The 71,128-nt window shown below is 34.9% G+C and overlaps 1 protein-coding gene across 1 annotated transcript; it reads left to right on the plus strand.

Moving 5' to 3' along the window:
- Positions 1 to 15,762: 15,762 nt before the first annotated feature.
- On the plus strand, positions 15,763 to 21,083 carry LOC149588121 (uncharacterized). The gene is made up of 2 exons (XM_089863173.1): positions 15,763 to 20,095; positions 20,176 to 21,083. Exons 1-2 carry the CDS (start codon positions 15,763 to 15,765, stop codon positions 21,081 to 21,083), a joined length of 5,241 nt encoding a protein of 1,746 aa, XP_089719299.1.
- The last annotated feature ends 50,045 nt before the right edge of the window (positions 21,084 to 71,128 follow it).

The raw sequence follows: 71,128 nt of genomic DNA on the forward strand, positions 1-71,128 counted from the left end.
TCATTTATGTACATTTATGCACATTTAGGTAAATTTATGTACATTTAGGTACATTTAGGTAAATTTATGTACATTTAGGTACATTTATTCACACTAAGGTACATTTATGCACACTTAGGTACATTTACATTTATGTACAATTAGGGACGTTTATGTATATTTATGTATATTTATGTACATTTATGTACATTTATGTACATTTATGTACATTTATGTACATTTAGGTACATTTAGGTACATTTATGTACATTTATGTACATTTAGGTACATTTAGGTACATTCATGTACATTTAGGTACATTTAGGTGCATTTATGTACATTTAGGTACATTTAGGTGCATTTATGTACATTTAGGTACATTTATGTACACTTAGGTACATTTATGCACATTTAGGTACATTTATGTACATTAATGCACATTTAGGTACATTTATGTACATTTAGGTACATTTAGGTACATTTATGCACATTTAGGTACATTTATGTACATTTAGGTACATTTATGTACATGTATGCACATTTAGGTACATATATGTACATTTATGTTCATTTATGATCATTTAGGTACATTTAGGTACATTTAGGTACATTTAGGTACGTTTATGTACATTTAGGTACATTTATGTACATTTAGGTACATTTAGGTACATTTATGCACATGTAGGTACATTTATGTACATTTAGGTACATTTATGTACATGTATGCACATTTAGGTACATTTATGTTCATTTATGTTCATTTATGCACATTTAGGTACATTAAAGTACATTTAGGTACATTTATGCACATTTAGGTACGTTTATGTACATTTAGGTACATTTATGTACATTTAGGTACATTTAGGTACGTTTATGTACATTTAGTTACATTTAGGTACGTTTATGTATATTTAGGTACATTAATGTACGTTTATGTACATTTAGGTACATTAATGTACATTTAGGTACATTTATGTACGTTTATGTACATTTAGGTACGTTTATGTACATTTAGGTACGTTTATGTACATTTAGGTACATTTAGGTGCATTGATGCAAATTTAGGTACATTTAGGTACATTCATGTACATTTAGGCACATTTAGGTGCATTTATGCACATTTAGGTACAATTAGGCACATTTATGTACATTTAGGTACATTTATGTACATGTATGCACATTTAGGTACATATATGTACATTTATGTTCATTTATGATCATTTAGGTACATTTAGGTACATTTATGTACATTTAGGTACATTTATGCTCATTTAGGTACATTTAGGTACGTTTATGTACATTTAGGCACATTTATGTACATTTAGGTACATTTATGTACATGTATGCACATTTAGGTACATTTATGTTCATTTATGTTCATTTAGGTACATTTAGGTACATTTAGGTACATTTAGGTACATTTAGGTACATTTAAGCACATTTAGGTACATTTATGTACATTTAGGTACATTTATGTACATTTATGTTCATTTATGATCATTTAGGTACATTTAGGTACATTTAGGTACATTTATGTACATTTAGGTACATTTATGCTCATTTAGGTACATTTAGGTACGTTTATGTACATTTAGGTACATTTTTGTACATTTAGGTACATTTAGGTACGTTTATGTACATTTAGGTACATTTAGGTACGTTTATGTACATTTAGGTACATTAATGTACGTTTATGTACATTTAGGTACATTAATGTACATTTAGGTACGTTTATGCACATTTAGGTACATTTATGTACATTTAGGTACATTTAGGTACATTTATGCACATTTAGGTACATTTATGTACATGTATGCACATTTAGGTACATTTATGTACATGTATGCACATTTAGGTACATTTATGTACATTTGAGTTCATTTATGTTCATTTAGGTACATTTAGGTACATTTATGTACATTAAGGTACATTTAGGTACATTTAGGTACATTTATGCACATTTATGTACATTTAGGTACATTTATGTACATTTATGCACATTTAGGTAAATTTATGTACATTTAGGTACATTTAGATAAATTTATGTACATTTAGGTACATTTAGGTACATTTATTCACACTAAGGTACATTTATGCACACTTAGGTACATTTATTCACACTAAGGTACATTTATGCACACTTAGGTACATTTAGGTTCATTTATGTACATTAAAGTACATTTAGGTACATTTATGCACATTTAGGTACGTTTATGTACATTTAGGTACGTTTATGTACATTTAGGTACGTTTATGTACATTAAGGTACATTTATGTACATTTAGGTACATTTAGGTACGTTTATGTACATTTAGTTACATTTAGGTACGTTTATGTACATTTAGGTACATTAATGTACGTTTATGTACATTTAGGTACATTAATGTACATTTAGGTACATTTATGTACGTTTATGTACATTTAGGTACGTTTATGTACATTTAGGTACATTTAGGTACATTGATGCAAATTTAGGTACATTTAGGTACATTCATGTACATTTAGGCACATTTAGGTGCATTTATGCACATTTAGGTACAATTAGGCACATTTATGTACATTTAGGTACATTTATGTACACTTAGGTACATTTATGCACATTTAGGTACAGTTATGTTCATTTATGCACATTTAGGTGCAGTTATGTACATTTATGCACCTTTAGGTACATTTAGGTACATTTATGCACATTTAGGTACATTTATGTACATTTAGGTACATTTATGTACATGTATGCACATTTAGGTACATATATGTACATTTATGTTCATTTATGATCATTTAGGTACATTTAGGTACATTTATGTACATTTAGGTACATTTATGCTCATTTAGGTACATTTAGGTACGTTTATGTACATTTAGGTACATTTATGTACATTTATGTACATTTAGGTACATTTAGGTACATGTATGCACATTTAGGTAAATTTATGTACATTTAGGTACATTTAGGTAAATTTATGTACATTTAGGTACATTTAGGTACATTTATGTACATGCATGCACATTTAGGTACATTTAGGTACAATTAGGCACATTTATGTACATTTAGGTACATTTATGTACACTTAGGTACATTTATGCACATTTAGGCACATTTATGTACATTTATGCACATTTAGGTACATTTAGGTACATTTATGCACATTTAGGTACAGTTATGTACATTTATGCACATTTAGGTACAGTTATGTACATTTATGCACATTTAGGTACATTTAGGTACATTTATGCACATTTAGGTACATTTATGTACATTTAGGTACATTTATGTACATGTATGCACATTTAGGTACATATATGTACATTTATGTTCATTTATGATCATTTAGGTACATTTAGGTACATTTAGGTACATTTATGTACATTTAGGTACATTTATGCTCATTTAGGTACATTTAGGTACGTTTATGTACATTTAGGTACATTTATGTACATTTATGTACATTTATGTACATTTAGGTACATTTAGGTACATTTAGGTACATGTATGCACATTTAGGTAAATTTATGTACATTTAGGTACATTTAGGTACATCTAGGCACATTTATGTAAATTTAGGTACATTTATGTACACTTAGGTACATTTATGCACATTTAGGTACATTTATGTACATTTATGCACATTTAGGTACATTTATGTACATTTAGGTACATTTAGGTACATTTATGCACATGTAGGTACATTTATGTACATTTAGGTACATTTATGTACATGTATGCACATTTAGATACATTTATGTTCATTTATGTTCATTTATGTTCATTTATGTTCATTTATGTTTATTTATGTTCATTTATGTTCATTTAGGTACATTTAGGTACATTTAGGTACGTTTATGTACATTTAGGTACATTTATGTACATTTAGGTACATTTATGTACATTTATGTACACTTAGGTACATTTATGCACATTTAGGCACATTTATGTACATTTATGCACATTTAGGTACATTTAGGTACATTTAGGTACATTTATGCACATTTAGGTACATTTATGTACATTTAGGTACATTTATGTACATGTATGCACATTTATGTACATTTAGGTACATTTATGTACATTTGAGTTCATTTATGTTCATTTAGGTACATTTAGGTTCATTTATGTACATTAAAGTACATTTAGGTACATTTATGCACATTTAGGTACGTTTATGTACATTTAGGTACGTTTATGTACATTAAGGTACATTTATGTACATTTAGGTACATTTAGGTACGTTTATGTACATTTAGGTACATTTATGTACGTTTATGTACATTTAGGTACGTTTATGTACATTTAGGTACATTTAGGTACATTGATGCAAATTTAGGTACATTTAGGTACATTCATGTACATTTAGGCACATTTAGGTGCATTTATGCACATTTAGGTACATTTAGGTACATTTATGCACATTTAGGTACATTTATGTACATTTAGGTACATTTATGTACATGTATGCACATTTAGGTACATATATGTACATTTATGTTCATTTATGATCATTTAGGTACATTTAGGTACATTTAGGTACATTTATGTACATTTAGGTACATTTATGCTCATTTAGGTACACTTAGGTACGTTTATGTACATTTAGGTACATTTATGTACATTTATGTACATTTATGTACATTTAGGTACATTTATGTACATGTATGCACATTTAGGTAAATTTATGTACATTTAGGTACATTTAGGTAAATTTATGTACATTTAGGTACATTTAGGTACATTTATGTACATGCATGCACATTTAGGTACATTTAGGTACAATTAGGCACATTTATGTACATTTAGGTACATTTATGTACACTTAGGTACATTTATGCACATTTAGGCACATTTATGTACATTTATGCACATTTAGGTACATTTAGGTACATTTATGCACATTTAGGTACATTTATGTACATTTAGGTACATTTATGTACATGTATGCACATTTATGTACATTTAGGTACATTTATGTACATTTGAGATCATTTATGTTCATTTAGGTACATTTAGGTTCATTTATGTACATTAAAGTACATTTAGGTTCATTTATGTACATTAAAGTACATTTAGGTACATTTATGCACATTTAGGTACGTTTATGTACATTTAGGTACGTTTTTGTACATTTAGGTACGTTTATGTACATTAAGGTACATTTATGTTCATTTAGCTACATTTAGGTACGTTTATGTACATTTAGTTACATTTAGGTACGTTTATGTACATTTAGGTACATTAATGTACGTTTATGTACATTTAGGTACATTAATGTACATTTAGGTACATTTATGTACGTTTATGTACATTTAGGTACGTTTATGTACATTTAGTTACATTGATGCAAATTTAGGTACATTTAGGTACATTCATGTACATTTAGGTACATTGATGCAAATTTAGGTACATTTAGGTACATTCATGTACATTTAGGCACATTTAGGTGCATTTATGCACATTTAGGTACAATTAGGCACATTTATGTACATTTAGGTACGTTTATGTACATTTAGGTACGTTTAGGTACATTTAGGTACGTTTATGTACATTAAGGTACATTTATGTACATTTAGGTACATTTAGGTACATTTATGTACATGCATGCACATTTAGGTACATTTAGGTACAATTAGGCACATTTATGTACATTTAGGTACATTTATGTACACTTAGGTACATTTATGCACATTTAGGCACATTTATGTACATTTATGCACATTTAGGTACATTTAGGTACATTTATGCACATTTAGGTACAGTTATGTACATTTATGCACATTTAGGTACAGTTATGTACATTTATGCACATTTAGGTACATTTAGGTACATTTATGCACATTTAGGTACATTTATGTACATTTAGGTACATTTATGTACATGTATGCACATTTAGGTACATATATGTACATTTATGTTCATTTATGATCATTTAGGTACATTTAGGTACATTTAGGTACATTTATGTACATTTAGGTACATTTATGCTCATTTAGGTACATTTAGGTACGTTTATGTACATTTAGGTACATTTATGTACATTTATGTACATTTATGTACATTTAGGTACATTTAGGTACATTTAGGTACATGTATGCACATTTAGGTAAATTTATGTACATTTAGGTACATTTAGGTACATCTAGGCACATTTATGTAAATTTAGGTACATTTATGTACACTTAGGTACATTTATGCACATTTAGGTACATTTATGTACATTTATGCACATTTAGGTACATTTATGTACATTTAGGTACATTTAGGTACATTTATGCACATGTAGGTACATTTATGTACATTTAGGTACATTTATGTACATGTATGCACATTTAGATACATTTATGTTCATTTATGTTCATTTATGTTCATTTATGTTTATTTATGTTCATTTATGTTCATTTAGGTACATTTAGGTACATTTAGGTACGTTTATGTACATTTAGGTACATTTATGTACATTTAGGTACATTTATGTACACTTAGGTACATTTATGCACATTTAGGTACATTTATGTACATTTAGGTACATTTAGGTACATTTATGCACATGTAGGTACATTTATGTACATTTATGTACACTTAGGTACATTTATGCACATTTAGGCACATTTATGTACATTTATGCACATTTAGGTACATTTAGGTACATTTAGGTACATTTATGCACATTTAGGTACATTTATGTACATTTAGGTACATTTATGTACATGTATGCACATTTATGTACATTTAGGTACATTTATGTACATTTGAGTTCATTTATGTTCATTTAGGTACATTTAGGTTCATTTATGTACATTAAAGTACATTTAGGTACATTTATGCACATTTAGGTACGTTTATGTACATTTAGGTACGTTTATGTACATTAAGGTACATTTATGTACATTTAGGTACATTTAGGTACGTTTATGTACATTTAGGTACATTTATGTACGTTTATGTACATTTAGGTACGTTTATGTACATTTAGGTACATTTAGGTACATTGATGCAAATTTAGGTACATTTAGGTACATTCATGTACATTTAGGCACATTTAGGTGCATTTATGCACATTTAGGTACATTTAGGTACATTTATGCACATTTAGGTACATTTATGTACATTTAGGTACATTTATGTACATGTATGCACATTTAGGTACATATATGTACATTTATGTTCATTTATGATCATTTAGGTACATTTAGGTACATTTAGGTACATTTATGTACATTTAGGTACATTTATGCTCATTTAGGTACACTTAGGTACGTTTATGTACATTTAGGTACATTTATGTACATTTATGTACATTTAGGTACATTTATGTACATGTATGCACATTTAGGTAAATTTATGTACATTTAGGTACATTTAGGTAAATTTATGTACATTTAGGTACATTTAGGTACATTTATGTACATGCATGCACATTTAGGTACATTTAGGTACAATTAGGCACATTTATGTACATTTAGGTACATTTATGTACACTTAGGTACATTTATGCACATTTAGGCACATTTATGTACATTTATGCACATTTAGGTACATTTAGGTACATTTATGCACATTTAGGTACATTTATGTACATTTAGGTACATTTATGTACATGTATGCACATTTATGTACATTTAGGTACATTTATGTACATTTGAGATCATTTATGTTCATTTAGGTACATTTAGGTTCATTTATGTACATTAAAGTACATTTAGGTTCATTTATGTACATTAAAGTACATTTAGGTACATTTATGCACATTTAGGTACGTTTATGTACATTTAGGTACGTTTTTGTACATTTAGGTACGTTTATGTACATTAAGGTACATTTATGTTCATTTAGCTACATTTAGGTACGTTTATGTACATTTAGTTACATTTAGGTACGTTTATGTACATTTAGGTACATTAATGTACGTTTATGTACATTTAGGTACATTAATGTACATTTAGGTACATTTATGTACGTTTATGTACATTTAGGTACGTTTATGTACATTTAGGTACATTTAGGTACATTGATGCAAATTTAGGTACATTTAGGTACATTCATGTACATTTAGGTACATTGATGCAAATTTAGGTACATTTAGGTACATTCATGTACATTTAGGCACATTTAGGTGCATTTATGCACATTTAGGTACAATTAGGCACATTTATGTACATTTAGGTACGTTTATGTACATTTAGGTACGTTTAGGTACATTTAGGTACGTTTATGTACATTAAGGTACATTTATGTACATTTAGGTACATTTAGGTACGTTTATGTACATTTAGTTACATTTAGGTACGTTTATGTACATTTAGGTACATTAATGTACGTTTATGTACATTTAGGTACATTAATGTACATTTAGGTACATTTATGTACGTTTATGTACATTTAGGTACGTTTATGTACATTTAGGTACATTGATGCAAATTTAGGTACATTTAGGTACATTCATGTACATTTAGGCACATTTAGGTGCATTTATGTACACTTAGGTACATTTATGCACATTTAGGTACAGTTATGTACATTTATGCACATTTAGGTACAGTTATGTACATTTATGCACATTTAGGTACATTTAGGTACATTTATGCACATTAAGGTAAATTTATGTACATTTAGGTACATTTAGGTAAATTTATGTACATTTAGGTACATTTAGGTACATTTATGTACATGCATGCACATTTAGGTACAATTAGGCACATTTATGTACATTTAGGTACATTTATGTACACTTAGGTACATTTATGCACATTTAGGCACATTTATGTACATTTAGGTACATTTAGGTACATTTATGCACATTTATGTACATGTATGCACATTTATGTACATGTATGCACATTTATGTACATTTAGGTACATTTATGTACATTTGAGATCATTTATGTTCATTTAGGTACATTTAGGTTCATTTATGTACATTAAAGTACATTTAGTTTCATTTATGTACATTAAAGTATATTTAGGTACATTTATGCACATTTAGGTACGTTTATGTACATTTAGGTACGTTTTTGTACATTTAGGTACGTTTATGTACATTAAGGTACATTTATGTTCATTTAGTTACATTTAGGTACGTTTATGTACATTTAGTTACATTTAGGTACGTTTATGTACATTTAGGTACATTAATGTACGTTTATGTACATTTAGGTACATTAATGTACATTTAGGTACATTTATGTACGTTTATGTACATTTAGGTACGTTTATGTACATTTAGGTACATTTAGGTACATTGATGCAAATTTAGGTACATTTAGGTACATTCATGTACATTTAGGTACATTGATGCAAATTTAGGTACATTTAGGTACATTCATGTACATTTAGGCACATTTAGGTGCATTTATGCACATTTAGGTACAATTAGGCACATTTATGTACATTTAGGTACGTTTATGTACATTTAGGTACGTTTATGTACATTTAGGTACGTTTATGTACATTAAGGTACATTTATGTACATTTAGGTACATTTAGGTACGTTTATGTACATTTAGTTACATTTAGGTACGTTTATGTACATTTAGGTACATTAATGTACGTTTATGTACATTTAGGTACATTAATGTACATTTAGGTACATTTATGTACGTTTATGTACATTTAGGTACGTTTATGTACATTTAGGTACATTGATGCAAATTTAGGTACATTTAGGTACATTCATGTACATTTAGGCACATTTAGGTGCATTTATGTACACTTAGGTACATTTATGCACATTTAGGTACAGTTATGTACATTTATGCACATTTAGGTACAGTTATGTACATTTATGCACATTTAGGTACATTTAGGTACATTTATGCACATTTAGGTACATTTATGTACATTTAGGTACATTTATGTACATGTATGCACATTTAGGTACATATATGTACATTTATGTTCATTTATGATCATTTAGGTACATTTAGGTACATTTATGTACATTTAGGTACATTTATGCTCATTTAGGTACATTTAGGTACGTTTATGTACATTTAGGTACATTTATGTACATTTATGTACATTTATGTACATTTATGTACATTTATGTACATTTAGGTACATTTAGGTACATGTATGCACATTTAGGTAAATTTATGTACATTTAGGTACATTTAGGTAAATTTATGTACATTTAGGTACATTTAGGTACATTTATGTACATGCATGCACATTTAGGTACAATTAGGCACATTTATGTACATTTAGGTACATTTATGTACACTTAGGTACATTTATGCACATTTAGGCACATTTATGTACATTTATGCACATTTAGGTACATTTAGGTACATTTATGCACATTTAGGTACAGTTATGTACATTTATGCACATTTAGGTACAGTTATGTACATTTATGCACATTTAGGTACATTTAGGTACATTTATGCACATTTAGGTACATTTATGTACATTTAGGTACATTTTTGTACATGTATGCACATTTAGGTACATATATGTACATTTATGTTCATTTATGATCATTTAGGTACATTTAGGTACATTTATGTACATTTAGGTACATTTATGCTCATTTAGGTACATTTAGGTACGTTTATGTACATTTAGGTACATTTATGTACATTTAGGTACATTTATGTACATGTATGCACATTTAGGTAAATTTATGTACATTTAGGTACATTTATGCACATTTAGGTACATTTAGGTACATTCATGTACATTTAGGCACATTTAGGTGCATTTATGTACACTTAGGTACATTTATGCACATTTAGGTACAGTTATGTACATTTATGCACATTTAGGTACAGTTATGTACATTTATGCACATTTAGGTACATTTAGGTACATTTATGCACATTAAGGTAAATTTATGTACATTTAGGTACATTTAGGTAAATTTATGTACATTTAGGCACATTTAGGTACATTTATGTACATGCATGCACATTTAGGTACAATTAGGCACATTTATGTACATTTAGGTACATTTATGTACACTTAGGTACATTTATGCACATTTAGGCACATTTATGTACATTTAGGTACATTTAGGTACATTTATGCACATTTATGTACATGTATGCACATTTATGTACATTTAGGTACATTTATGTACATTTGAGATCATTTATGTTCATTTAGGTACATTTAGGTTCATTTATGTACATTAAAGTACATTTAGTTTCATTTATGTACATTAAAGTATATTTAGGTACATTTATGCACATTTAGGTACGTTTATGTACATTTAGGTACGTTTTTGTACATTTAGGTACGTTTATGTACATTAAGGTACATTTATGTTCATTTAGTTACATTTAGGTACGTTTATGTACATTTAGTTACATTTAGGTACGTTTATGTACATTTAGGTACATTAATGTACGTTTATGTACATTTAGGTACATTAATGTACATTTAGGTACATTTATGTACGTTTATGTACATTTAGGTACGTTTATGTACATTTAGGTACATTTAGGTACATTGATGCAAATTTAGGTACATTTAGGTACATTCATGTACATTTAGGTACATTGTTGCAAATTTAGGTACATTTAGGTACATTCATGTACATTTAGGCACATTTAGGTGCATTTATGCACATTTAGGTACAATTAGGCACATTTATGTACATTTAGGTACGTTTATGTACATTTAGGTACGTTTATGTACATTTAGGTACGTTTATGTACATTAAGGTACATTTATGTACATTTAGGTACATTTAGGTACGTTTATGTACATTTAGTTACATTTAGGTACGTTTATGTACATTTAGGTACATTAATGTACGTTTATGTACATTTAGGTACATTAATGTACATTTAGGTACATTTATGTACGTTTATGTACATTTAGGTACGTTTATGTACATTTAGGTACATTGATGCAAATTTAGGTACATTTAGGTACATTCATGTACATTTAGGCACATTTAGGTGCATTTATGTACACTTAGGTACATTTATGCACATTTAGGTACAGTTATGTACATTTATGCACATTTAGGTACAGTTATGTACATTTATGCACATTTAGGTACATTTAGGTACATTTATGCACATTTAGGTACATTTATGTACATTTAGGTACATTTATGTACATGTATGCACATTTAGGTACATATATGTACATTTATGTTCATTTATGATCATTTAGGTACATTTAGGTACATTTATGTACATTTAGGTACATTTATGCTCATTTAGGTACATTTAGGTACGTTTATGTACATTTAGGTACATTTATGTACATTTATGTACATTTATGTACATTTATGTACATTTAGGTACATTTAGGTACATGTATGCACATTTAGGTAAATTTATGTACATTTAGGTACATTTAGGTAAATTTATGTACATTTAGGTACATTTAGGTACATTTATGTACATGCATGCACATTTAGGTACATTTAGGTACAATTAGGCACATTTATGTACATTTAGGTACATTTATGTACACTTAGGTACATTTATGCACATTTAGGCACATTTATGTACATTTATGCACATTTAGGTACATTTAGGTACATTTATGCACATTTAGGTACAGTTATGTACATTTATGCACATTTAGGTACAGTTATGTACATTTATGCACATTTAGGTACATTTAGGTACATTTATGCACATTTAGGTACATTTATGTACATTTAGGTACATTTTTGTACATGTATGCACATTTAGGTACATATATGTACATTTATGTTCATTTATGATCATTTAGGTACATTTAGGTACATTTATGTACATTTAGGTACATTTATGCTCATTTAGGTACATTTAGGTACGTTTATGTACATTTAGGTACATTTATGTACATTTAGGTACATTTATGTACATTTAGGTACATTTATGTACATGTATGCACATTTAGGTAAATTTATGTACATTTAGGTACATTTATGCACATTTAGGTACAGTTATGTACATTTATGCACATTTAGGTACAGTTATGTACATTTATGCACATTTAGGTACATTTAGGTACATTTATGCACATTAAGGTAAATTTATGTACATTTAGGTACATTTAGGTAAATTTATGTACATTTAGGTACATTTAGGTACATTTATGTACATGCATGCACATTTAGGTACAATTAGGCACATTTATGTACATTTAGGTACATTTATGTACACTTAGGTACATTTATGCACATTTAGGCACATTTATGTACATTTAGGTACATTTAGGTACATTTATGCACATTTATGTACATGTATGCACATTTATGTACATTTAGGTACATTTATGTACATTTAGGTACATTTATGTACATTTGAGATCATTTATGTTCATTTAGGTACATTTAGGTTCATTTATGTACATTAAAGTAGATTTAGTTTCATTTATGTACATTAAAGTATATTTAGGTACATTTATGCACATTTAGGTACGTTTATGTACATTTAGGTACGTTTTTGTACATTTAGGTACGTTTATGTACATTAAGGTACATTTATGTTCATTTAGTTACATTTAGGTACGTTTATGTACATTTAGTTACATTTAGGTACGTTTATGTACATTTAGGTACATTAATGTACGTTTATGTACATTTAGGTACATTAATGTACATTTAGGTACATTTATGTACGTTTATGTACATTTAGGTACGTTTATGTACATTTAGGTACATTTAGGTACATTGATGCAAATTTAGGTACATTTAGGTACATTCATGTACATTTAGGTACATTGATGCAAATTTAGGTACATTTAGGTACATTCATGTACATTTAGGCACATTTAGGTGCATTTATGCACATTTAGGTACAATTAGGCACATTTATGTACATTTAGGTACGTTTATGTACATTTAGGTACGTTTATGTACATTAAGGTACATTTATGTACATTTAGGTACATTTAGGTACGTTTATGTACATTTAGTTACATTTAGGTACGTTTATGTACATTTAGGTACATTAATGTACGTTTATGTACATTTAGGTACATTAATGTACATTTAGGTACATTTATGTACGTTTATGTACATTTAGGTACGTTTATGTACATTTAGGTACATTTAGGTACATTGATGCAAATTTAGGTACATTTAGGTACATTCATGTACATTTAGGCACATTTAGGTGCATTTATGTACACTTAGGTACATTTATGCACATTTAGGTACAGTTATGTACATTTATGCACATTTAGGTACAGTTATGTACATTTATGCACATTTAGGTACATTTAGGTACATTTATGCACATTTAGGTACATTTATGTACATTTAGGTACATTTATGTACATGTATGCACATTTAGGTACATATATGTACATTTATGTTCATTTATGATCATTTAGGTACATTTAGGTACATTTATGTACATTTAGGTACATTTATGCTCATTTAGGTACATTTAGGTACGTTTATGTACATTTAGGTACATTTATGTACATTTATGTACATTTATGTACATTTATGTACATTTAGGTACATTTAGGTACATGTATGCACATTTAGGTAAATTTATGTACATTTAGGTACATTTAGGTAAATTTATGTACATTTAGGTACATTTAGGTACATTTAGGTACATTTATGTACATGCATGCACATTTAGGTACATTTAGGTACAATTAGGCACATTTATGTACATTTAGGTACATTTATGTACACTTAGGTACATTTATGCACATTTAGGCACATTTATGTACATTTATGCACATTTAGGTACATTTAGGTACATTTATGCACATTTAGGTACAGTTATGTACATTTATGCACATTTAGGTACAGTTATGTACATTTATGCACATTTAGGTACATTTAGGTACATTTATGCACATTTAGGTACATTTATGTACATTTAGGTACATTTTTGTACATGTATGCACATTTAGGTACATATATGTACATTTATGTTCATTTATGATCATTTAGGTACATTTAGGTACATTTATGTACATTTAGGTACATTTATGCTCATTTAGGTACATTTAGGTACGTTTATGTACATTTAGGTACATTTATGTACATTTATGTACATTTAGGTACATTTATGTACATGTATGCACATTTAGGTAAATTTATGTACATTTAGGTACATTTAGGTAAATTTATGTACATTTAGGTACATTTAGGTACATTTATGTACATGCATGCACATTTAGGTACATTTAGGTACAATTAGGCACATTTATGTACATTTAGGTACATTTATGTACACTTAGGTACATTTATGCACATTTAGGCACATTTATGTACATTTAGGTACATTTAGGTACATTTATGCACATTTATGTACATATATGCACATTTATGTACATTTAGGTACATTTATGTACATTTGAGATCATTTATGTTTGTCGCTACTTCTAATCGATCACCTCCAAGCTAAAACTAAACTAAACTGAACTAAATTGAACTGAACATAGAAAACCTTAACTGTTAACTTAGAAAACAAACCATGTTTGAACTTTGATATCTAAATAGACATTCTGGTAAAAAATGATGATCTTACATTTGTATAAAAACCAATTCCATTTTGTAAAGAAGGCAGTTATCTTAGAGATCTCGGCGGAGTAACTTAATTTTAAATCAAAACAATTGACGCGCAGTTAGAGTAATTTTGCTGTAATGTTTTTAAACTAATAAACTGAAGTATTAAGTTAATATCCGTATCAAGAATTAGTCAATTTATCACAACCTTGAACAAGGGAAGAATAGTCGCGACATTTTGGTGCCGAAACCCGGGAGCAGAGAACGAGAAGTAAATATCGTGGCATTCGAAGAGAGAAGAATTACGAGACAGTTCAAGGGAAGTCATTGAGAGGGACTTGTAGAGGTGCTATATTGACTGATCCACGGTATGGAAGCCGCAAAGAAAGCTAGAGGTGTACTTCGTCAAAGAACCACTAAGTTGCTAAACCAGCTCGAGAAAGCCTTAGAAGAAGACAATTTGGTCAAGGACGAGTTAGAAGAGATTCTGGAACAGCTGGAAAGCAAGAACACCAGTCTTAATGAGCTGAATACTCAGATCCAAGAGCCAATGGACGAAGACGAGATCGAAATGGAGATCGCGGTATCTGAAGACTACAAAGAGAAGATAATCAAATGGAGAACGAAATTGAACAGAGCAATTAAATCCCTAGAGGTTCAAAGAGGAGACGAGTCATTCCGGTCAAGTTTGGAAGCTCAAGATCAACCTAATAGAGAGAGAAACCGAGGGAGTAGAGCAACCGTAAAGCTACCTCACTTGACCATTCCTAAGTTCAATGGGGATTTCTCGTGTTGGCAGAACTTCTGGGGACAGTTTGAAGCATCCATACACCATAATCCAGCATTGGCGACTGTAGACAAGTTCGTGTACTTAAAGTCATTCCTCGAGGGTCCGGCGTTGCAAGCTATTGGAGGTTACTCGCTGTCGGACGAAAACTACAGAGCGGTGGTAGAGAAGCTTAATGAACGTTTCGGCAAGAGGTCTCAAGCCGTCAACAGTCATATGGTAACGCTATTGCATCTACAACCTGTAAGGAGAGCTACGGAGGTAACGTTGCTAAGACAGCTATATGATACTTGTGAAATACAAGTAAAGAGTCTTGAAGCATTGGGAACGACCATGGAGACATATGGAACCTTCTTATACCCCATTCTTACGCGACTCCTGCCACAAGAGATCCTATTGGACTTCAACAAAAACTATGCTGACGAGGAACAAGACGCAAGACATCTGTTGAATCATCTCAAGCGAGAGGTGGAGAGCCGAGAAAAGACCATGGTCCTATGCGTACCTAATAGAGCCGAAGAAGAGGGTAGAGCTGCAGGCGTGGGACGTTGGAGTTCACACAAAGCGAAACATGAGCCTAGTTATTTCAAGAGTCTGCAGAATCCAAAGAGCCGTGTCCCAACAACAGCGGTCCTCAAGACTGCCGTCTCGAAAACCTGCCTTTTCTGTGGCAGTACGGAGCATCCAACGGAAGAATGCGAAGCCTTATCATTAGAGCAGAAAGGTGAGCAGATAAGGAACCAGAATAGATGTTTCCTTTGCTTGAGTCAAGGTCACCCGGTACGCCGTTGCACTTCAAAAGCAAAATGTCAACACTGTGGGAGAAAGCATCATGCATCTATCTGTCGGCAGAGATTCAATGAGACTTCAAAATCTGGAGCGGAAAAACCGGACGAAAGTGAGAAACATCAAGAACCCGAGAAAAGGTCCCTCACCATGACAACATTTATCCCACGGCCGCCAGAGAAAGAAGTTCGACGCAAGTTATTTCTTCAAACTGTAGTTGTCTACGCAGAAGGAAGAAATACCAGGGCTCCCGTGAGATGTCTATTTGATGGGGCTAGCGAAGGAACCTTCGTACGAGAAGATTTGGTACGAAGCTTAAAATTACCTGTCGTAAAGGAGGAACTCGTCAACGTATTTGCCTTTGGGAAGTCAGAGCCGGAAAGAGTCACCAGAAGAACTGTAAAATTAACGCTTCGAAGCGTAATGGATTCCAACATCACTGCCCAAATCGAAGCCTTAGAGGTACCAACCATCAGTGGAGCTATCGTTACTGTTCCTGGGGAATGCATTCGACAGCAATTGGACGAGAAAGAAATAACGCTGGGCGATATGGACCAAATTGAAGGAGTCTCCGTTTCGCAGGATGTACCCATTTTAATTGGTGTCGACTATTTCTGGTCTCTAAATACTGGAGAGACGAGGAGGCTCGATAATTCCCTGGTAGCTGTGAAGAGCGTATTCGGATGGTCGGTGCACGGAGTTCAAAACCAATCGGTGGCGGTCAACTCAATTCAAGTCATGAGGGTCGGAATCCAGAATGAAGAACTTGCGAAATCTCTCAAAGCCTTCTGGGAGATTGAATCCTTGGGGATAAAGGAAGAGAATACACATACCATGGTCGAAGAAAGTGTACTTGCCAGTCATGAAGACACTCTGGAATTTGAGGATGGAAGATACAAAACCAGTCTTCCATGGAAAGACAACAAAGACAAAATTGGGGATAACATCGCCTTGTCTACCAAGCGACTGGGTTCTCTTATCAAGAAGCTACGACATAATCCCGTTCTGTTCCAGAGATACGAAGACGCCATAGACGAGATGCTGGCACAGGGCTTTGCTGAACGAGTACCTGAAGAGAATATCGCCATGAGAAACGGAGCGCATTACCTTCCGCATTTCCCAGTCCTCCGAGAAGATAAGACCACTACAAAGCTCAGAGTGGTCCATGATGCTTCCGCCCATGAGAAAGGATCGCCAGCGCTAAACTCTTGCCTACACGTTGGACCAAGTTTAGTCCCAGATTTGCTAATAATTCTGCTTCAATTCAGACAACATCGGATCGCTCTAATGAGCGACGTCGAAAAAGCATTTCTGCAGATAGTCCTCAAGCCGGAAGACCGAGATTATGTTAGATTTTTATGGATTACGAAGTTACCGAAACCAGACGAGCCACTTCAAGTAGTACACTTACGAATGACGAGAGTTTTGTTTGGAGTGGCCTCCAGCCCATTCCTTCTCGCGGCCACCTTGCGTCATCATTTCAAAATATTCCATGAACAGTATCCTGTCCTCAGCGAGATGTTAGCCAAAAGGCTCTACGTGGACGATCTTGTAACCGGTGCCGAGTCTGAGCACGAAGCAAATGAAATCTACCATGGATCGAGACAGATATTTTCCGAAGCTGGAATGAACCTACGCAAGTGGGTTACGAACTGTGAAGAGCTCGCAATTCAATGGTCCGAAGATCAAGCACCAGTGACGCTATTGAACCAAGAATCAAACTCCAACTTGCTGAAAGTTCTTGGGATAGCTTGGAACCCGAAGAAAGACATCCTAACTTTCGATATATCTACTCTACTGGCGTTCCTGAGGGAGACCCAAGATACAAAGAGAGGGGTACTCAAGGCGGCGGCTAGACTATTTGACCCGATCGGACTGTTATCACCATATCTCATCAGAGTCAAGTGCCTTTTTCAGAAACTGTGGATAAAAGGCGTTGGTTGGGACGACAAGTTACCTTCTGACATTCTAACGTTATGGAACGACTGGGTCAAAGAGCTGAAGGAGTTCGGGAAAATGTCGATTCCACGATGGTACTATTCTGGAATCCATGGAAAGGTTGTCGATAGAGAGATTCACCTTTTCTGTGACGCGAGCGAGTCGGCCTATGGAGCAGTGGCGTATATTCGATACGAGACGGACAAGGGAGAAATTGGAGTCTCATTAGTATCGTCGAAAACCAGAGTCGCCCCGATAAAGTCACTCACCATACCAAGGCTTGAGCTTATGGCAGCTTTCATTGGATCTCGCCTACTGAAGACGACGATGGAAAGTTTCGAAGGAGCAATTACTGCTTACCGATGCTGGACCGATTCAGAGATAACGCTACACTGGATCCGTGGTGTGTCGAGGGAGTGGAAACCCTTTGTCGCCAACAGGGTGATGGAGATCCAATCAAGTACCAATCCGAATTGCTGGTCACATGTAGCTGGAAAGGAGAATCCTGCGGATCTAGCGTCAAGAGGCTGCTCGGTAGACACCTTGAACAAGACAGCTCTATGGTGGAAAGGTCCAAGCTGGCTTTCGGAAAAGAGAGATCAATGGCCATGTCAATCCAGGTCAACGGTCTGTACTCTAGACGAGTCAGTTACCAAGGAGAAGAGGAACATTATCACGTTGGTTTGCCGCGTCACAACAGAACCGCTTTTGGACATAAAGAGATACAGCCGAATCAGCCGTGTGTACAGAGTGACGGCATGGGTACGTCGCTTCATCCACAATACAAGAATCGCAAACGATGAAAGACGCAAGGGACCTCTGTCGGCTGCCGAACTTCAAGATTCCAAACTCTTCTGGGTACGAGAAAATCAAAAAGAGAGCTATCCGGATGACTACCATTGCCTACAAGCAGGCGAACCATTAGCGAAGACATCGAAACTCCTTCAGTTTCGTCCATTCCTCGACAACGATGTCATACGTTTGGGAGGACGACTTCAATTCGCCAATATCAGCGATGAACTTAAACACCCACTCATCATTCCCGCCAATAATTGGCTAACACAGATAATAGCGATCGAGGCTCATCAAAGGGTGAAACATTGTGGACTTGAAAGCACCTTGGCGCAATTACGAGGAGAATTTTGGATACCACAAGGACGCCAGTTAGTCAAAAGAGTCGTAAACCGATGTGGTAGATGTAGCCTGCAGTTCAGATAACAGCACCATTACCAGTCGATCGAATAGTAGAAACACCTCCATTTGCCACCACAGGAATTGACTTTGCCGGCCCTCTATTCATAAGGAACGGAGAAGAACACGAGAAGGCGTATATCGCGCTCTATACATGCGCAGTCACCAGAGCAGTGCATTTGGAGGCAGTAACGGATTTGAGCACTGAGAAGTTTATATTATCCTTTCGACGTTTCATTGCCCGAAGAGGACTCGTCACTACGGTATACTCGGACAATGCGAAAACATTCAAGAGAGCTGAGAAAGAGTTAAAAACTCTTTACGGAAGGATAAACGAAGACGATTTCCGGAACTTCCTGGGACAACAATGCATACATTGGAAATATATCGTTGAGAGAGCGGCTTGGTGGGGAGGCTTTTGGGAGAGGATAGTACAGTCAGTGAAGGAATGCCTCAAGAAGAGCCTCGGACGAAGCAGTTTAACCTATGAAGAGCTAACAAGCAGCCTGGCGGAGATAGAAGCAGTTTTGAATTCCAGACCGATGACTTACACCTACACTGATTTAGGGGAGCCCTCCCCCTTAACTCCTTCTCACTTCCTCATCGGCAAACGACTGAGCTGTCTTCCGAGTGCCAATTTTGCTGATATGCCACCCACAGCCTGTAGAAGTCAGTTAACCAGACGACTTCGCTATAGACAGAAGATTCTTGACCAGTTCTGGAACCGTTGGAGCAAAGCCTACCTCCTGGATTTGAAGACCGCTCACGCAAGCAAGCCAGTCCATGACGTGGTGGAATTTAAGAAGGACGATATAGTACTCCTGGCGGAACCAAAACTTCCTCGTCAAAGTTGGCGCATGGGACGAATTCAAGAAGTCTTCCCTGGTCGAGATGGAAAGGTCCGAGCAGTCGCCGTCAAGCTTCCAGGAGGATCCACAATAAGGCGAGCAGTCCAAATGCTTCATCGATTCGAAGTCACTGACGGATGAACGGAGTCCATGGTGGGGAGAATGTCGCTACTTCTAATCGATCACCTCCAAGCTAAAACTAAACTAAACTGAACTAAATTGAACTGAACATAGAAAACCTTAACTGTTAACTTAGAAAACAAACCATGTTTGAACTTTGATATCTAAATAGACATTCTGGTAAAAAATGGTGATCTTACATTTGTATAAAAACCCATTCCATTTTGTAAAGAAGGCAGTTATCTTAGAGATCTCGGCGGAGTAACTTAATTTTAAATCAAAACAATTGACGCGCAGTTAGAGTAATTTTGCTGTAATGTTTTTAAACTAATAAACTGAAGTATTAAGTTAATATCCGTATCAAGAATTAGTCAATTTATCACAACCTTGAACAAGGGAAGAATAGTCGCGACAAGGACCCCTAGTTAAAAGGCCAATGTATTATTCCAACATTTCGTTTTGCATGTTCATTCTGTACTGGCCTCGCAATTAGAACACTTAAAACGCCTTGTTAATAGGCCAGTGCATTACCCCATTTCATTTTTCCTGTTTATTCACGAAAGGCTAAGTATGCGCCTCTTTACACGGAAAAAGACAGTAATATAGCAATATTTTGGAAAAGGCGGCAATTTATGGTTATTCAGAAATAATTTGGAAAAGGCGGCAATTTATGGTTAGTCAGCAATATTTTGGAAAAGGCGGCAATTTATGGTTAGTCGGCACAATGTAGCAATTCATACTATTTTCAGCATCATAGGTTTCGCTTTTCCATGTAGGGGGAATACTACTATTTTTACTACCATCCTACTAAAAAATTTACCACTATGGAAAACGGCCTCTAAAATAGGAATGACCCAAATTTTTTCTATTACAACCTAAATAACCTAGGAAGTTCTTCTTATTTATTTTTTTTATTTATTTTGCCTTTTTAATTAAATTACCAGGATATATAGTGCATTTATGGTTACCTATAAGGCTCATGTAGAAGCGCCTGTTTTTGGTTCAATGATTTTAGCGGGGGTGATATTGAAAATAGGGGGGTATGGTATGCTACGGTTAATTCCTTTATTCTTATGTCTTTAAGTTGAGTATGGGGATATAATTTTATCTTTTTTTTTTAGGGGGAGTAGTGATTATAAGTTTTGTCTGCTTATCCCAAAGAGATATAAAGGGTTTGGTTGCTTATTCTTCTGTAGGTCACATAAGAATATTTCTTGGAGGGGCTCTAAGACTATCTGTTTTTGGATATTTGGGTTCAGTTATTATGATACTTTCTCATGGGTTTACTTCCTCTGGGTTGTTTGTTATTGTAAATATGATTTATGAGCGTTTGCATACTCGAAGATTTCTTCTTCTTCGTGGGCTAATTCTAGTTTTACCTAGTTTTTCTTTTTTGTGGTTTATTTTAAGTGTAAGAAATATAGCCGCTCCCCCCTTTTTAAATTTAGTGGGGGAATTATTTCTTTCATTTGGGATAGTCCAAATCAGATGTTGATTAATGTTTCCTTTGAGTTGTATATTTTTTTTGGCTGGGTGTTATTCTTTATATTTATTTTCTGTCAGCCAACATGGTCGATTTTGAACTTTTAGAAGATTTTAACCCTAGAAGTTTAAGGGAGAATTTAGTTTTATGGGGCCATATTTATCCATTGTTATTATTAGTTTTAAATTTGGGTCTTATTATTTACTTAAGTAGTTTGATAAAAAATTTTAATTTGTGGAATTAAAGATAGGTTTTCTCTTAAGTAAATGTCAAACTTTTTTATTTGAGCTGGTTTTTTACTATTAATTTTTTTTTTATGGCTCTGTATTTATTAATAACGGGTGAAGTATTTTTGTATGAATATGAGTTATTTAGAATACCTGGAAGTGGGGGTTTTATTTTATTGTTTGATTGATTAGGGGTTGTATTTTTATCTGTTGTTCTTTTAATTTCTTTTTTTGTGTTTGTTTATAGTCATTCTTATATAGCAGGTGATAAGAGGGAGGTTCGTTTTTTTTTACTTAGTTTTATTATTTATTCTCTCAATAGCTTTGTTAGTCTTAAGCCCTAATTTAATAAGTTTATTGTTAGGTTGAGATGGCCTAGGTTTAATTTCTTATGCTTTAGTAATTTATTATCAAAATATTCGTTCTTTTAATGCAGGTATATTAACGGTCTTGAGAAATCGAGTAGGGGATGTAGGTATTCTTTTGGGTATTGTGGCAATAGTAAATTTAGGTGACTGAGATTTTATTTTTTTTAATAGTTTAAAGTTGGATTTTTTATCAATCTGATTATTTAGTTGCATTTTTTAGCAGCTATAACTAAAAGAGCACAAATTCCTTTTTCTTCTTGGCTCCCAGCGGCTATAGCTGCTCCCACCCCTGTTTCTTCTTTAGTTCATTCTTCTACTTTAGTAACAGCAGGAGTATTTTTATTGATTCGTTTTCATGACCTCTTTTTATTTAGAGTTTATGGGGAGATTATAATATATATTTCATTATTAACTTTATTAATGTCAGGGGTGGGGGCATGTATAGAAATAGATTTTAAGAGGGTTATTGCTTTATCAACTTTAAGCCAGTTAGCCCTAATAATATTTAGTTTATCTTTAGGGTTATGAGAATGAGCTTATTTTCACATATTGACTCATGCAATTTTTAAGGCTTTATTATTTTTATGTGCTGGTTCTATGATTCATGGGGGTAATGGTTTACAAGATATTCGGATATTGGGGGGTTTGTTAAATTTTTCTCCTATGTTGGGTTATGGTATATTTTTAAGTTTTCTAAGATTAGGAGGTATTCCTTTTAGTTGTGGTTTTTATTCAAAGGATTTAATTATTGAATTATTTTTAATGGAAGGGTGTGGGTTAATATATATTTTTATTTTCTTTTTAGGGGTTTTTTCTACAATTATTTATAGTTCCCGTTTGATTTATAATTTGTTGTTAAATGGTTATATAGGGGTAAATTTTTTTAATTATTCTGAGAGAAAAGAAATAAATTTTTCTGTGTATTTTCTTTCAGGGGTAGGGGTAATTTTTGGAGGTATAATGAGTCGACTGTTATTTGATTATAGAGCATTAGTTGTTTTATCCTATGGGGAGAAAATATTTACTTTATTAGGTGTTTTTTGAATTTTTTGGTTTTGAGTACCTATTATAGAAATTTTTATAAATTTTTATAGGGGTGTTATTTTTTATTATTTTATTTCTATATGATTTTTATCAAGCCTGGTTTCATTTTTTATAACTAATTTCTTTAAGGTTAATAGAATTTTTTTGTAAAAGGAGATTACGTTGGGGTGAGATTTTTGGAGGATTAGGCGTTGAGAAATTTTTACGTTGAGGAGGGGGCAGTTTTCAACACATATATTATAATACTCTATTTGTTCAGATTCTTTTACTTTTATTAGGTTTAATTTTTTTATTAAGTTTTTATTTAAGTAGTAGACTGATTTTGAAGCAGTCAAGATAGCAGGGATTCTCTTAAATAAATTAAATTTTTTGTATTTCTAACTATATAGTATTTTGATTATGAAAAAATCAGGTGTTTTAATTACACTATAGAAAATTCAGAAGTTATGTTTTTTATAAACAGAGTTAAAGTTAGCGGCTTTAAAAATTTTAACTTCTTTAGAAGGACTTTTAGTCTATATTCTTATTAACATTAAGATACCTCAATATTGGTTTCTTCTAAAATAAGAATTGTTAGTTCAAATTTTCAGGTCGAAACTGAATGTGATATAGTTTCACTTTTATTAAAGGCCAGGTGTATAACACAATTTCTAAGTGCAAATTAGATTTTATAAATTTTAAATACTAACCTAGGCTCAATTTAATCTTCCTTCTTTTCATTCATGAAGTAGTCCTAAGGTAATAATAATAATAATTAATATAAATACTGAGATTCTTATTATATAAGATTTGAATAAGAATAAGGGCGAGGGTATAATGATGATAATTTCTACATCAAAAATAATAAAGATTAACGCAATTAGGAAAAATTGTAGAGAGAAGGGCACTCGGGTTTTATAAGTAGGATTAAATCCGCATTCGAATGGAGAGTTTTTTTCTATTGAAAAGTTTTGTATTTTGGCTAAATTTGAGGATAGTAGTATCACCCCTATTCTTAAAATAAAAGCTATTGTAATTACTAATATAAATATTATTTATTTTTAAAGAAAACTTTTTAGTTGGAAGCTAAATGTACTTTTTATACTAAATAAATACCCCCCTCATCAATAGATTAGAGAGTATAACAATAGTCATACTACATCAACAAAATGTCAGTATCAAGCTGCTGCTTCAAATCCAAAATGACGAGTTTTAGATAAGTGAAGGTTTACTAACCGAATTATTGTGATTATTAGAAAGGTGGTGCCAATTAGTACATGCAGTCCATGAAAGCCTGTAGCTACAAAAAATGTAGTGCCATAAATTGAGTCTGCAATAGTAAAAGGGGCTTCGATATATTCTCAGGCTTGTAGTATTGTAAAGTAACCTCCTAGTAAAATAGTTACTAAAAGCATGCTAAAAGTGATTTTTTAGCCTGGTTTAGGTTATTATTTAAAATACTATGATGTGTTCATGTAATTGAAATTCCGGAGGATAATAGAATAGTAGTGTTTAAAAGTGGGATTTGTAAAGGATTAAAAGGTTCAATTCCTTTTGGGGGTCATATTATACCAATTTCTACATTTGGGGATAGGCTTCTATGTAAAAATGCCCAAAAAAATGAAACAAAAAAAATACTTCAGAGATAATAAATAGAATTATCCCCCACTGTAATCCAATAATAACTTTAGATGTGTGGTTTCCCTGAAGAGTAGCTTCTCGGTGGATGTCTCGCAATCATTGGAATCTTGTGATAACAATTAAAAGTAGGCCTAGAGATATTAGTATAGGGGGTTTAATATGAATTCAACTAATAGTTCCTGATGTCATAAATAGTGCCCCTAGGGCTGCGGTAAGGGGTCAGGGGCTTTGATCAACAATATGAAATGGGTGAAAGTTTTTCATTGGTAGTTAATGTACTTCTGTTGTGTATAATGAGATAAGAATAATAAATACATAACCTTGAATAATAGCTACTGCTAGTTCTAAAGTTAATAATACTAATTGAGTATTAATAATTAAAAAGTTATTTTTTATATTTATAATTGTACCTTGGTTACCCAATAAAGTTAGTAAAAGGTGCCCTGCAATTATATTAGCTGATAGCCGAATTGAAAGGGTAATAGGTCGGATGATATTTCTTACGGTCTCAATTAAAATTATAAATATTATTAAAGCGGGTGGGGTCCCATTAGGTAATAAATGGGCAAATATTTTTTTGTGTTATTAATTCATCCAAATAGTATCAAAGTTAACCATAAGGGTAAGGCCAAAGTTAATGAAATTACCATATGACTGGTGGCTGTAAAAATGTAAGGTATCAGACCTATTAAATTATTAATTGCTAGGAGCCAAATTAATCTTAAAATAAGACTTGTGATTCCATTAGTAAATGTTCAATTTAAAAGGTTTTTGAATTCTAGATGTAAAGTTTGGAAAAAATTTTGTGTGATAATTGAGTAGCGATTATTTTTAGTTCAAAAAATGTGAGGTAGTATCAGAGATGGAATAAATAAGGATAATCAGTTTAGTGATAAATTTGATGTAGTTGAGGGGTCAAATGTAGAAAAAAGATTTGTTATCATTTCCAGTTTAATGTTTTGTTAATATTTTTTCTCCTTATAGGTTTTTCTGATTTTAAAGGGTATGAGAAGCTTCGTTTGAAAAAACCCTGATTTATATAGCAAAAGATAGAATTAATTACTGTGAATTAAAAAATATCAAGCTTTTAATTCTCCGATTTCTAGTTATTTGGCAATATGCATTTGAAAATGCTTCATATGAAATTATTTAAAATCCACTTTTAAAAGTTTTTAAGAAAGGCTACAACGTTTTCTTGTTTTTGACGTCACACACGCGAGATGGTGCCACTCTCTCCGCTATCAAAGCATGGACAGAGCTCGAGGCGCCTATAGCTCGCGCTCGCGCTCGCTCATATAGGTTTCCCCGTGTGATGTCATAACCCAACCGAACAAGCTGGGCAAGACAAAATGATTTATATATCGAAACTGAGTTTTCGTGATTTTCCAATGGATTTTAAAAATAGAAACTTTGGTTCAATTATATTAAAAACTTTATATTTTGAAAGTAGAGACTTGAAAGTGTAATATAATACCACTTTCGTGGTAAAATATGATATGAAATTGTAAATTCCCATACCCTTTAAGGGTTTATTAAAATTCATATTAATTAGATTTAATATAGTTAGAGTAATAGGCACAAGTGATAGTAATCATCAGTTTATAGGGAATATTTGGGGTATTAAGAAAAACTTTAAGTAATTATATCTTGACAAGATATTGTTATAAAACTTTAACTATTTTCTTTTCATTAAGGGGAAAATTCCCATAGTATGGTTTAAGAGACCATTGCTTAAAAGATTTCAGCCACTTAATGAGTCAGTATTGTTAATTCAGTTGATAAAATGATTAACAGGGATTCTTTCAATAATAATAGGTATGAAACTGTGGTTAGCTCCGCAAATTTCTGAACATTGTCCAAAAAATAATCCTGAGCGATTAGAGCTAGATTATGGGGACTTGATTAATTCGTCCTGGTATAGCATCTGCTTTGATTCCTAAAGAGGGTATTGCTCATGAGTGAATTACGTCAGCTGCCGTGATAAGTATACGAATATTGATATTTGTGGGGATAATTGTTCGGTTATCTACATCTAATAATCGAAATGTTGATATTGATGTTTCTTCATCTAGAGGGGTTATGTATGAATCAAATGAAATTTGTTTGAAATCTGAATATTCATATGATCAATATCATTGATGCCCAATTGTTTTAATTGTTAAATTAGGTCTTCTAGTTTCGTCTATTAAATATAAAATTTGTAAGGATGGAAAAGCAATAAAAATTAATATGAAAGCTGGGACGATTGTTCAGAAGGTTTCAATTTCTTGTCCTTCTAAAAGATGTCGATTAAAAGATTTATTAAATAAGGTATTTGTTAGTATATAGGCGACTAGGATAGTGATTAATGTTAAGATAACTATTGTGTGATCATGAAAAAACATTATTTGTTCTATAATAGGGGAAGCAGCGTCAGGGAATAAAATTTTGTTTCAAGTTGCCATTTATTTTAAGTAGTAGTAATTGTTAATTGTATATATGTGTGGTCTTCTGGGGGGAGGGGATTATTCCATTCAATAGAAGAAGGTATATGAGATGAAAATAAAATTAATCGTTGTGATACTAAGCTTTCTCAGATGATAAAGATTAAAAAAATTAAGGCAATAGTTGAAAGTATTGAGCCTAAGGAAGAAATTACGTTTCAAGAAGTGTATGCATCTGGGTAATCAGAATATCGTCGGGGTATACCATTTAATCCCAAAAAGGGTTGTGGAAAAAATGTTAAATTAACTCCTAGAAATATAATTATAAAATGTGTTTTTAATCATCGTGGGTTTATTGCTACTCCTAAAAATAATGGAAACCAATGTGTGATACCCCCAATAATAGCAAATACTGCCCCCATAGACAAAACATAATGAAAATGGGCTACTACATAATAGGTATCATGAAGGACAATGTCTAATGACGAATTGGCTAGAATTACACCTGTTAGCCCCCCGATAGTAAATAAAAATACAAAGCCTAGAGCTCAATATAATGATGGATCTATATTTAGCTTTTCTCCATGAATTGTGGCTAGTCATCTAAAAATTTTAATACCTGTGGGTACCGCAATAATTATTGTAGCTGCGGTAAAGTAAGCTCGTGTATCAACATCTATTCCTACTGTGAATATATGATGGGCTCAGACGACAAAGCCTAATACTCCAATTGCTAGCATAGCATGGATTATTCCTAAAGTTCCAAAAGGTTCTTTTTTTCCTGTTTGGTGGCTAATGATATGAGAGATTATTCTAAATCCGGGTAAGATAAGAATATAAACTTCTGGGTGTCCAAAGAATCAAAATAAATGTTGATATAGAATAGGGTCCCCTCCCCCCGCTGGGTCAAAGAAAGATGTATTAAAATTTCGGTCAGTAAGAAGTATGGTAATAGCAAAAGTAAATAGGGGGGAAAGTAAAGCACTTGGAAGATCCCCCGCGCCATGAAAACCTAGAAACCCCCTTTCCTCTCTCTCACAGTTCCTACCCCCTCGCGTAGGAGAGGCATTGCACATTGCCAGTGCCTATTTGCAACTGAAAAATAGTTCGGTAAACAGTTTTAAAAGGACTCCTACCATGCTCCTACTAGCTAAGGCTTAACAAGATTGCATACGGATATACGGTAAAGCAACATCTGTGAGTGGAAACGTTAAAATTAATAAATGACGATCTTTTTACCACGGACGATACTGGAAGTAGAATTTGAATATTTAACTGTATGAAAGGTAATGGATCCATGAATGAACTGTTATATGATTTGATTTGTGATCTTCTTAAGTCAAAACATGAAGAAGATAGTGGTTGTTATGTATTTTATAAATAGTTGTATAAGAGTCTAAAAGATGTCGCTACTATGTTAAAGATTACCTATACCATAACAAGAGAAATAAAAGACAGACAGTCTATGACCTAGCATAAAACGTGTCACGTTATTTCGTAGCTCTATAAAGTTATCGAATCTAAACTCTTAATTGCTAACTCTCAATAAACATAACAGTGGTGACTGGTGGTTATTCTGCATTTCTTTTTGCCTGGACTATTAAAGGATAAAAATCAGCGCCCCGAATTTTTAAACGATGTAACACTTGGTCGATTTGAATTTTCCTTTAGAGCAGACAATTTAACCGGCTACTGTCCCGGGGCGCTGCCGTCGCTATGAACTACCTCTCAAAAAAAATCGATAAGGGGTTGGGGTGTTTTCTCAAACGTCATTGGCTAACTCGCATAGGGGGTAAGGGAGAGGAGAGAGAGCTTCTAAACTTAGAGGAAACCCACAGTCAAAGGTGGGGGACCATCCTCGAGCTTTACTTTCCCCCTATCTACTTTTGGTAATAGCACCTGCTAAAACGGGCAAAGATAGAAGAAGTAAAATAGCTGTAATTTTTACTGATCATACAAAAAGAGGTATTCGTACTATAATTATCCCTTGTGTTCGTATATTGATAATTGTAGTGATAAAATTAATAGCTCCCAGAATTGAGGATACACCTGCTAGGTGTAGTGAAAAAATAGTTAAATCTACAGATGCTCCTGTATGGGCAATATTTCTTGATAAGGGGGGGGTATACAGTTCACCCTGTTCCTGCCCCATTTTCTACTATTGTTGATGATGATAATAGTAAAAAAGAAGGGGGGGGGGTAATCAAAATCTTATATTATTAAGTCGAGGAAAAGCCATATCAGGGGCTCCAAGTATTAATGGGACTAATCAGTTTCCAAATCCTCCAATTATGATGGGTATTACTATAAAGAAAATTATAACAAAGGCATGAGCAGTTACAATGACATTATAAATTTGATCATCATTTATTATTGATCCTGGTTGGCCTAATTCTGCTCGGATTAGTATTCTAAGGGCTGTTCCAATTATAGCAGCCCATATTCCAAAAATTATGTATATTGTACCAATATCTTTGTGGTTAGTAGAGAATATTCATCGCGGTAAAATGTCTGAAGGATAAGAGATAAATTGTAAATTTATTTATGGCTTAGAAAATCCTTTTACTATGAGATTTAGGCTTTATATTTTATGAAGAATTTAAAATTGCAAATTTTAAGGAGAGATTTCAAAGCTTAAACAAATTTATTGTAAACTTTGAAGGTTTATAGTTTTAGTTTAACTTAAAGCTTTAATATAATATTCTGATTACTGGCCCTCTTAATAAAATAAGAATAAAATAAGGGGAATAACTTAAAGAATTTTGATAAATATTTTTTTTTTTTGAAAAAGAGTTTAATATCAAGGCAACATAGGTTAAGCGGATGTAGAAAATAAATTTATTATAGCTCTTATAATAAGAATAATGCTAACAATTATTCAATTTAATTTGATTAATATAGATAGAACCATAAGCTTAGGGAAAAAGCCTACTAAAGGGGGTATTCCTCCTATATTCAATATTAAAGTATAAATTAAGATCTTATTTTTTTTTTTGAGGTAAATAAAGTAGTGTTAATTGAGCTTATTTTTAAAGATCTTATGGTACCTGTAGCAATGATTAAGGATAAAGAATAGATTAAGAAGTAGATTATTACTATATTAGTTCTACATATCGTAGCTCTAATAAGTCATCCTATATGGGCAATTGAAGAGAAGGCTAGTATTTTTTTTGTTCTTGTTTGAAATAAGCCCCCTAACGACCCCCAAATAATTGAACTAATTAAAGCTATTAGGATTAAGTTTGATATTTTATTATGAATATTAAGAATTATTAAGGGAGCAATTTTTTGTCATGTTAAAAGCAGGGTTATTATATTTCAACTAATATTTTCAGTGATAGAGGGCACCCAGAAGTGGAAAGGTGCTGCTCCTAATTTAGTTAGAAGAGCAACTGTAACAATATCTGTTCTTAATAGTAAAAAATTATTTTGAATTGAAAATAATAGCAAAGCGGAGGAACTAATTGATTGAATAATAAAATATTTCAGTGCTCTTTCTGATGTTAAAATATTTTTTTTTTGTTAACAATTAAAGGAATAAATCCGATAATATTTATTTCTATTCCTAATCAAATTGAGAATCAAGAGGTAGCTCTAATTGAAATTAAAGTTCCTAATTATATTATTATAATAAATGATAAAGATGAGGGTTTTATTAACATTTAAAAAAGGAGGTGTTTTCATCTTTAGGGTATGGGCCTAAAAGCTTAAATTAGCTTACTTTTTTAGTTTAGACTATTTATAAGTTTTAAGTTATTAGGTTAGTAATATTTTAGTAATAACTTGTATTATTTTTTAGTCTTAAACAGTTTAATTTAGGCTTACAGTCTTATTGTTATTTTAAAGTTTTATCTAAAGTTTAGAGATATAAAATTAATGAGGCCTTGGTTTTATATATTAAATAAATTATATATAGATTAAATAATTTAATACCGGCGAAAAACGTGCCAGCCGCCGCGGTTAGACGAAGGGTGTAAAATAAGATTATTTTACGTACTATTTTGGCCTCGTGCTTTAGAAGTTTCAAAACTGACGCAGAGGGGCGAGTTCTAAGTTTAGATTTAATTGTTGACAAATATAGAATCCGTTTTTTAAATGTTTATGCCCCTTGTAAGCCTTATGCGAGAAAAATATTTTTTGCGAACATTTATCAATATCTTGAAGGCCCTGTAGACGCGTTTATTATGGGCGGCGATTGGAACTGCGTGCCGGACCCCGCCTTAGATAGAGAGGGTTGTACCAATACACTCCGCGACATCAGCGTAGCGGAATTAAATAAAATCACCGATAGTCTCCAACTTTCTGATATCTGGCGGCTGCTTAATCCGTCGGCTAAACAATTTACCTGGGAATCCTCAACTAAAAAGAGCAGATTAGACCGTTTCTACTTGCCACAGAACCAAGAGATCTCCGCATCGTCTTCAGAAATTTACACCATTGGAAATTCAACAACGGTAATCTCCGACCACAAGCTCGTTGTCTCTACGATACACTTCGGCACCAATACTCCCCGGGGCCCGGGTATTTGGCGTCTTAATGACGCTATCCTGGACGAGGCGACAATCAAGAAGTTCTCACCAACAATCAAAGATCTCGCCAAAGAAGTTAACTCATTAGAAAAATGGGACCAATTCAAAGACCACGTCAAAACCATCCTACGGAATGAAGGCAAGGAGAGGGCAAAAGCCAAGAGGAGGGAGGCAAGCTTTCTGCGCTGGAGTCTTCAAAAGCTGTATAGAGCACAGCAAAAGACGATCGAGGCCATCTCTTTGGAAGAGGAGCTACGCAATAGCTTACACGATTTCTGCACGACTACATTCAGAGAGAAGATGCAGAGAAACTTGGCAAGCGACCTAACCAATGAAGAGACCTTCACTTCTGGATTTTATTGCCGAGCCAAAAACAGCCTATGAAGACCAGTTATAACAGAAGTCCTAACTCCCTCAGGATTATCTACCGACCAAGAAATTATAGCCTCGGCTTTCAATGATTACTACGCAGCGCTCTACCAAAGGGGACCCGTACAAGATCTAGCCAATAGCACCACTTTGCCACAAGTGACTGTTCTAGACGCAGAATCTCTTGCAGCGGAGTTTACGTTGGAAGAGGTTACTCAGTCACTAAAGTCGATGAAAAAAGAAAGTCCCCTGGCCCTGATGGGCTAACATCGGCCTTTTACTCTTCGTTTTGGGAAGTCCTTGGCCCGGTGGTAACATCTCTATTCAACGAAATCCGCGAGTCCGGTTCTACGCCGACGTCTATGAGAAAAGGAATCGTTACCCTCATTTGTAAAGACGATACGAAGAAAGCGGAAGTGTATTCATGGAGACCAATAACCCTTTTGGACTTTGACCGTAAGCTCTACGCTAAAGTTCTAGAAATGTGGCTTACTAAAGTTACCAACGCGCTCATCGGCAAAGATCAATCATGTGGTGTCAAGGGCCGCGTACCGATGAGGAACCTTCTCTTCCTTCGTGACGCAATCACCCAGGCAGTCGAAAAGAAGAATCCCGGCTATTTGCTGTCAAAGCCGCCCTGCTTGAAGTTGACAAGTACTGTGCAGCCTCAGGGAGTATAATTAACACGACCAAATCTAAACATGAATGAAGTAGGCCACTACTGACGCCTAGTTGAGCGGCCAGTGTAATTGTACCCATGGTTCCATTTTGCTTGTTTATTCTCTACTGGCCTCTCAAGTAGGCCACTACTGACGCCTAGTTGAGCGGCCAGTGTAATAGTCCATGGTTCCATTTTCTTTGTTTATTATCTACCGGCCTCTCAAATAGGCCACTACTGACGCCTAATTGAGAGACCAGTGTAATAGTCCATGGTTCAATTTTGCTTGTTTATTCTCTACTGGCCTCTCAAGTAGGCCACTACTGACGCCTAGTTGAGCGGCCAGTGTAATTGTACCCGTGGTTCCATTTTCTTTGTTTATTCTCTACTGGCCTCTCAAGTAGGCCACTACTGACGCCTAATTGAGAGGCCAGTGTAATAGTCCATGGTTCCATTTTGCTTGTTTATTCTCTACTGGCCTCTCAAGTAGGCCACTACTGACGCCTAGTTGAGCGGCCAGTGTAATTGTACCCGTGGTTCCATTTTCTTTGTTTATTCTCTACTGGCCTCTCAAGTAGGCCACTACTGACGCCTAATTGAGAGGCCAGTGTAATAGTCCATGGTTCCATTTTGCTTGTTTATTCTCTACTGGCCTCTCAAGTAGGCCACTACTGACGCCTAGTTGAGCGGCCAGTGTAATTGTACCCGTGGTTCCATTTTGCTTGTTTATTCTATACTGGCCTCTCAAGTAGGCCACTACTGACGCCTAGTTGAGCGGCCCGTGTAATAGTCCAGCCTCTCAAGTAGGCCACTACTGACGCCTAGTTGAGCGGCCCGTGTAATAGTCCAGCCTCTCAAGTAGGCCACTACTGACGCGAAGATGAGCGGGCCGACACCTAACCTAACCCAAGTTACCCAACCTAACCTCAACCCAACCCAACCCAACCTGAACCCAACCCAACCTAACCTGAACCCAACCCAACCTAAGCTCAACCTAACCTAAACCTAACCTAACCTAACCTAACCTAACCTAACCTATACTTATCTAGTTTGAACGTTAGGACATATCTGTACTGGCCTCGCAATTAGGCCACTTAGGACACCTAGTTTAAAGGCCAATGTGATACTTCCATTTCGTTTTTAATATTTATTCACGAACGGCAAAGTAGCCGACGATAAAAACATAGATAAGAGACCCATGTATTGTCCCTAGTTTAATTTTGCGTGTTTATTCTCTACTGGCCTCTCAAGTAGGCAACTACAAACGCTTAGTTCAGAGGCCCGTGTAATTGTCCACGGTTCCGTTTTGCATGTTTATTTTCTAATGGCCTCTCAAGTAGGCCACTACCAACGCCTACTTGAGAGGCCCGACATGAAATTTCACCCGCCTCGCCTAAACCAAACCTTACCTAACCTGGTCTAATCTCGTTTGAACGTAAGGGCATATCTGTACTGTCCTCGCAATTAGGTCTCTTAGGACCCCTAGTTAAAAGGCCAATGTATTATTCCAACATTTCGTTTTGCATGTTCATTCTGTACTGGCCTCGCAATTAGAACACTTAAAACGCCTTGTTAATAGGCCAGTGCATTACCCCATTTCATTTTTCCTGTTTATTCACGAAAGGCTAAGTATGCGCCTCTTTACACGGAAAAAGACAGTAATATAGCAATATTTTGGAAAAGGCGGCAATTTATGGTTATTCAGAAATAATTTGGAAAAGGCGGCAATTTATGGTTAGTCAGCAATATTTTGGAAAAGGCGGCAATTTATGGTTAGTCGGCACAATGTAGCAATTCATACTATTTTCTGCATCATAGGTTTCGCTTTTCCATGTAGGGGGAATACTACTATTTTTACTACCATCCTACTAAAAAATTTACCACTATGGAAAACGGCCTCTAAAATAGGAATGACCCAAATTTTTTCTATTACAACCTAAATAACCTAGGAAGTTCTTCTTATTTATTTTTTTTATTTATTTTGCCTTTTTAATTAAATTACCAGGATATATAGTGCATTTATGGTTACCTATAAGGCTCATGTAGAAGCGCCTGTTTTTGGTTCAATGATTTTAGCGGGGGTGATATTGAAAATAGGGGGGTATGGTATGCTACGGTTAATTCCTTTATTCTTATGTCTTTAAGTTGAGTATGGGGATATAATTTTATCTTTTTTTTTTAGGGGGAGGGGTGATTATAAGTTTTGTCTGCTTATCCCAAAGAGATATAAAGGGTTTGGTTGCTTATTCTTCTGTAGGTCACATAAGAATATTTCTTGGAGGGGCTCTAAGACTATCTGTTTTTGGATATTTGGGTTCAGTTATTATGATACTTTCTCATGGGTTTACTTCCTCTGGGTTGTTTGTTATTGTAAATATGATTTATGAGCGTTTGCATACTCGAAGATTTCTTCTTCTTCGTGGGCTAATTCTAGTTTTACCTAGTTTTTCTTTTTTGTGGTTTATTTTAAGTGTAAGAAATATAGCCGCTCCCCCCTTTTTAAATTTAGTGGGGGAATTATTTCTTTCATTTGGGATAGTCCAAATCAGATATTGATTAATGTTTCCTTTGAGTTGTATATTTTTTTTGGCTGGGTGTTATTCTTTATATTTATTTTCTGTCAGCCAACATGGTCGATTTTGAACTTTTAGAAGATTTTAACCCTAGAAGTTTAAGGGAGAATTTAGTTTTATGGGGCCATATTTATCCATTGTTATTATTAGTTTTAAATTTGGGTCTTATTATTTACTTAAGTAGTTTAATAAAAAATTTTAATTTGTGGAATTAAAGATAGGTTTTCTCTTAAGTAAATGTCAAACTTTTTTATTTGAGCTGGTTTTTTACTATTAATTTTTTTTTATGGCTCTGTATTTATTAATAACGGGTGAAGTATTTTTGTATGAATATGAGTTATTTAGAATACCTGGAAGTGGGGGTTTTATTTTAATGTTTGATTGATTAGGGGTTGTATTTTTATCTGTTGTTCTTTTAATTTCTTTTTTGTGTTTGTTTATAGTCATTCTTATATAGCAGGTGATAAGAGGGAGGTTCGTTTTTTTTACTTAGTTTTATTATTTATTCTCTCAATAGCTTTGTTAGTCTTAAGCCCTAATTTAATAAGTTTATTGTTAGGTTGAGATGGCCTAGGTTTAATTTCTTATGCTTTAGTAATTTATTATCAAAATATTCGTTCTTTTAATGCAGGTATATTAACGGTCTTGAGAAATCGAGTAGGGGATGTAGGTATTCTTTTGGGTATTGTGGCAATAGTAAATTTAGGTGACTGAGATTTTATTTTTTTTAATAGTTTAAAGTTGGATTTTTTATCAATCTGATTATTTAGTTGCATTTTTTAGCAGCTATAACTAAAGCTTTGGTCCCATTGAACCGAATTCCCATTCGACAGAAGGGGGTTTTTTTGGGGTCCTATTCGACCGAACGTAGCCAAAGGTGCGATTTTATTATAGTCCCATTGGACCGAAATTCTATTGAACTGGAAGAAGACATACTGTGTGGTTTGCATTAAATATATTTTTAATTTCACAACTTATTATTGTTAAAAAAATGTGAGTTGAAAATGTATTACTGCACTTATTTTAACTACGTTTTAATTACGGCGAACCCCACCTCACCTACCCTAGCCTAACTTAATCTAACCTAACCCAACGTAACCTAACCCAACGTAACCTAACTTAACCTAACCTAACCCAACCCAACCTTGTTTGGAGGTAAAAAGATTATTTATATGAGTATTAAAAGCCCGCCTCTTACCACGAACAATTTATTAGCAATAATAGAAATATTTTGGAAAAGATGTCAGATAATTAATTGGAGAATATTTTGGAAAAGGTTGCAGCAAATTAATTGGAGAATATTTTGGAATAGGTGGCAGCTAATTAATAGGAAAATCTTTTGGAAAAGGTGGCAGCTAGTTAATAGGAGAATATTTTAGAAAAGGTGGTAGCTAATTAAAAGGAGAATATTTTGGAAAATGTGGCAGCTAATTAGTAGGAGAATGTTTTGGAAAAGGCTGCAGCTAATTAATAGGAGAATATTTTGGAAAAGGTTGTAGCTAATTAATAGGAGAATATTTTGGAAAAGGTGGCAGCTAATTAATAGGAGAATGTTTTGGAAAAGGTGGTAGCGAATTAGTAGGAGAATGTTTTGGAAAAGGTTGCAGCTAATTAATAGGAGAATATTTCGAAAAACGTGGCAGCTAATTAATAGGAAAATCTTTTGGAAAAGGTGGTAGCTAATTAATAGGAGAATGTTTTGGAAAAGGTGGTAGCTATTTAAAGGGAGAATATTTTGGAAAAGGTGGTAGCTAATTAAAAGAAGCATATTTTGGAAAAGGTGTCAACGAATTATTGGAACCAAACCAAAACTAACCTAAGCTAACCTAAGCTAAACTAACCTAACCTAACCTAAGCTAACCTAAGCTAACCTAACCTAACCTAAGCTAAACTAACCTAAACTAACCTAACCTAACCTAACCTAAGCTAACCTAAGCTAACCTAACCTAAGCTAACCTAACCTAACCTAAGCTAACCTAACCTAAGCTAACCTAACCTAACCTAAGCTAACCTAACCTAACCTAAGCTAACCTAACCTAAGCTAACCTAACCTAAGCTAACCTAACCTATCCTAACCTAACCTAACCTAACCCACCCGAAACCAAAATATTAAAATTTTAATTAAAGACATTGATGGAACTACCATTAAGACTGTACTTCATTTTAAGCACTTCATTTTAAGCACAATTTGATTACTAATTCTATATATCTCTTGCCTTGAAAGGAATGAAAGTGAGCGTTTTAATTAGTATCACGAAACATTTACTTTTAATATTATTAACATACCTTTCGGAGATTCGAACCAACAACCTATCGCTTCGCAGTCCAACATCGTATCCACTACACCACCGAATTGCTGACGGTTACAGTGTTTCAAGTTATATTCATGTATTTTTTAGGGGCATATTCGGACGATTGGGATTTCGGTCCACCGGGAATATAGCCATTGGGCTGGAAATCTGAAATCATTGCGGGATATTCGGTCGAATGGGATTTCGGTCCATTGGGAATTCGGTTGAAAGGAACGATACCTAACTAAAAGAGCACAAATTCCTTTTTCTTCTTGGCTCCCAGCGGCTATAGCTGCTCCCACCCCTGTTTCTTCTTTAGTTCATTCTTCTACTTTAGTAACAGCAGGAGTATTTTTATTGATTCGTTTTCATGACCTCTTTTTATTTAGAGTTTATGGGGAGATTATAATATATATTTCATTATTAACTTTATTAATGTCAGGGGTGGGGGCATGTATAGAAATAGATTTTAAGAGGGTTATTGCTTTGTCAACTTTAAGCCAGTTAGCCCTAATAATATTTAGTTTATCTTTAGGGTTATGAGAATGAGCTTATTTTCACATATTGACTCATGCAATTTTTAAGGCTTTATTATTTTTATGTGCTGGTTCTATGATTCATGGGGGTAATGGTTTACAAGATATTCGGATATTGGGGGGTTTGTTAAATTTTTCTCCTATGTTGGGTTATGGTATATTTTTAAGTTTTCTAAGATTAGGAGGTATTCCTTTTAGTTGTGGTTTTTATTCAAAGGATTTAATTATTGAATTATTTTTAATGGAAGGGTGTGGGTTAATATATATTTTTATTTTCTTTTTAGGGGTTTTTTCTACAATTATTTATAGTTCCCGTTTGATTTATAATTTGTTGTTAAATGGTTATATAGGGGTAAATTTTTTTAATTATTCTGAGAGAAAAGAAATAAATTTTTCTGTGTATTTTCTTTCAGGGGTAGGGGTAATTTTTGGAGGTATAATGAGTCGACTGTTATTTGATTATAGAGCATTAGTTGTTTTATCCTATGGGGAGAAAATATTTACTTTATTAGGTGTTTTTTGAATTTTTTGGTTTTGAGTACCTATTATAGAAATTTTTATAAATTTTTATAGGGGTGTTATTTTTTATTATTTTATTTCTATATGATTTTTATCAAGCCTGGTTTCATTTTTTATAACTAATTTCTTTAAGGTTAATAGAATTTTTTTGTAAAAGGAGATTACGTTGGGGTGAGATTTTTGGAGGATTAGGCGTTGAGAAATTTTTACGTTGAGGAGGGGCAGTTTTCAACACATATATTATAATACTCTATTTGTTCAGATTCTTTTACTTTTATTAGGTTTAATTTTTTTATTAAGTTTTTATTTAAGTAGTAGACTGATTTTGAAGCAGTCAAGATAGCAGGGATTCTCTTAAATAAATTAAATTTTTTGTATTTCTAACTATATAGTATTTTGATTATGAAAAAATCAGGTGTTTTAATTACACTATAGAAAATTCAGAAGTTATGTTTTTTATAAACAGAGTTAAAGTTAGCGGCTTTAAAAATTTTAACTTCTTTAGAAGGACTTTTAGTCTATATTCTTATTAACATTAAGATACCTCAATATTGGTTTCTTCTAAAATAAGAATTGTTAGTTCAAATTTTCAGGTCGAAACTGAATGTGATATAGTTTCACTTTTATTAAAGGCCAGGTGTATAACACAATTTCTAAGTGCAAATTAGATTTTATAAATTTTAAATACTAACCTAGGCTCAATTTAATCTTCCTTCTTTTCATTCATGAAGTAGTCCTAAGGTAATAATAATAATAATTAATATAAATACTGAGATTCTTATTATATAAGATTTGAATAAGAATAAGGGCGAGGGTATAATGATGATAATTTCTACATCAAAAATAATAAAGATTAACGCAATTAGGAAAAATTGTAGAGAGAAGGGCACTCGGGTTTTATAAGTAGGATTAAATCCGCATTCGAATGGAGAGTTTTTTTCTATTGAAAAGTTTTGTATTTTGGCTAAATTTGAGGATAGTAGTATCACCCCTATTCTTAAAATAAAAGCTATTGTAATTACTAATATAAATATTATTTATTTTTAAAGAAAACTTTTTAGTTGGAAGCTAAATGTACTTTTTATACTAAATAAATACCCCCCCTCATCAATAGATTAGAGAGTATAACAATAGTCATACTACATCAACAAAATGTCAGTATCAAGCTGCTGCTTCAAATCCAAAATGACGAGTTTTAGATAAGTGAAGGTTTACTAACCGAATTATTGTGATTATTAGAAAGGTGGTGCCAATTAGTACATGCAGTCCATGAAAGCCTGTAGCTACAAAAAATGTAGTGCCATAAATTGAGTCTGCAATAGTAAAAGGGGCTTCGATATATTCTCAGGCTTGTAGTATTGTAAAGTAACCTCCTAGTAAAATAGTTACTAAAAGCATGCTAAAAGTGATTTTTTAGCCTGGTTTAGGTTATTATTTAAAATACTATGATGTGTTCATGTAATTGAAATTCCGGAGGATAATAGAATAGTAGTGTTTAAAAGTGGGATTTGTAAAGGATTAAAAGGTTCAATTCCTTTTGGGGGTCATATTATACCAATTTCTACATTTGGGGATAGGCTTCTATGTAAAAATGCCCAAAAAAATGAAACAAAAAAAATACTTCAGAGATAATAAATAGAATTATCCCCCACTGTAATCCAATAATAACTTTAGATGTGTGGTTTCCCTGAAGAGTAGCTTCTCGGTGGATGTCTCGCAATCATTGGAATCTTGTGATAACAATTAAAAGTAGGCCTAGAGATATTAGTATAGGGGGTTTAATATGAATTCAACTAATAGTTCCTGATGTCATAAATAGTGCCCCTAGGGCTGCGGTAAGGGGTCAGGGGCTTTGATCAACAATATGAAATGGGTGAAAGTTTTTCATTGGTAGTTAATGTACTTCTGTTGTGTATAATGAGATAAGAATAATAAATACATAACCTTGAATAATAGCTACTGCTAGTTCTAAAGTTAATAATACTAATTGAGTATTAATAATTAAAAAGTTATTTTTTATATTTATAATTGTACCTTGGTTACCCAATAAAGTTAGTAAAAGGTGCCCTGCAATTATATTAGCTGATAGCCGAATTGAAAGGGTAATAGGTCGGATGATATTTCTTACGGTCTCAATTAAAATTATAAATATTATTAAAGCGGGTGGGGTCCCATTAGGTAATAAATGGGCAAATATTTTTTTGTGTTATTAATTCATCCAAATAGTATCAAAGTTAACCATAAGGGTAAGGCCAAAGTTAATGAAATTACCATATGACTGGTGGCTGTAAAAATGTAAGGTATCAGACCTATTAAATTATTAATTGCTAGGAGCCAAATTAATCTTAAAATAAGACTTGTGATTCCATTAGTAAATGTTCAATTTAAAAGGTTTTTGAATTCTAGATGTAAAGTTTGGAAAAAATTTTGTGTGATAATTGAGTAGCGATTATTTTTAGTTCAAAAAATGTGAGGTAGTATCAGAGATGGAATAAATAAGGATAATCAGTTTAGTGATAAATTTGATGAAGTTGAGGGGTCAAATGTAGAAAAAAGATTTGTTATCATTTCCAGTTTAATGTTTTGTTAATATTTTTTCTCCATATAGGTTTTTCTGATTTTAAAGGGTATGAGAAGCTTCGTTTGAAAAAACCCTGATTTATATAGCAAAAGATAGAATTAATTACTGTGAATTCAAAAATATCAAGCTTTTAATTCTCCGATTTCTAGTTATTTGGCAATATGCATTTGAAAATGCTTCATATGAAATTATTTAAAATCCACTTTTAAAAGTTTTTAAGAAAGGCTACAACGTTTTCTTGTTTTTGACGTCACACACGCGAGATGGTGCCACTCTCTCCGCTATCAAAGCATGGACAGAGCTCGAGGCGCCTATAGCTCGCGCTCGCGCTCGCTCATATAGGTTTCCCCGTGTGATGTCATAACCCAACCGAACAAGCTGGGCAAGACAAAATGATTTATATATCGAAACTGAGTTTTCGTGATTTTCCAATGGATTTTAAAAATAGAAACTTTGGTTCAATTATATTAAAAACTTTATATTTTGAAAGTAGAGACTTGAAAGTGTAATATAATACCACTTTCGTGGTAAAATATGATATGAAATTGTAAATTCCCATACCCTTTAAGGGTTTATTAAAATTCATATTAATTAGATTTAATATAGTTAGAGTAATAGGCACAAGTGATAGTAATCATCAGTTTATAGGGAATATTTGGGGTATTAAGAAAAACTTTAAGTAATTATATCTTGACAAGATATTGTTATAAAACTTTAACTATTTTCTTTTCATTAAGGGGAAAATTCCCATAGTATGGTTTAAGAGACCATTGCTTAAAAGATTTCAGCCACTTAATGAGTCAGTATTGTTAATTCAGTTGATAAAATGATTAACAGGGATTCTTTCAATAATAATAGGTATGAAACTGTGGTTAGCTCCGCAAATTTCTGAACATTGTCCAAAAAATAATCCTGAGCGATTAGAGCTAGATTATGGGGACTTGATTAATTCGTCCTGGTATAGCATCTGCTTTGATTCCTAAAGAGGGTATTGCTCATGAGTGAATTACGTCAGCTGCCGTGATAAGTATACGAATATTGATATTTGTGGGGATAATTGTTCGGTTATCTACATCTAATAATCGAAATGTTGATATTGATGTTTCTTCATCTAGAGGGGTTATGTATGAATCAAATGAAATTTGTTTGAAATCTGAATATTCATATGATCAATATCATTGATGCCCAATTGTTTTAATTGTTAAATTAGGTCTTCTAGTTTCGTCTATTAAATATAAAATTTGTAAGGATGGAAAAGCAATAAAAATTAATATGAAAGCTGGGACGATTGTTCAGAAGGTTTCAATTTCTTGTCCTTCTAAAAGATGTCGATTAAAAGATTTATTAAATAAGGTATTTGTTAGTATATAGGCGACTAGGATAGTGATTAATGTTAAGATAACTATTGTGTGATCATGAAAAAACATTATTTGTTCTATAATAGGGGAAGCAGCGTCAGGGAATAAAATTTTGTTTCAAGTTGCCATTTATTTTAAGTAGTAGTAATTGTTAATTGTATATATGTGTGGTCTTCTGGGGGGAGGGGATTATTCCATTCAATAGAAGAAGGTATATGAGATGAAAATAAAATTAATCGTTGTGATACTAAGCTTTCTCAGATGATAAAGATTAAAAAAATTAAGGCAATAGTTGAAAGTATTGAGCCTAAGGAAGAAATTACGTTTCAAGAAGTGTATGCATCTGGGTAATCAGAATATCGTCGGGGTATACCATTTAATCCCAAAAAGGGTTGTGGAAAAAATGTTAAATTAACTCCTAGAAATATAATTATAAAATGTGTTTTTAATCATCGTGGGTTTATTGCTACTCCTAAAAATAATGGAAACCAATGTGTGATACCCCCAATAATAGCAAATACTGCCCCCATAGACAAAACATAATGAAAATGGGCTACTACATAATAGGTATCATGAAGGACAATGTCTAATGACGAATTGGCTAGAATTACACCTGTTAGCCCCCCGATAGTAAATAAAAATACAAAGCCTAGAGCTCAATATAATGATGGATCTATATTTAGCTTTTCTCCATGAATTGTGGCTAGTCATCTAAAAATTTTAATACCTGTGGGTACCGCAATAATTATTGTAGCTGCGGTAAAGTAAGCTCGTGTATCAACATCTATTCCTACTGTGAATATATGATGGGCTCAGACGACAAAGCCTAATACTCCAATTGCTAGCATAGCATGGATTATTCCTAAAGTTCCAAAAGGTTCTTTTTTTCCTGTTTGGTGGCTAATGATATGAGAGATTATTCTAAATCCGGGTAAGATAAGAATATAAACTTCTGGGTGTCCAAAGAATCAAAATAAATGTTGATATAGAATAGGGTCCCCTCCCCCCGCTGGGTCAAAGAAAGATGTATTAAAATTTCGGTCAGTAAGAAGTATGGTAATAGCAAAAGTAAATAGGGGGGAAAGTAAAGCACTTGGAAGATCCCCCGCGCCATGAAAACCTAGAAACCCCCTTTCCTCTCTCTCACAGTTCCTACCCCCTCGCGTAGGAGAGGCATTGCACATTGCCAGTGCCTATTTGCAACTGAAAAATAGTTCGGTAAACAGTTTTAAAAGGACTCCTACCATGCTCCTACTAGCTAAGGCTTAACAAGATTGCATACGGATATACGGTAAAGCAACATCTGTGAGTGGAAACGTTAAAATTAATAAATGACGATCTTTTTACCACGGACGATACTGGAAGTAGAATTTGAATATTTAACTGTATGAAAGGTAATGGATCCATGAATGAACTGTTATATGATATGATTTGTGATCTTCTTAAGTCAAAACATGAAGAAGATAGTGGTTGTTATGTATTTTATAAATAGTTGTATAAGAGTCTAAAAGATGTCGCTACTATGTTAAAGATTACCTATACCATAACAAGAGAAATAAAAGACAGACAGTCTATGACCTAGCATAAAACGTGTCACGTTATTTCGTAGCTCTATAAAGTTATCGAATCTAAACTCTTAATTGCTAACTCTCAATAAACATAACATGGTGTCAGATTCGCTATAACGAACCCCCGTCTTCTCGTTCTTCCTTTTTGTCGTTTCGGGTCTCTCTCGCTGTTTTATTTAGGCTTTCCTTTTTGTGTTTTCGGGCGTTGTCAGGCCTAGGCTTAACTCCAACGCGCGCTATCTCTTGCTCGCGCTTTGGCTCCTACGTCGTAACATGGCAGCGAATCTCCCAACACTAAAACCTTTTCTGGCGGGCCCTAACCCGTCCGAATCGTGGAGATTTTGGAAGCAGGATTTTCAAGATTATCTCCAAGCCTTAAAGTATGATCAAGAATCGGAAGCTACTAAAACAGCATTATTTCGTCACGTCTGTGGCGACACTCTGAAACAGCAATATCGGGGCTTTACTCTAAACCCTGTTGCTCCTGCGACTGAAGTTTCCCTGACTCAAATTCTTACTGCCTTTGACACGCACTACAGCGATTATCAAAATGAAATCTACGCAGCGTTTGTTTTTCTCGAACTAAAACAAAAAGAAGGTGAGAAGTTTGAAGATTACTATGCTCGTTTGCGATGCTCTGTCGAAGATTGCAATTATGGTGCCTTACAAGATCGACTCCTACGCGATAAAATAGTCCAAGGCCTCCGTGATGGACCCTTAAGGGAAAGACTGTTACGTGAATATGGAAAGAAAGCTACTAATTTACAAGACCTGATAAGTTCTTGTAAAGCTGCTGAGCACTCTCGTGCCCATGCTGATGCAATGAGTGATTCTAAGATGCATCTGCATGCTTTGAATTGGAGACAAAATAATACTAAGCCTAAGTCAAAGCCCAAGTTTCAACCTCCTGTGCGATCGGCACATGGAAATTCCATACAGCACGTTAAAACTCCCTCGCAACCTTCCTGCAAATTTTGTGGACTCTCCCATGTGTTTGGAAAAAACACTTGTCCTGCTTTTGGGCAAACTTGCGCTAAATGTGGAGGGAAAAATCATTGGGCTAACTACTGCGAAACAAAAGGCACTCATAGACAACAGAATAAACCCCAGACTACTAAATCTGGTCGTAAGCTACATACTCTTACTTCTACTGACAACAATGCCGCTCAAAATACCTCAGATATCTACTTTATCGGCGAATTAAAACAAGTTGACGAACTTAATACTATCACAGATGAAACTGAATGGTTTCAAGACATATCCTTGAATGGCAACAAGGTCACATTCAAGCTAGATACTGGAGCGCAAATCAATGTACTTCCTGAAGTAGTATTTGCCAATTGGCCTACTCAACCTTCCATTAATCCGACAACACAAATGGTGCAAACCTATAACGGAAAACGCGTACCAATTTCTGGATCCTGTACGTTCTCTACTAAACTAAACGAAGAGGGCACACCCGAGATGTTAGAATCCTTTCTAGTCACCCCTCTGAATTCAGTTCCTATACTTGGTCTGCCAACTTGCGTCAAGTTCGGTCTCATACAACGAATTTATAACTCAAGTGATACCTCAAGTGATACGGAGATTTCTACCTTGATCTCACAACCACCAGAAACTCCTGATGATATAATAAAAGAGTTTCAAGATGTCTTTACTGGAACTGGCCGTTTCACCAGACAAGTCAAAATTCATCTCGAAGACAACGTCGTTCCACACGTTGCAGCGGCAAGAGAAATCCCGCTGGCGCTTCATGATACTGTCAAGACGGAACTCCAACGCATGCTCGATGAAGGCATCATAGCCAAAGTGGTCACTCCCACCGAATGGGTTAGTGCCATAACAGTTGTCGAGAAACCTATCAAGGATCTTAATCACGACAACGGTAACTCAGAAAAGACGAAAATCAGAATCTGCCTGGATCCGAGACCACTGAACAGTGCCATAAAGCGTCCACATTATCCTATACCCAGTCCTAATAAACTCTTCGCTAACTATCAAGGGTGCAAAGTCTTTACCCTTCTGGATGCGAAGAATGGGTTTTGGCATCTACCACTCGAGGAAGAGTCAACATATTTGACAACATTTGCAACCCCCTGGGGTCGTTACCGATACTTGGTTTTGCCATTTGGATTGATCAATGCTCCTGAAGAATTTCAACGCGCGATGAACGAAACATTTGAATCGGAACCTCAGGTAGAACCTTATTTCGATGACATACTACTTGGCTCGGTGAATACCGAAGAACACTGCCAGCTTCTTCGACGCACTTTGACGATCGCGCGACAAGCGAATTTAAAATTCAACCCTGACAAACTTCGTTTGGCCAAGTCTTCCATCACGTATCTTGGCCATAACATTGACGCTAATGGAATAACCCCTCACCCTGATAAGATCAAAGCCATCCTCGAATACGCTACGCCTACGTGCCAAGCCGATCTAACACGCTTTCTTGGAATGATTACCTACCATTCGAAGTTCACCTCCAATCTCTCCAGCCGCACACACAACCTCCGGCAATTACTGCGTAAAGATAATGTCTGGCTTTGGGATGCGAATATGGATCGCGACTTCCAAGCTTTGAAAACCGCACTCGCTGAGTCGCCTTGTCTACAACTCTTTGATGATAAGAAGCCTGTTACAATCTCAGTTGACGCTAGTAAATCGGGACTTGGAGCTGTACTGCTTCAAGACGAGCGACCAGTAGCATATGGTTCTGCTGCTCTAACGTCCGCTCAGCAAAATTACGCACAGATTGAAAAAGAACTTCTCGCTGTAATTTTTGGCCTGGAACATTTTAACTATTATACTTATGCGCGTCCTGTTCAAGTTCAAACTGACCATAAACCACTCCTCGGTTTAAGCAAGAAACCCTATGATACCATAACTCCACGACTACAGAGGCTGTTACTCCGACTTAACCGATACAACGTTTCCCTTACGTTCGTCCCTGGGAAAGAGTTGGTTATTGCTGATGCGTTATCCCGTGCTCAATTGAAAGACAATACTTTTGATATTCCTATTGAAAACCCAGCACCGGCGCAATTTTGCCTCTTAGTACGGGCTTCACAAGCCAAATGGTCAGAGCTCCTTGTGGCTACTACAGCTGATCCCACACTACAGGATGTCCTAGCCTACGTGCGACACGGATGGCCGGCACACAAAAGTAACACCACCCCTCGTGCTCGTCCGTACTGGCAATGTAGAGAAGAATTGCACGAGTCCGATGAAGGACTTCTATGCAGAGGCCAACGTCTTGTTGTACCCTCTAGTCTCCACCAAGATTTCTTGAACATATTACACATAGCCCACCGTGGAATAGTCGCCAGTAAGGCTAAGGCGCGAGAATACTTTTACTGGCCGAATCTAACCAAAGATATTGAAGCTGATGTTGCTAAATGTTCCATTTGTCAAGAACATCAACGTTCTAATCAGCGTGAACCGCTTCTCGATAGAGAACTTCCCTCCCGACCATGGGAAAAAGTCGCTTGTGATTTTTACGAACTCTTTGGTCAACATTACCTATTGATAGTGGATTATTTCTCCAAATATATTGAGATTCAGCACATGCATGGCACTGGCGCTCCAGCCGTCATCAATGCCATGAAAACCATCTTCGCGCGTCATGGCATCCCTGAAGAGATGGTCTCCGACCAAGGCCCACCTTTCAACTCCGCGCTCATGGCCGAATTCGCTCGCGACTGGAAGATTTTCCACAATAAAAGCTCTCCTCATTATCCGCGTTCAAACGGGCAAGTTGAGCGTGCTGTCGGCACAATGAAAGCAACGTTACGAAAAGCCTTAGAAGACGGCAAGGATCTGAATTTAGTCCTCTTGGACTACCGAATTACTCCTACTCATGGCCTTCAGTCCCCTTCCGAACTCCTAATGGGTCGCCGTATCCGCTCACTAATCCCCAGTCTACCTGGTCAACTGAAACCGCATTTCGACACAAGTGAAGCTACTCTCGAACTACACCGCCGCCAGACTTCCCAATCAACGTACGCAAACGTTGGTTCCCGGCCTCTTCCACCCTTACAAGCCAATACCTCCGTCTGGTTTCGACTCCATCTTAACGAACCATGGCAGCGAGGAACTATAATCAAAATCGGCCCCGGATCACGCTCATACGCGATCCAATCCGAACACGGTCGCATTTATACGAGGAATCGATTCCACATTCGTGTTGATACCACGAAGGAACTCAACAAGGAATCAAACGACGACATAGAAAACCCCAAAACTATCGATCGCTCAAGAACAGTAGAAGACTATTATCCAATCTCACTTCCCAAACCTGTTTCCATTCCCTCTTTTGTTTCTCAACCCTTACCCAGTAGCACTCCGTCCACTGATGTTGCTACCTCAAATGACACAACAGTTGCTACCTCAAATGACACAACAATGTCCAACTCCAGACCTCCGCTGACAACCCGCTCTGGACGATCAGTCAAGCCGCCTGCTCGCTTCCAGATCAACTCCCTGGTTGCTTAAGATCATCTCATCATCATTCTATACACGTTCCTCATTGTTAAATGTCCATTTTTGCTTTGTTCTTAAAACGGGGCGTGTTATGTATTTTATAAATAGTTGTATAAGAGTCTAAAAGATGTCGCTACTATGTTAAAGATTACCTATACCATAACAAGAGAAATAAAAGACAGACAGTCTATGACCTAGCATAAAACGTGTCACGTTATTTCGTAGCTCTATAAAGTTATCGAATCTAAACTCTTAATTGCTAACTCTCAATAAACATAACAGTGGTGACTGGTGGTTATTCTGCATTTCTTTTTGCCTGGACTATTAAAGGATAAAAATCAGCGCCCCGAATTTTTAAACGATGTAACACTTGGTCGATTTGAATTTTCCTTTAGAGCAGACAATTTAACCGGCTACTGTCCCGGGGCGCTGCCGTCGCTATGAACTACCTCTCAAAAAAAATCGATAAGGGGTTGGGGTGTTTTCTCAAACGTCATTGGCTAACTCGCATAGGGGGTAAGGGAGAGGAGAGAGAGCTTCTAAACTTAGAGGAAACCCACAGTCAAAGGTGGGGGACCATCCTCGAGCTTTACTTTCCCCCTATCTACTTTTGGTAATAGCACCTGCTAAAACGGGCAAAGATAGAAGAAGTAAAATAGCTGTAATTTTTACTGATCATACAAAAAGAGGTATTCGTTCTATAATTATCCCTTGTGTTCGTATATTGATAATTGTAGTGATAAAATTAATAGCTCCCAGAATTGAGGATACACCTGCTAGGTGTAGTGAAAAAATAGTTAAATCTACAGATGCTCCTGTATGGGCAATATTTCTTGATAAGGGGGGGGGGGTATACAGTTCACCCTGTTCCTGCCCCATTTTCTACTATTGTTGATGATGATAATAGTAAAAAAGAAGGGGGGGGTAATCAAAATCTTATATTATTAAGTCGAGGAAAAGCCATATCAGGGGCTCCAAGTATTAATGGGACTAATCAGTTTCCAAATCCTCCAATTATGATGGGTATTACTATAAAGAAAATTATAACAAAGGCATGAGCAGTTACAATGACATTATAAATTTGATCATCATTTATTATTGATCCTGGTTGGCCTAATTCTGCTCGGATTAGTATTCTAAGGGCTGTTCCAATTATAGCAGCCCATATTCCAAAAATTATGTATATTGTACCAATATCTTTGTGGTTAGTAGAGAATATTCATCGCGGTAAAATGTCTGAAGGATAAGAGATAAATTGTAAATTTATTTATGGCTTAGAAAATCCTTTTACTATGAGATTTAGGCTTTATATTTTATGAAGAATTTAAAATTGCAAATTTTAAGGAGAGATTTCAAAGCTTAAACAAATTTATTGTAAACTTTGAAGGTTTATAGTTTTAGTTTAACTTAAAGCTTTAATATAATATTCTGATTACTGGCCCTCTTAATAAAATAAGAATAAAATAAGGGGAATAACTTAAAGAATTTTGATAAATATTTTTTTTTTGAAAAAGAGTTTAATATCAAAGCAACATAGGTTAAGCGGATGTAGAAAATAAATTTATTATAGCTCTTATAATAAGAATAATGCTAACAATTATTCAATTTAATTTGATTAATATAGATAGAACCATAAGCTTAGGGAAAAAGCCTACTAAAGGGGGTATTCCTCCTATATTCAATATTAAAGTATAAATTAAGATCTTATTTTTTTTTTTTTTTGAGGTAAATAAAGTAGTGTTAATTGAGCTTATTTTTAAAGATCTTATGGTACCTGTAGCAATGATTAAGGATAAAGAATAGATTAAGAAGTAGATTATTACTATATTAGTTCTACATATCGTAGCTCTAATAAGTCATCCTATATGGGCAATTGAAGAGAAGGCTAGTATTTTTTTTGTTCTTGTTTGAAATAAGCCCCCTAACGACCCCCAAATAATTGAACTAATTAAAGCTATTAGGATTAAGTTTGATATTTTATTATGAATATTAAGAATTATTAAGGGAGCAATTTTTTGTCATGTTAAAAGCAGGGTTATTATATTTCAACTAATATTTTCAGTGATAGAGGGCACCCAGAAGTGGAAAGGTGCTGCTCCTAATTTAGTTAGAAGAGCAACTGTAACAATATCTGTTCTTAATAGTAAAAAATTATTTTGAATTGAAAATAATAGCAAAGCGGAGGAACTAATTGATTGAATAATAAAATATTTCAGTGCTCTTTCTGATGTTAAAATATTTTTTTTTTGTTAACAATTAAAGGAATAAATCCGATAATATTTATTTCTATTCCTAATCAAATTGAGAATCAAGAGGTAGCTCTAATTGAAATTAAAGTTCCTAATTATATTATTATAATAAATGATAAAGATGAGGGTTTTATTAACATTTAAAAAAGGAGGTGTTTTCATCTTTAGGGTATGGGCCTAAAAGCTTAAATTAGCTTACTTTTTTAGTTTAGACTATTTATAAGTTTTAAGTTATTAGGTTAGTAATATTTTAGTAATAACTTGTATTATTTTTTAGTCTTAAACAGTTTAATTTAGGCTTACAGTCTTATTGTTATTTTAAAGTTTTATCTAAAGTTTAGAGATATAAAATTAATGAGGCCTTGGTTTTATATATTAAATAAATTATATATAGATTAAATAATTTAATACCGGCGAAAAACGTGCCAGCCGCCGCGGTTAGACGAAGGGTGTAAAATAAGATTATTTTACGTACTATTTTGGCCTCGTGCTTTAGAAGTTTCAAAACTGACGCAGAGGGGCGAGTTCTAAGTTTAGATTTAATTGTTGACAAATATAGAATCCGTTTTTTAAATGTTTATGCCCCTTGTAAGCCTTATGCGAGAAAAATATTTTTTGCGAACATTTATCAATATCTTGAAGGCCCTGTAGACGCGTTTATTATGGGCGGCGATTGGAACTGCGTGCCGGACCCCGCCTTAGATAGAGAGGGTTGTACCAATACACTCCGCGACATCAGCGTAGCGGAATTAAATAAAATCACCGATAGTCTCCAACTTTCTGATATCTGGCGGCTGCTTAATCCGTCGGCTAAACAATTTACCTGGGAATCCTCAACTAAAAAGAGCAGATTAGACCGTTTCTACTTGCCACAGAACCAAGAGATCTCCGCCTCGTCTTCAGAAATTTACACCATTGGAAATTCAACAACGGTAATCTCCGACCACAAGCTCGTTGTCTCTACGATACACTTCGGCACCAATACTCCCCGGGGCCCGGGTATTTGGCGTCTTAATGACGCTATCCTGGACGAGGCGACAATCAAGAAGTTCTCACCAACAATCAAAGATCTCGCCAAAGAAGTTAACTCATTAGAAAAATGGGACCAATTCAAAGACCACGTCAAAACCATCCTACGGAATGAAGGCAAGGAGAGGGCAAAAGCCAAGAGGAGGGAGGCAAGCTTTCTGCGCTGGAGTCTTCAAAAGCTGTATAGAGCACAGCAAAAGACGATCGAGGCCATCTCTTTGGAAGAGGAGCTACGCAATAGCTTACACGATTTCTGCACGACTACATTCAGAGAGAAGATGCAGAGAAACTTGGCAAGCGACCTAACCAATGAAGAGACCTTCACTTCTGGATTTTATTGCCGAGCCAAAAACAGCCTATGAAGACCAGTTATAACAGAAGTCCTAACTCCCTCAGGATTATCTACCGACCAAGAAATTATAGCCTCGGCTTTCAATGATTACTACGCAGCGCTCTACCAAAGGGGACCCGTACAAGATCTAGCCAATAGCACCACTTTGCCACAAGTGACTGTTCTAGACGCAGAATCTCTTGCAGCGGAGTTTACGTTGGAAGAGGTTACTCACTCACTAAAGTCGATGAAAAAAGAAAGTCCCCTGGCCCTGATGGGCTAACATCGGCCTTTTACTCTTCGTTTTGGGAAGTCCTTGGCCCGGTGGTAACATCTCTATTCAACGAAATCCGCGAGTCCGGTTCTACGCCGACGTCTATGAGAAAAGGAATCGTTACCCTCATTTGTAAAGACGATACGAAGAAAGCGGAAGTGTATTCATGGAGACCAATAACCCTTTTGGACTTTGACCGTAAGCTCTACGCTAAAGTTCTAGAAATGTGGCTTACTAAAGTTACCAACGCGCTCATCGGCAAAGATCAATCATGTGGTGTCAAGGGCCGCGTACCGATGAGGAACCTTCTCTTCCTTCGTGACGCAATCACCCAGGCAGTCGAAAAGAAGAATCCCGGCTATTTGCTGTCAAAGCCGCCCTGCTTGAAGTTGACAAGTACTGTGCAGCCTCAGGGAGTATAATTAACACGACCAAATCTAAACATGAATGAAGTAGGCCACTACTGACGCCTAGTTGAGCGGCCAGTGTAATTGTACCCATGGTTCCATTTTGCTTGTTTATTCTCTACTGGCCTCACAAGTAGGCCACTACTGACGCCTAGTTGAGCGGCCAGTGTAATAGTCCATGGTTCCATTTTCTTTGTTTATTATCTACTGGCCTCTCAAATAGGCCACTACTGACGCCTAATTGAGAGACCAGTGTAATAGTCCATGGTTCAATTTTGCTTGTTTATTCTCTACTGGCCTCTCAAGTAGGCCACTACTGACGCCTAGTTGAGCGGCCAGTGTAATTGTACCCGTGGTTCCATTTTCTTTGTTTATTCTCTACTGGCCTCTCAAGTAGGCCACTACTGACGCCTAATTGAGAGGCCAGTGTAATAGTCCATGGTTCCATTTTGCTTGTTTATTCTCTACTGGCCTCTCAAGTAGGCCACTACTGACGCCTAGTTGAGCGGCCAGTGTAATTGTACCCGTGGTTCCATTTTCTTTGTTTATTCTCTACTGGCCTCTCAAGTAGGCCACTACTGACGCCTAATTGAGAGGCCAGTGTAATAGTCCATGGTTCCATTTTGCTTGTTTATTCTCTACTGGCCTCTCAAGTAGGCCACTACTGACGCCTAGTTGAGCGGCCAGTGTAATTGTACCCGTGGTTCCATTTTGCTTGTTTATTCTATACTGGCCTCTCAAGTAGGCCACTACTGACGCCTAGTTGAGCGGCCCGTGTAATAGTCCAGCCTCTCAAGTAGGCCACTACTGACGCCTAGTTGAGCGGCCCGTGTAATAGTCCAGCCTCTCAAGTAGGCCACTACTGACGCGAAGATGAGCGGGCCGACACCTAACCTAACCCAAGTTACCCAACCTAACCTCAACCCAACCCAACCCAACCTAACCTAACCTCAACCCAACCCAACCTAACCTGAACCCAACCCAACCTAACCTGAACCCAACCCAACCTAAGCTCAACCTAACCTAAACCTAACCTAACCTAACCTAACCTAACCTAACCTATACTTATCTAGTTTGAACGTTAGGACATATCTGTACTGGCCTCGCAATTAGGCCACTTAGGACACCTAGTTTAAAGGCCAATGTGATACTTCCATTTCGTTTTTAATATTTATTCACGAACGGCAAAGTAGCCGACGATAAAAACATAGATAAGAGACCCATGTATTGTCCCTAGTTTAATTTTGCGTGTTTATTCTCTACTGGCCTCTCAAGTAGGCAACTACAAACGCTTAGTTCAGAGGCCCGTGTAATTGTCCACGGTTCCGTTTTGCATGTTTATTTTCTAATGGCCTCTCAAGTAGGCCACTACCAACGCCTACTTGAGAGGCCCGACATGAAATTTCACCCGCCTCGCCTAAACCAAACCTTACCTAACCTGGTCTAATCTCGTTTGAACGTAAGGGCATATCTGTACTGGCCTCGCAATTAGGTCTCTTAGGACCCCTAGTTAAAAGGCCAATGTATTATTCCAACATTTCGTTTTGCATGTTCATTCTGTACTGGCCTCGCAATTAGAACACTTAAAACGCCTTGTTAATAGGCCAGTGCATTACCCCATTTCATTTTTCCTGTTTATTCACGAAAGGCTAAGTATGCGCCTCTTTACACGGAAAAAGACAGTAATATAGCAATATTTTGGAAAAGGCGGCAATTTATGGTTATTCAGAAATAATTTGGAAAAGGCGGCAATTTATGGTTAGTCAGCAATATTTTGGAAAAGGCGGCAATTTATGGTTAGTCGGCACAATGTAGCAATTCATACTATTTTCTGCATCATAGGTTTCGCTTTTCCATGTAGGGGGAATACTACTATTTTTACTACCATCCTACTAAAAAATTTACCACTATGGAAAACGGCCTCTAAAATAGGAATGACCCAAATTTTTTCTATTACAACCTAAATAACCTAGGAAGTTCTTCTTATTTATTTTTTTTATTTATTTTGCCTTTTTAATTAAATTACCAGGATATATAGTGCATTTATGGTTACCTATAAGGCTCATGTAGAAGCGCCTGTTTTTGGTTCAATGATTTTAGCGGGGGTGATATTGAAAATAGGGGGGTATGGTATGCTACGGTTAATTCCTTTATTCTTATGTCTTTAAGTTGAGTATGGGGATATAATTTTATCTTTTTTTTTTAGGGGGAGGGGTGATTATAAGTTTTGTCTGCTTATCCCAAAGAGATATAAAGGGTTTGGTTGCTTATTCTTCTGTAGGTCACATAAGAATATTTCTTGGAGGGGCTCTAAGACTATCTGTTTTTGGATATTTGGGTTCAGTTATTATGATACTTTCTCATGGGTTTACTTCCTCTGGGTTGTTTGTTATTGTAAATATGATTTATGAGCGTTTGCATACTCGAAGATTTCTTCTTCTTCGTGGGCTAATTCTAGTTTTACCTAGTTTTTCTTTTTTGTGGTTTATTTTAAGTGTAAGAAATATAGCCGCTCCCCCCTTTTTAAATTTAGTGGGGGAATTATTTCTTTCATTTGGGATAGTCCAAATCAGATATTGATTAATGTTTCCTTTGAGTTGTATATTTTTTTTGGCTGGGTGTTATTCTTTATATTTATTTTCTGTCAGCCAACATGGTCGATTTTGAACTTTTAGAAGATTTTAACCCTAGAAGTTTAAGGGAGAATTTAGTTTTATGGGGCCATATTTATCCATTGTTATTATTAGTTTTAAATTTGGGTCTTATTATTTACTTAAGTAGTTTAATAAAAAATTTTAATTTGTGGAATTAAAGATAGGTTTTCTCTTAAGTAAATGTCAAACTTTTTTATTTGAGCTGGTTTTTTACTATTAATTTTTTTTTATGGCTCTGTATTTATTAATAACGGGTGAAGTATTTTTGTATGAATATGAGTTATTTAGAATACCTGGAAGTGGGGGTTTTATTTTAATGTTTGATTGATTAGGGGTTGTATTTTTATCTGTTGTTCTTTTAATTTCTTTTTTGTGTTTGTTTATAGTCATTCTTATATAGCAGGTGATAAGAGGGAGGTTCGTTTTTTTTACTTAGTTTTATTATTTATTCTCTCAATAGCTTTGTTAGTCTTAAGCCCTAATTTAATAAGTTTATTGTTAGGTTGAGATGGCCTAGGTTTAATTTCTTATGCTTTAGTAATTTATTATCAAAATATTCGTTCTTTTAATGCAGGTATATTAACGGTCTTGAGAAATCGAGTAGGGGATGTAGGTATTCTTTTGGGTATTGTGGCAATAGTAAATTTAGGTGACTGAGATTTTATTTTTTTTAATAGTTTAAAGTTGGATTTTTTATCAATCTGATTATTTAGTTGCATTTTTTAGCAGCTATAACTAAAGCTTTGGTCCCATTGAACCGAATTCCCATTCGACAGAAGGGGGTTTTTTTGGGGTCCTATTCGACCGAACGTAGCCAAAGGTGCGATTTTATTATAGTCCCATTGGACCGAAATTCTATTGAACTGGAAGAAGACATACTGTGTGGTTTGCATTAAATATATTTTTAATTTCACAACTTATTATTGTTAAAAAAATGTGAGTTGAAAATGTATTACTGCACTTATTTTAACTACGTTTTAATTACGGCGAACCCCACCTCACCTACCCTAGCCTAACTTAATCTAACCTAACCCAACGTAACCTAACCCAACGTAACCTAACTTAACCTAACCTAACCCAACCCAACCTTGTTTGGAGGTAAAAAGATTATTTATATGAGTATTAAAAGCCCGCCTCTTACCACGAACAATTTATTAGCAATAATAGAAATATTTTGGAAAAGATGTCAGATAATTAATTGGAGAATATTTTGGAAAAGGTTGCAGCAAATTAATTGGAGAATATTTTGGAATAGGTGGCAGCTAATTAATAGGAAAATCTTTTGGAAAAGGTGGCAGCTAGTTAATAGGAGAATATTTTAGAAAAGGTGGTAGCTAATTAAAAGGAGAATATTTTGGAAAATGTGGCAGCTAATTAGTAGGAGAATGTTTTGGAAAAGGTTGCAGCTAATTAATAGGAGAATATTTTGGAAAAGGTTGTAGCTAATTAATAGGAGAATATTTTGGAAAAGGTGGCAGCTAATTAATAGGAGAATGTTTTGGAAAAGGTGGTAGCGAATTAGTAGGAGAATGTTTTGGAAAAGGTTGCAGCTAATTAATAGGAGAATATTTCGAAAAAGGTGGCAGCTAATTAATAGGAAAATCTTTTGGAAAAGGTGGTAGCTAATTAATAGGAGAATGTTTTGGAAAAGGTGGTAGCTATTTAAAGGGAGAATATTTTGGAAAAGGTGGTAGCTAATTAAAAGAAGCATATTTTGGAAAAGGTGTCAACGAATTATTGGAACCAAACCAAAACTAACCTAAGCTAACCTAAGCTAAACTAACCTAACCTAACCTAAGCTAACCTAAGCTAACCTAACCTAACCTAAGCTAAACTAACCTAAACTAACCTAACCTAACCTAACCTAAGCTAACCTAAGCTAACCTAACCTAAGCTAACCTAACCTAACCTAAGCTAACCTAACCTAAGCTAACCTAACCTAACCTAAGCTAACCTAACCTAACCTAAGCTAACCTAACCTAAGCTAACCTAACCTAAGCTAACCTAACCTATCCTAACCTAACCTAACCTAACCCACCCGAAACCAAAATATTAAAATTTTAATTAAAGACATTGATGGAACTACCATTAAGACTGTACTTCATTTTAAGCACTTCATTTTAAGCACAATTTGATTACTAATTCTATATATCTCTTGCCTTGAAAGGAATGAAAGTGAGCGTTTTAATTAGTATCACGAAACATTTACTTTTAATATTATTAACATACCTTTCGGAGATTCGAACCAACAACCTATCGCTTCGCAGTCCAACATCGTATCCACTACACCACCGAATTGCTGACGGTTACAGTGTTTCAAGTTATATTCATGTATTTTTTAGGGGCATATTCGGACGATTGGGATTTCGGTCCACCGGGAATATAGCCATTGGGCTGGAAATCTGAAATCATTGCGGGATATTCGGTCGAATGGGATTTCGGTCCATTGGGAATTCGGTTGAAAGGAACGATACCTAACTAAAAGAGCACAAATTCCTTTTTCTTCTTGGCTCCCAGCGGCTATAGCTGCTCCCACCCCTGTTTCTTCTTTAGTTCATTCTTCTACTTTAGTAACAGCAGGAGTATTTTTATTGATTCGTTTTCATGACCTCTTTTTATTTAGAGTTTATGGGGAGATTATAATATATATTTCATTATTAACTTTATTAATGTCAGGGGTGGGGGCATGTATAGAAATAGATTTTAAGAGGGTTATTGCTTTATCAACTTTAAGCCAGTTAGCCCTAATAATATTTAGTTTATCTTTAGGGTTATGAGAATGAGCTTATTTTCACATATTGACTCATGCAATTTTTAAGGCTTTATTATTTTTATGTGCTGGTTCTATGATTCATGGGGGTAATGGTTTACAAGATATTCGGATATTGGGGGGTTTGTTAAATTTTTCTCCTATGTTGGGTTATGGTATATTTTTAAGTTTTCTAAGATTAAGAGGTATTCCTTTTAGTTGTGGTTTTTATTCAAAGGATTTAATTATTGAATTATTTTTAATGGAAGGGTGTGGGTTAATATATATTTTTATTTTCTTTTTAGGGGTTTTTTCTACAATTATTTATAGTTCCCGTTTGATTTATAATTTGTTGTTAAATGGTTATATAGGGGTAAATTTTTTTAATTATTCTGAGAGAAAAGAAATAAATTTTTCTGTGTATTTTCTTTCAGGGGTAGGGGTAATTTTTGGAGGTATAATGAGTTGACTGTTATTTGATTATAGAGCATTAGTTGTTTTATCCTATGGGGAGAAAATATTTACTTTATTAGGTGTTTTTTGAATTTTTTGGTTTTGAGTACCTATTATAGAAATTTTTATAAATTTTTATAGGGGTGTTATTTTTTATTATTTTATTTCTATATGATTTTTATCAAGCCTGGTTTCATTTTTTATAACTAATTTCTTTAAGGTTAATAGAATTTTTTTGTAAAAGGAGATTACGTTGGGGTGAGATTTTTGGAGGATTAGGCGTTGAGAAATTTTTACGTTGAGGAGGGGCAGTTTTCAACACATATATTATAATACTCTATTTGTTCAGATTCTTTTACTTTTATTAGGTTTAATTTTTTTATTAAGTTTTTATTTAAGTAGTAGACTGATTTTGAAGCAGTCAAGATAGCAGGGATTCTCTTAAATAAATTAAATTTTTTGTATTTCTAACTATATAGTATTTTGATTATGAAAAAATCAGGTGTTTTAATTACACTATAGAAAATTCAGAAGTTATGTTTTTTATAAACAGAGTTAAAGTTAGCGGCTTTAAAAATTTTAACTTCTTTAGAAGGACTTTTAGTCTATATTCTTATTAACATTAAGATACCTCAATATTGGTTTCTTCTAAAATAAGAATTGTTAGTTCAAATTTTCAGGTCGAAACTGAATGTGATATAGTTTCACTTTTATTAAAGGCCAGGTGTATAACACAATTTCTAAGTGCAAATTAGATTTTATAAATTTTAAATACTAACCTAGGCTCAATTTAATCTTCCTTCTTTTCATTCATGAAGTAGTCCTAAGGTAATAATAATAATAATTAATATAAATACTGAGATTCTTATTATATAAGATTTGAATAAGAATAAGGGCGAGGGTATAATGATGATAATTTCTACATCAAAAATAATAAAGATTAACGCAATTAGGAAAAATTGTAGAGAGAAGGGCACTCGGGTTTTATAAGTAGGATTAAATCCGCATTCGAATGGAGAGTTTTTTTCTATTGAAAAGTTTTGTATTTTGGCTAAATTTGAGGATAGTAGTATCACCCCTATTCTTAAAATAAAAGCTATTGTAATTACTAATATAAATATTATTTATTTTTAAAGAAAACTTTTTAGTTGGAAGCTAAATGTACTTTTTATACTAAATAAATACCCCCCCTCATCAATAGATTAGAGAGTATAACAATAGTCATACTACATCAACAAAATGTCAGTATCAAGCTGCTGCTTCAAATCCAAAATGACGAGTTTTAGATAAGTGAAGGTTTACTAACCGAATTATTGTGATTATTAGAAAGGTGGTGCCAATTAGTACATGCAGTCCATGAAAGCCTGTAGCTACAAAAAATGTAGTGCCATAAATTGAGTCTGCAATAGTAAAAGGGGCTTCGATATATTCTCAGGCTTGTAGTATTGTAAAGTAACCTCCTAGTAAAATAGTTACTAAAAGCATGCTAAAAGTGATTTTTTAGCCTGGTTTAGGTTATTATTTAAAATACTATGATGTGTTCATGTAATTGAAATTCCGGAGGATAATAGAATAGTAGTGTTTAAAAGTGGGATTTGTAAAGGATTAAAAGGTTCAATTCCTTTTGGGGGTCATATTATACCAATTTCTACATTTGGGGATAGGCTTCTATGTAAAAATGCCCAAAAAAATGAAACAAAAAAAATACTTCAGAGATAATAAATAGAATTATCCCCCACTGTAATCCAATAATAACTTTAGATGTGTGGTTTCCCTGAAGAGTAGCTTCTCGGTGGATGTCTCGCAATCATTGGAATCTTGTGATAACAATTAAAAGTAGGCCTAGAGATATTAGTATAGGGGGTTTAATATGAATTCAACTAATAGTTCCTGATGTCATAAATAGTGCCCCTAGGGCTGCGGTAAGGGGTCAGGGGCTTTGATAAACAATATGAAATGGGTGAAAGTTTTTCATTGGTAGTTAATGTACTTCTGTTGTGTATAATGAGATAAGAATAATAAATACATAACCTTGAATAATAGCTACTGCTAGTTCTAAAGTTAATAATACTAATTGAGTATTAATAATTAAAAAGTTATTTTTTATATTTATAATTGTACCTTGGTTACCCAATAAAGTTAGTAAAAGGTGCCCTGCAATTATATTAGCTGATAGCCGAATTGAAAGGGTAATAGGTCGGATGATATTTCTTACGGTCTCAATTAAAATTATAAATATTATTAAAGCGGGTGGGGTCCCATTAGGTAATAAATGGGCAAATATTTTTTTGTGTTATTAATTCATCCAAATAGTATCAAAGTTAACCATAAGGGTAAGGCCAAAGTTAATGAAATTACCATATGACTGGTGGCTGTAAAAATGTAAGGTATCAGACCTATTAAATTATTAATTGCTAGGAGCCAAATTAATCTTAAAATAAGACTTGTGATTCCATTAGTAAATGTTCAATTTAAAAGGTTTTTGAATTCTAGATGTAAAGTTTGGAAAAAATTTTGTGTGATAATTGAGTAGCGATTATTTTTAGTTCAAAAAATGTGAGGTAGTATCAGAGATGGAATAAATAAGGATAATCAGTTTAGTGATAAATTTGATGAAGTTGAGGGGTCAAATGTAGAAAAAAGATTTGTTATCATTTCCAGTTTAATGTTTTGTTAATATTTTTTCTCCATATAGGTTTTTCTGATTTTAAAGGGTATGAGAAGCTTCGTTTGAAAAAACCCTGATTTATATAGCAAAAGATAGAATTAATTACTGTGAATTCAAAAATATCAAGCTTTTAATTCTCCGATTTCTAGTTATTTGGCAATATGCATTTGAAAATGCTTCATATGAAATTATTTAAAATCCACTTTTAAAAGTTTTTAAGAAAGGCTACAACGTTTTCTTGTTTTTGACGTCACACACGCGAGATGGTGCCACTCTCTCCGCTATCAAAGCATGGACAGAGCTCGAGGCGCCTATAGCTCGCGCTCGCGCTCGCTCATATAGGTTTCCCCGTGTGATGTCATAACCCAACCGAACAAGCTGGGCAAGACAAAATGATTTATATATCGAAACTGAGTTTTCGTGATTTTCCAATGGATTTTAAAAATAGAAACTTTGGTTCAATTATATTAAAAACTTTATATTTTGAAAGTAGAGACTTGAAAGTGTAATATAATACCACTTTCGTGGTAAAATATGATATGAAATTGTAAATTCCCATACCCTTTAAGGGTTTATTAAAATTCATATTAATTAGATTTAATATAGTTAGAGTAATAGGCACAAGTGATAGTAATCATCAGTTTATAGGGAATATTTGGGGTATTAAGAAAAACTTTAAGTAATTATATCTTGACAAGATATTGTTATAAAACTTTAACTATTTTCTTTTCATTAAGGGGAAAATTCCCATAGTATGGTTTAAGAGACCATTGCTTAAAAGATTTCAGCCACTTAATGAGTCAGTATTGTTAATTCAGTTGATAAAATGATTAACAGGGATTCTTTCAATAATAATAGGTATGAAACTGTGGTTAGCTCCGCAAATTTCTGAACATTGTCCAAAAAATAATCCTGAGCGATTAGAGCTAGATTATGGGGACTTGATTAATTCGTCCTGGTATAGCATCTGCTTTGATTCCTAAAGAGGGTATTGCTCATGAGTGAATTACGTCAGCTGCCGTGATAAGTATACGAATATTGATATTTGTGGGGATAATTGTTCGGTTATCTACATCTAATAATCGAAATGTTGATATTGATGTTTCTTCATCTAGAGGGGTTATGTATGAATCAAATGAAATTTGTTTGAAATCTGAATATTCATATGATCAATATCATTGATGCCCAATTGTTTTAATTGTTAAATTAGGTCTTCTAGTTTCGTCTATTAAATATAAAATTTGTAAGGATGGAAAAGCAATAAAAATTAATATGAAAGCTGGGACGATTGTTCAGAAGGTTTCAATTTCTTGTCCTTCTAAAAGATGTCGATTAAAAGATTTATTAAATAAGGTATTTGTTAGTATATAGGCGACTAGGATAGTGATTAATGTTAAGATAACTATTGTGTGATCATGAAAAAACATTATTTGTTCTATAATAGGGGAAGCAGCGTCAGGGAATAAAATTTTGTTTCAAGTTGCCATTTATTTTAAGTAGTAGTAATTGTTAATTGTATATATGTGTGGTCTTCTGGGGGGAGGGGATTATTCCATTCAATAGAAGAAGGTATATGAGATGAAAATAAAATTAATCGTTGTGATACTAAGCTTTCTCAGATGATAAAGATTAAAAAAATTAAGGCAATAGTTGAAAGTATTGAGCCTAAGGAAGAAATTACGTTTCAAGAAGTGTATGCATCTGGGTAATCAGAATATCGTCGGGGTATACCATTTAATCCCAAAAAGGGTTGTGGAAAAAATGTTAAATTAACTCCTAGAAATATAATTATAAAATGTGTTTTTAATCATCGTGGGTTTATTGCTACTCCTAAAAATAATGGAAACCAATGTGTGATACCCCCAATAATAGCAAATACTGCCCCCATAGACAAAACATAATGAAAATGGGCTACTACATAATAGGTATCATGAAGGACAATGTCTAATGACGAATTGGCTAGAATTACACCTGTTAGCCCCCCGATAGTAAATAAAAATACAAAGCCTAGAGCTCAATATAATGATGGATCTATATTTAGCTTTGCTCCATGAATTGTGGCTAGTCATCTAAAAATTTTAATACCTGTGGGTACCGCAATAATTATTGTAGCTGCGGTAAAGTAAGCTCGTGTATCAACATCTATTCCTACTGTGAATATATGATGGGCTCAGACGACAAATTCAAATTCAAATTCAAATTCAAAAAATGTTTATTTTTTACTTTTCATTACATATACAGTTTGCTACGGGGCTAAGTCACATTGTGACTTGTAAGCCCCGTGCATATCTGCTTAATTTAACTACAACAATTTAATTTAAAAAATAGATTTAACAATGGTGTATTATAATAATTAGTGTTAAAGATTCATGAAAAAAGAATTAATGAATTTATGTTATATCCACTTAAAATACTAATACTCCAATTGCTAGCATAGCATGGATTATTCCTAAAGTTCCAAAAGGTTCTTTTTTTCCTGTTTGGTGGCTAATGATATGAGAGATTATTCTAAATCCGGGTAAGATAAGAATATAAACTTCTGGGTGTCCAAAGAATCAAAATAAATGTTGATATAGAATAGGGTCCCCTCCCCCCGCTGGGTCAAAGAAAGATGTATTAAAATTTCGGTCAGTAAGAAGTATGGTAATAGCAAAAGTAAATAGGGGGGAAAGTAAAGCACTTGGAAGATCCCCCGCGCCATGAAAACCTAGAAACCCCCTTTCCTCTCTCTCACAGTTCCTACCCCCTCGCGTAGGAGAGGCATTGCACATTGCCAGTGCCTATTTGCAACTGAAAAATAGTTCGGTAAACAGTTTTAAAAGGACTCCTACCATGCTCCTACTAGCTAAGGCTTAACAAGATTGCATACGGATATACGGTAAAGCAACATCTGTGAGTGGAAACGTTAAAATTAATAAATGACGATCTTTTTACCACGGACGATACTGGAAGTAGAATTTGAATATTTAACTGTATGAAAGGTAATGGATCCATGAATGAACTGTTATATGATATGATTTGTGATCTTCTTAAGTCAAAACATGAAGAAGATAGTGGTTGTTATGTATTTTATAAATAGTTGTATAAGAGTCTAAAAGATGTCGCTACTATGTTAAAGATTACCTATACCATAACAAGAGAAATAAAAGACAGACAGTCTATGACCTAGCATAAAACGTGTCACGTTATTTCGTAGCTCTATAAAGTTATCGAATCTAAACTCTTAATTGCTAACTCTCAATAAACATAACATGGTGTCAGATTCGCTATAACGAACCCCCGTCTTCTCGTTCTTCCTTTTTGTCGTTTCGGGTCTCTCTCGCTGTTTTATTTAGGCTTTCCTTTTTGTGTTTTCGGGCGTTGTCAGGCCTAGGCTTAACTCCAACGCGCGCTATCTCTTGCTCGCGCTTTGGCTCCTACGTCGTAACATGGCAGCGAATCTCCCAACACTAAAACCTTTTCTGGCGGGCCCTAACCCGTCCGAATCGTGGAGATTTTGGAAGCAGGATTTTCAAGATTATCTCCAAGCCTTAAAGTATGATCAAGAATCGGAAGCTACTAAAACAGCATTATTTCGTCACGTCTGTGGCGACACTCTGAAACAGCAATATCGGGGCTTTACTCTAAACCCTGTTGCTCCTGCGACTGAAGTTTCCCTGACTCAAATTCTTACTGCCTTTGACACGCACTACAGCGATTATCAAAATGAAATCTACGCAGCGTTTGTTTTTCTCGAACTAAAACAAAAAGAAGGTGAGAAGTTTGAAGATTACTATGCTCGTTTGCGATGCTCTGTCGAAGATTGCAATTATGGTGCCTTACAAGATCGACTCCTACGCGATAAAATAGTCCAAGGCCTCCGTGATGGACCCTTAAGGGAAAGACTGTTACGTGAATATGGAAAGAAAGCTACTAATTTACAAGACCTGATAAGTTCTTGTAAAGCTGCTGAGCACTCTCGTGCCCATGCTGATGCAATGAGTGATTCTAAGATGCATCTGCATGCTTTGAATTGGAGACAAAATAATACTAAGCCTAAGTCAAAGCCCAAGTTTCAACCTCCTGTGCGATCGGCACATGGAAATTCCATACAGCACGTTAAAACTCCCTCGCAACCTTCCTGCAAATTTTGTGGACTCTCCCATGTGTTTGGAAAAAACACTTGTCCTGCTTTTGGGCAAACTTGCGCTAAATGTGGAGGGAAAAATCATTGGGCTAACTACTGCGAAACAAAAGGCACTCATAGACAACAGAATAAACCCCAGACTACTAAATCTGGTCGTAAGCTACATACTCTTACTTCTACTGACAACAATGCCGCTCAAAATACCTCAGATATCTACTTTATCGGCGAATTAAAACAAGTTGACGAACTTAATACTATCACAGATGAAACTGAATGGTTTCAAGACATATCCTTGAATGGCAACAAGGTCACATTCAAGCTAGATACTGGAGCGCAAATCAATGTACTTCCTGAAGTAGTATTTGCCAATTGGCCTACTCAACCTTCCATTAATCCGACAACACAAATGGTGCAAACCTATAACGGAAAACGCGTACCAATTTCTGGATCCTGTACGTTCTCTACTAAACTAAACGAAGAGGGCACACCCGAGATGTTAGAATCCTTTCTAGTCACCCCTCTGAATTCAGTTCCTATACTTGGTCTGCCAACTTGCGTCAAGTTCGGTCTCATACAACGAATTTATAACTCAAGTGATACCTCAAGTGATACGGAGATTTCTACCTTGATCTCACAACCACCAGAAACTCCTGATGATATAATAAAAGAGTTTCAAGATGTCTTTACTGGAACTGGCCGTTTCACCAGACAAGTCAAAATTCATCTCGAAGACAACGTCGTTCCACACGTTGCAGCGGCAAGAGAAATCCCGCTGGCGCTTCATGATACTGTCAAGACGGAACTCCAACGCATGCTCGATGAAGGCATCATAGCCAAAGTGGTCACTCCCACCGAATGGGTTAGTGCCATAACAGTTGTCGAGAAACCTATCAAGGATCTTAATCACGACAACGGTAACTCAGAAAAGACGAAAATCAGAATCTGCCTGGATCCGAGACCACTGAACAGTGCCATAAAGCGTCCACATTATCCTATACCCAGTCCTAATAAACTCTTCGCTAACTATCAAGGGTGCAAAGTCTTTACCCTTCTGAATGCGAAGAATGGGTTTTGGCATCTACCACTCGAGGAAGAGTCAACATATTTGACAACATTTGCAACCCCCTGGGGTCGTTACCGATACTTGGTTTTGCCATTTGGATTGATCAATGCTCCTGAAGAATTTCAACGCGCGATGAACGAAACATTTGAATCGGAACCTCAGGTAGAACCTTATTTCGATGACATACTACTTGGCTCGGTGAATACCGAAGAACACTGCCAGCTTCTTCGACGCACTTTGACGATCGCGCGACAAGCGAATTTAAAATTCAACCCTGACAAACTTCGTTTGGCCAAGTCTTCCATCACGTATCTTGGCCATAACATTGACGCTAATGGAATAACCCCTCACCCTGATAAGATCAAAGCCATCCTCGAATACGCTACGCCTACGTGCCAAGCCGATCTAACACGCTTTCTTGGAATGATTACCTACCATTCGAAGTTCACCTCCAATCTCTCCAGCCGCACACACAACCTCCGGCAATTACTGCGTAAAGATAATGTCTGGCTTTGGGATGCGAATATGGATCGCGACTTCCAAGCTTTGAAAACCGCACTCGCTGAGTCGCCTTGTCTACAACTCTTTGATGATAAGAAGCCTGTTACAATCTCAGTTGACGCTAGTAAATCGGGACTTGGAGCTGTACTGCTTCAAGACGAGCGACCAGTAGCATATGGTTCTGCTGCTCTAACGTCCGCTCAGGAAAATTACGCACAGATTGAAAAAGAACTTCTCGCTGTAATTTTTGGCCTGGAACATTTTAACTATTATACTTATGCGCGTCCTGTTCAAGTTCAAACTGACCATAAACCACTCCTCGGTTTAAGCAAGAAACCCTATGATACCATAACTCCACGACTACAGAGGCTGTTACTCCGACTTAACCGATACAACGTTTCCCTTACGTTCGTCCCTGGGAAAGAGTTGGTTATTGCTGATGCGTTATCCCGTGCTCTATTGAAAGACAATACTTTTGATATTCCTATTGAAAACCCAGCACCGGCGCAATTTTGCCTCTTAGTACGGGCTTCACAAGCCAAATGGTCAGAGCTCCTTGTGGCTACTACAGCTGATCCCACACTACAGGATGTCCTAGCCTACGTGCGACACGGATGGCCGGCACACAAAAGTAACACCACCCCTCGTGCTCGTCCGTACTGGCAATGTAGAGAAGAATTGCACGAGTCCGATGAAGGACTTCTATGCAGAGGCCAACGTCTTGTTGTACCCTCTAGTCTCCACCAAGATTTCTTGAACATATTACACATAGCCCACCGTGGAATAGTCGCCAGTAAGGCTAAGGCGCGAGAATACTTTTACTGGCCGAATCTAACCAAAGATATTGAAGCTGATGTTGCTAAATGTTCCATTTGTCAAGAACATCAACGTTCTAATCAGCGTGAACCGCTTCTCGATAGAGAACTTCCCTCCCGACCATGGGAAAAAGTCGCTTGTGATTTTTACGAACTCTTTGGTCAACATTACCTATTGATAGTGGATTATTTCTCCAAATATATTGAGATTCAGCACATGCATGGCACTGGCGCTCCAGCCGTCATCAATGCCATGAAAACCATCTTCGCGCGTCATGGCATCCCTGAAGAGATGGTCTCCGACCAAGGCCCACCTTTCAACTCCGCGCTCATGGCCGAATTCGCTCGCGACTGGAAGATTTTCCACAATAAAAGCTCTCCTCATTATCCGCGTTCAAACGGGCAAGTTGAGCGTGCTGTCGGCACAATGAAAGCAACGTTACGAAAAGCCTTAGAAGACGGCAAGGATCTGAATTTAGTCCTCTTGGACTACCGAATTACTCCTACTCATGGCCTTCAGTCCCCTTCCGAACTCCTAATGGGTCGCCGTATCCGCTCACTAATCCCCAGTCTACCTGGTCAACTGAAACCGCATTTCGACACAAGTGAAGCTACTCTCGAACTACACCGCCGCCAGACTTCCCAATCAACGTACGCAAACGTTGGTTCCCGGCCTCTTCCACCCTTACAAGCCAATACCTCCGTCTGGTTTCGACTCCATCTTAACGAACCATGGCAGCGAGGAACTATAATCAAAATCGGCCCCGGATCACGCTCATACGCGATCCAATCCGAACACGGTCGCATTTATACGAGGAATCGATTCCACATTCGTGTTGATACCACGAAGGAACTCAACAAGGAATCAAACGACGACATAGAAAACCCCAAAACTATCGATCGCTCAAGAACAGTAGAAGACTATTATCCAATCTCACTTCCCAAACCTGTTTCCATTCCCTCTTTTGTTTCTCAACCCTTACCCAGTAGCACTCCGTCCACTGATGTTGCTACCTCAAATGACACAACAGTTGCTACCTCAAATGACACAACAATGTCCAACTCCAGACCTCCGCTGACAACCCGCTCTGGACGATCAGTCAAGCCGCCTGCTCGCTACCAGATCAACTCCCTGGTTGCTTAAGACCATCTCATCATCATTCTATACACGTTCCTCATTGTTAAATGTCCATTTTTGCTTTGTTCTTAAAACGGGGCGTGTTATGTATTTTATAAATAGTTGTATAAGAGTCTAAAAGATGTCGCTACTATGTTAAAGATTACCTATACCATAACAAGAGAAATAAAAGACAGACAGTCTATGACCTAGCATAAAACGTGTCACGTTATTTCGTAGCTCTATAAAGTTATCGAATCTAAACTCTTAATTGCTAACTCTCAATAAACATAACAGTGGTGACTGGTGGTTATTCTGCATTTCTTTTTGCCTGGACTATTAAAGGATAAAAATCAGCGCCCCGAATTTTTAAACGATGTAACACTTGGTCGATTTGAATTTTCCTTTAGAGCAGACAATTTAACCGGCTACTGTCCCGGGGCGCTGCCGTCGCTATGAACTACCTCTCAAAAAAAATCGATAAGGGGTTGGGGTGTTTTCTCAAACGTCATTGGCTAACTCGCATAGGGGGTAAGGGAGAGGAGAGAGAGCTTCTAAACTTAGAGGAAACCCACAGTCAAAGGTGGGGGACCATCCTCGAGCTTTACTTTCCCCCTATCTACTTTTGGTAATAGCACCTGCTAAAACGGGCAAAGATAGAAGAAGTAAAATAGCTGTAATTTTTACTGATCATACAAAAAGAGGTATTCGTTCTATAATTATCCCTTGTGTTCGTATATTGATAATTGTAGTGATAAAATTAATAGCTCCCAGAATTGAGGATACACCTGCTAGGTGTAGTGAAAAAATAGTTAAATCTACAGATGCTCCTGTATGGGCAATATTTCTTGATAAGGGGGGGGGTATACAGTTCACCCTGTTCCTGCCCCATTTTCTACTATTGTTGATGATGATAATAGTAAAAAAGAAGGGGGGGGGGTAATCAAAATCTTATATTATTAAGTCGAGGAAAAGCCATATCAGGGGCTCCAAGTATTAAT

This window comes from Phalangium opilio, unplaced genomic scaffold (assembly GCF_054372755.1).
Source record: "Phalangium opilio isolate 3A_F unplaced genomic scaffold, DU_Popi_V2 ptg000663l_1, whole genome shotgun sequence".
Lineage (NCBI taxonomy): Eukaryota > Metazoa > Arthropoda > Arachnida > Opiliones > Phalangiidae > Phalangium > Phalangium opilio.

Bases quoted from the DNA above. Each gene is read 5' to 3' on its own strand.
- LOC149588121 (XM_089863173.1), top strand. From the start codon at position 15,763: ATGGAAGCCGCAAAGAAAGCTAGAGGTGTACTTCGTCAAAGAACCACT. The intron at 20,096-20,175 runs GTAGATGTAGCC...TTGCCACCACAG, and splicing joins AAGAGTCGTAAACCGATGTG to GAATTGACTTTGCCGGCCCT.